The 72,089-nt window shown below is 31.2% G+C and overlaps 1 protein-coding gene across 1 annotated transcript; it reads left to right on the top strand.

The window, feature by feature from the left end:
* The first annotated feature begins 37,759 nt into the window (after positions 1 to 37,759).
* Positions 37,760 to 55,020, top strand: Nmdar2 (glutamate ionotropic receptor NMDA type subunit 2). Its single transcript, XM_075301129.1, has 7 exons — positions 37,760 to 38,528; positions 38,590 to 38,740; positions 44,130 to 45,010; positions 45,089 to 45,241; positions 50,318 to 50,469; positions 50,608 to 51,115; positions 54,877 to 55,020. Exons 1-7 carry the CDS (start codon positions 37,816 to 37,818, stop codon positions 54,983 to 54,985), a joined length of 2,667 nt encoding a protein of 888 aa, XP_075157244.1. The 5' UTR covers positions 37,760 to 37,815; the 3' UTR covers positions 54,986 to 55,020.
* Positions 55,021 to 72,089: the final 17,069 nt, after the last annotated feature.

Raw genomic sequence — 72,089 nt, 5'->3', positions numbered from 1 at the left:
ATATAGACCGATGGCCCCATTTGACATCTTGAGTGCACTGAACAAAATATTGTCGTGAGGTCAAAGATTTCATGTCTTTAAAATACGAATACAAATTTTGCTTAGCATAGAAGACGCATTTCTCTAAAATAAAATTATTTTCCTTGTCCAAAAGTCGATAAACTTTTCAATGAAGTCATATTGTCCTTATAATTAAGTGATTTGACTTAAAAATGGGTATCTTAACATGAAAGAAAAAATTTATAGGCTAAGGTCAACTTGACTTTAATAATTCAGAAAAATTCTTTAAATTTAATGAAATTGTCTTTAAATTTGTTGTCTTTTTGCATCTTGACTACAAAGCAAAAAATCGTTCAAATGTAGGACATGTTTTTCAAAACTTTATTTTAAAGAAGTTTTTTACTTCAAACATAGCATAATTTCTACTGGAAGTCGAGTCCTAATTTGGTAAATAAAGTTGCCGTTAACTCGTTTTTAAAGGAATTTGATAGCATATGAAGAAAAAACGCTGAGAAAGCGAAAAATTAAAATTTGCTTCCTAGAAGCAAGTACACAAAACCTAAATTTAAAAGAGAATTGTGTCTTAAAAGTATACTTACTTGTATTCTCCGCTTCTTTGGCTCGGAATCAATACCAAATTTTTTAAAGTAAAGACAAAATCTTTGGAACCGAGTATGCTTTTTTTTCAGTGTGGTATTTAAGGTCCATAAACAGGTGTGTTGAATATTGTGTGTACGGACCATGTTTTAGTATAACCCCCATGTGGAAGGATCATCCAATTCGATTTTTTTGCCTTCTAGAAATCTATAGCCAGATGTGCATTCCTGGTAAGATTCTTTAAGATATTCTTTATAGTAAGTAGTACTTCAGAGTACTACTTACTATATGCGCCGAATTTTGTGGTTCAAATGTAATGTAGGTCTAACAAGTGATGCAGGCGCTGACCGATATCAGATTTCCCTTGCTTCTCTTTTAGGGTATAAAGGCGTTGCGGAGATGTTTGAAAGTCTTAGTGGACTAAATACTCTATTAACGTGATGGTAAATGGAGAAACTTCCTTAGCCAATCAACTCTCATGCAAAAGGGGCATATTTGGTATCAATAATCCCTGGCCAGTTAATACTTTATTGGCAAGAAAATAGAAAGTTTTTCAATATCCTGTATTTGACATACACTGCAGTTCCGCACTAACCCACACAAACAACACACGCACGCACACACAAAACGAAAGAGGTGTATTTACTGGCATTGGTGAAAATCTTTTTGTAACAAGGATTTCATAGACACTTTTTCTCGGAAATCCTTTTAGATTGTGTAGATGTGTTTGTGGGTGTATGCGTGCGTGAGTAATCCCACTACAATCAATAATTTTGTTTCGGCCAAACTTCCAGAAATGATACTATTCAAACAAAATATTGTTAAGCAACCAGGTATGCTGCAAAAAATATTTTCTAATAACTTTGGAACGGGTGTTATAACCAATTTCAAAGAATAATTTTTTGGTTTAAGTGCTATTTTAAGAATTTTTTCTGGAAAGGAAAGGATGTTGAAAGAGAATAATTATTTTTGAAAATTCTATGAATGTAAAATAAATTGGCTTTTGGAAGGAAATTTAGCACACTGAAATAAAAATTGTAAGAATATTGAAATATTATTAAGGTTACCATTCAGTAAATTCTGGAGTAAATGAGACGCAATGCTTTCTTTAACATATACAGGATATCTGCACACAAAAAAATTTAACTCAATCATGAAATTAATTGATGCAAATAATTTTTTAATTGAAATGTCTCCAATCACAGAAATGATAGTATCAATTAAAAAATTAATTGAAAGTCAATTAAAAAATGAATTTGTCCAATTAAAAAATTAACTGATACTATTACTTTTGCAATTGATTTTGGTTTTCAATTAAAAAATTTGTTGAATCAATTAAATTTGTTATTTTTTTCAACTCAATTAAAATTTTAATTGGAAAAATTTTCGCGAAATTTTTTTGTGTGATATGTAATTCAGTAAAGTAAAGCATTATATTTTGTTTAAATTAACAGTTCAAGAGTAAAAATGTTGGAAATAATATCAAATTTTAGAATCAGTTTAGATTTCTTCGAATTGGCTACTTTTGGTCCGAATTATGGCCTACCGATGGTCGACTAAGCCATCACATACTGCTCGAAAATGTGCAGCTGTATTTTTGCATATTTCCTATTTAGATCCGCAGATTTTGATGGCCATTGTGCGGTAGAAAAGAAGCGAGGAATCTCCTTTTTAAGCCATTCTTGTTTGGTGCGTGCTGAGTACGATGGAGTCCTGCTAGAATGTTCATGGTCTGCTGCAGAAATGTTTGTTTACCCAAGGCTTCAATACTGTCTTTAGGACATTTTCCCAATAATATTCGGCATCTATTTTGGCCCCATGGTAGATATATACTAGCGGTGAAACTATTATCTGCCATTATAGTGGCCCACGACATTACCTTCGACTGCGCTTGCCACCAGAACTTGGCCAATCGAAAGTGTAAATTTTCAGCTGACCTCTCTGGCAAGTATATGTGATCATTTTATTTGGTACAATACATATCAGTCACACTGTAGAAGTAAACTAAATTTTAATTGCTGACAACAACTCTGTTGTTCCATGTCCTTGAACTTTGAATGTCCACTAGGTATATTTGCCATGGGCTCTATGAAATAAGTCCCCAAAACCACAAATGCACAAACTTCCCAAAATTGGAGTCTTATTTCATAACGAAATAAATCCCCAAAATATTTTATGAAGTTATAGCCCAAAAAATTAAATAAATCTCCCTAATGTTTTGGGGACTTATTTCACAAAAACAATAACACATTTATGAAGTGATTTCATTATTTTTTCGGCGCTATGAAAATGTGACTCATTTTCATAGGGCTCATATTCACTATGACTCACTTTTGGGGGCTTTAGAGCTCATTTTCTTGTCCGCTAGGTATATTTGCCAAGGACTCTATGAAATAAGTCCCCAAAACCACAAATGCACAAAGTTCCCAAAATTGGAGTCTTATTTCATAACGAAATAAATCCCCAAAATATTTTATGAAGTTATAGCCCAAAAAATTAAATAAATCTCCCTAATATTTTAGGGACTTATTTCACAAAATTAATAACACATTTATGAAGTGATTTCATTATTTTTTCGGCGCTATGAAAATGGGACTCATTTTCGTAGGGCTCATATTCATAGGGAAAATTATTTTGGCTGTGTGAAAATGAGACCCAGGAAAATAAACCTCAAAATCTAAATGGCCACACTGGGCCATATATACGGGGCCACGCTTCATAATGAATATGAGCCCCAACAAAATATATAAATAAAAATAAAACTTTTATTTATATTTTGTTTGTAAATTATACAATACAATTATAAATAATTTTATAATTGTAATTTTTATCCAACCGATGGAAAAATATGAATTTTTAACAAAGATTTAATATTTATTACTTTGTACGAATATTTTGAGAATAGCTTTAATCCACATTGAATTCTATTTATAAGAGAAAGTCTTAAACCTCGGGCCATTCATGCAAATAATAATACAATAAAATTAGAAATATAATTGTAAGCTTTGACTGCTAAGTCAACCGATGGAAAAAATATGAATTTTTAAGAAAATTTAAATAATCGCTTTAGTTCACCTTGGACTCTTTTTTATAGGGGAGAGTTTTAAACCTCGGGCCGTTCATACAAAAAATAATACAATGTTATTCGGAAGCAAAAGTCCTTATAGTTGACTCCATATTCAAACCCCCAAAAAAGCGAAAAAAGTCCCATTTGAAAACGAAAAACAATCCCAAAAAGGATATTGTGAATAATTTTCATGTGAAATATTGGAGTTTATTTTCATAGACTAAAATGACGTTACTCCCTTCACAAACATAAAAATTTGGTGTTGTTTTTATACCCTCCATCATAGGATGGGGGTATATTAACTTTGTCATTCCGTTTGTAACACATCGAAATATTGCTCTAAGACCCCATAAAGTATATATATTCTGGGTCGTGGTGAAATTCTGAGTCGATCTGAGTATGTCCGTCCGTCCGTCCGTCTGTTGAAATCACGCTAACTTCCGAACGAAACAAGCTATCGACTTGAAACTTGGCACAAGTAGTTATTATCGATGTAGGTCGGATGGTATTGAAAATGGGCCATATCGGCCCACTTTTACGTATAGCCCCAATATAAAGGGACCCTCAGATTTGGCTTGTGGAGCCTCTACCAGAAGCATATTTCATCCGATCCGGCTGAAATTTGGTACATGGTGTTGGTATATGGTTTCTAACAACCATGCAAAAATTGGTCCACATCGGTCCATAATTATATATAGCCCCCATATAAACCGATCCCCAGATTTGGCTTGCGTTTATTCTATAGAAAATTTTGTTAAAATTTTATTTCTGTAGAAATTTTTGTCAAAATTTTCTTTCTATAGAAAATTTTGTCAAAATTTTTATTTCTATAGAAAATTTTGTGAAAATTTTATTTCTATAGAAAATTTTGTTAAAATGTTATTTCTGTAGAAAATTTTGTCAAAATTTTATGTCTACTTTGTCAAACTGAATTATATACGTATTGGATCGATCTTTTTTGATTTACATACAATTTAGAAGATTGTGTTAGGAGGTTTTAAGATACCTTGCCATCGGCAAGCGTTACCGCAACTTAAGTAATTCGATTGTGGATGGCAGTGTTTAGAAGAAGTTTCTACGCAATCCATGATGGAGGGCACATAAGCTTCGGCCTGGCCGAACTTACGGCCGTATGTACTTGTTTTTCTATATAATTTGTTGTGTCCTACTTCATTTAGGCTTTTGGGGCTTTTTCATATATTTTTTGGGGGCCCTTCTTAATTTATGGTTTTTGGGGATAATTTTCTTGAAGTCAATATTCATAACGCCAATTGTTTTATTGTTAAAAATTGGGCGGTATTGAAATGGGCCCCATGAAAATGATCCCGAAGACCCAAATGAGAAAGGACCACAAATGTGGGGCCACGCCTCATAATGATTATGAGCGCCATGAAGATGAACCCCCAATAAAATATTTGGGCTCATTTTCACTTTTGAATTAAAAGACCGTATGAAGGTGAACCCTTCAGCAATGATGCAATGGTTAGCATGGCCGCCTTGCATTCATAGGTCCGCGGGTTCAAACCCAGTTTCGACCAAACACCAAAAAGTTTTTCAGCGGTGGATTATCCCACCTCATTAATGCTGGTGACATTTCTGAGCGTTTCAAAGCATATCTAAGTGGTTTCACTGCAATGTGGAACGCCGTTCGGACTCGGCTATAAGAAGCATTCAGTGATAAGAAAGAAGTTCACCACTGTGGCATGGACTGAACAGTCTAAGTGAGCCTGAAATATCGGGCTGCCACTACATCTAACCTAAGGTGAACCCCAACTAATGGGTAAATTATAAAAAAAAAATATTACGTGCTACTCAGTTACCCCACTTTAGACTTAAGACAAAGTCTTAAGGCCCACACGCAAAAAAAATCTGATTTGTGGGTCCTGTTTCATTAAGTTTTTGGGGCTAATTTTCATGGGCCCATATTCGTAGCGTCGAAGAAATATTAAGGTATTTCATAATAAAATAACTCCCCAAAATTTAAAATGAAATTTTAATTTTAATTTTGTTCTCCGTAGAGGAAATTGAGCATATATTTCATATTGGGGAGTTACTTCATGGATATTTTGCCATGTGATACAATATTTTCACACTTTCTTCATAGCTATGTTTTCTTTGTTCCACTACACTGTGAAGGTATGTTAACTTTCAATATCAAAAACAAATAAAAATAAAAATAAAAATAAAAATAAAAAGGAAGCATTTTTAAAAATTCATTTTTGTCAAAATACCACTTATTTTTATACCCTCCACCATAGGATGGGGGGGTATATTAACTTTGTCACTCCGTTTGTAGCACATCGAAATATTGCTCCAAGACTTCATAAATTATATATATTCTGGGTCGTGGTGAAATTCTGAGTCGATCTAAGCATGTCCGTCCGTCACGCCAACTTCCGAACGAAACAAGCTATCGACTTCAAACTTGGCACAAGTAGTTGTTTTTGATGTAGGTCGGATGGTATTGCAAATGGGCCATATCGACCCACTTTTGGGTATATCCCCCATATATACACCGACCCTCAGATATGGCTTGCGGAGCCTCTTAGAGAAGCAAATTTCGTCCGATCCGGGAAATTTGTACGTCGTGTTAATATATGGTCTCTGACAACCATGCAAAAATTGGTCCATATCGGTCCATAATTATATATAGCCCCCATATAAACCGATCTCCAGATTTGGCCTACGGAGTCTCTTGGAGGAGCAAACTTCATCCGATCCGATTCAAATTTGGTACGTGGTGTTAGTATATGGTCTTTAACAACCATGCAAAAATTGGTTCATATTGGACAATAATTCTATATAGCACCAATATAAACCAATCCCCAGATTTTGCTTGCGGAGCTTTTTGGAGGAGCAAATTTCGTACGAACCGGTTGAAATTTTGTACATTGTGTAAGTATATCGCCTCTAAGATGTTAATCCCAATTAAATCTTTTGCCAAAGCCATAACATTTTATATTAGATAGTGAACTTATCACCATATTATTTCATGTATTTTCTTGCATTAAACGTTTAATCCTATGAATACTATTATTATCATTATTATTATTATTATTTATTTTTATACCCTCCACCATAGAATGGGGGTATATTAACTTTGTCATTCCGTTTGTAACACATCGAAATATTGCTCTAAGACCCCATAAAGTATATATATTCTGGGTCGTGGTGAAATTCTGTGTCGATCTAAGAATGTCCGTCCGTCCGTCCGTCCGTCCGTCTGTCCGGCTATCCGTCCGTCTGTGGAAATCACGCTAACTTCCGAACGAAACTAGCTATCGACTTGAAACTTGGCCCTAGTAGTTGTTATTGATGTAGGTCGGATGGTATTGAAAATGGGCCATATCGGCCCACGTTTACGTATAGCCCCCATATAAACCTATCCCCAAATTTGGCTTGCGGAGCCTTCCGGAGCAGCAAAATTCATCCGATCCGGTTGAAATTTGGTACGTGGCCTAAGTATACGGTCTCTAACAACCATGCAAAAATTGGTCCATATCGGTCCATAATTATATATAGCCCCCATATAAACCGATCCCCAGATTTGACCTCCGGAGCCTCTTGGAGGGGCAAAATTCATCCGATCCGCTTGAAATTTGGTACCTGATGTTAGTATACGGTCTCTAACAACCATGCAAAAATTGGTCCATATCGGTCCATAAATATATATAGCTCCCATATAAACCGATCCCCAGATTTGACCTCCGGAGCCTCTTGGAGGAGCAAACTTCATCCTACCCGATTGAAATTTGGTACGTGGTGTTAGTATATGGTATCTAACAACCATGCAAAAACTGGTCCATATCGGTCCATAATTATATATAGCTCCCATATAAACCGATCCCCAGATTTGACCTCCGGAGCTTCTTGGAGGGGTAAAATTCATCCGATCCGTTTGAAATTGGGTACCTGATGTTAGTATACGGTATCTAACAAGCATGCAAAAATTGGTCCATATCGGTCCATAATTATATATAGCTCCCATATAAACCGATCCCCAGATTTGAACTCTGGAGCCTCTTGGATGAGCAAAATTCATCCGATCCAATTGAAATTTAGTACGTGGTGTTAGTATATGGTCTCTAACAACCATGCAAAAATTGGTCCATATGGGTCCATAATTATATATAGCTCCCATATAAACCGATCCCCAGATTTGACCTCCGGAGCCTCTTGGAGGAGCAAAAGTCATCCGATGCGGTTGAAATTTGGTACATTTCGTTAGTATATGGCCTCTAACAGCCATGTAAAAATTGTCGAATTTTATTACTATAGAAAGTTTTGTCAAAATTTCATTTCTATAGAAAGTTTTGTAAAAAGTTTATTTCTATAGCAATGTTTGTCAACATTTTATTTCAATAGAAAATTTTGTCAAAATTTTATTTCTATAGAAAATTTTGTAAAAAATTTATTTCGGTAGAAAATTTTGTCAACATTTTATTTCTATAGAACATTTTGTCAACATTTTATTTCTATAGAAAATTTTGTCAACATTTTATTTTTATAGAAAATTTTCTCAAAATTTTATTGCTATAGAAAATTTTGTCAACATTTTACTTCCATAGAAAATTTTGTCAACATTTTATTTCTATAGAAAATTTTGTCAAGTTTTTATTTCTATAGAAAGTTTTGTCAAAATTTTATTTCTATAGAAAATTTTGTCAAACTGAATTATATACGTATTTAATCGGCCTTTTTTTTTGTTTAATATATACAACTTACAATTTAGAAGACAGTGTTAAAAAGTTTTACGATACCTTGCCATCGGCAAGTGTTATCGCAACCCAAGTAATTCGATTGTGGATGACAGCCTTTAGTAGAAGTTCCTACGCAATCCATGGTGGAGGGTACATAAGATTCGGCCTGGCCGAACTTACGGCCGTATATACTTGTTTTTATTTATTTATTTATTTTTTTTATTTTATTTTATAATATGTGCATCAAATGCCACATTCAAAAAACCAAAACAATTTATATAAATAAATTACGCTTTAAGCTCCATTTTATTTAAAATATCACATTCCATTATTTACTGACTTTTTTACTCTATTCAACTGAAGTCCACTAACATTTCAATATCAGTTGATTTCATTCAAAAATGAAAAGCAAATACGGGTGGCTGTGTGTGTGAGTGAGAAATGGGCTTAGTCATTCTGAAACCTGATAAAGAGAGCATTTTTTTGTTATCCTTTTGTTATTCGCTGAATTCACCGGCAATTGAACAAACCAAGCATATTCGGCCGTAAATATATCAAATATAATAGCCCTGTTTTCTTTTAGTACTCGATGCAACATTTGTATGAGCTATCCAGAGCATCGATGCGCTGGTGTTCTATACCGAACATCTCTTCATGCAAATCGCGTCGGTGTTGCCACACTGTATTTTGATAAAGTGGCGTTTCCTCGATTCACAATAGGCGTTTATTGTGATTAATTAGTGCTAGTGGCCTACATAATCGCAGCAGTAAATATTTCTTACTATTCGAGCACTTTATACAATCAAAGTTAAAAAGATTTCACTTGTTTTCTGTGAACACAGCTGATGCCAGTGTTGCAATGTCTTAGACATGACCTGAATAAACGAGTACTCTGTTGTCTTTTAGACAGTCACAACTTGGGTATCCAGTACTAAAAGTAAATAAGTCTAATACCTTTTGTTTGATTTGTAGAGAAATCTTAAATTTCTCATCTATACTTTCTAGAAAATTGGATGAATTTTAAATGATTCGAAATGCAAATTATGTAGAATATATTCTGGAAAAGGGCATTTTCTAAGATCATCTATGGTTATCTGTCTGTTTGTCGTAATCAAACTGTAGCCTTCAATTATAAAGCTGTAGTTCGGAAGTTTGGCAGAAATTCGTTGTTTGTATCCTGTTCGAAGATTCGTTTTATCGGTCGAAGTTCGGCCGATTTGAGCTTTTTTCGCTAATAAAACAAGCAACGCTAAGAGCACAAGAAAAGATCCGAAAGTGAAGGCTAAATCGAAATCATCGTCACAGTGGTAGAAAACTATCTCATGAGCTGAACATATCACGAAAACTAAACTTGGACTAAATCCATTAAAGTTCCAAATAGTGCAAGAGCTCATCGAAGCACAAAAAAAACTAGAAATTAAATTTTGCCGAGATTTTCTTTAGAACTGAAATTTGGGAAAAATTCCCTATTACATGTAATCAAATGTTGACAAAATTTCCTAGAGAAATGAAAGTCAGAAAAAATATTCAGAGAAATGTAATTTTAACCAATTTTGTTTAGATAAAGGAATTTTGACAAAATTACGAAATCAAATAGAATTTTATAAATTAAATTAACAAAAAATCCTATAGAAATTAAATTTAAACAAAAATCCTGCAGAAATTAAATTTTTAAGATAAAATTTGTTGAAATGAAATTTTGATTCAGTAAATATCCTAAGAAATTAAATTTTAACAAAATTTCCTATAGAAATGAAATTTTGACAATAATCAAACAAATGTTCACAAAATTTCCTAGAGAAATTTAATTTATCTTTAATTTTACAATTATTATTCGAGCTTAATGGACAATTTTAGATTAAGGAGCTTTTTATTAATGAGTCATTGAAAAGAAAACGCCAGATACAAATCTATACACGCCTATACTGTACATGTTTCGGTTCGGGCGAATGAACCTTTCCACAGTCTTCAGTATAGATCTGGCTGGGGTAGATAACTCAATTTTGGGCCCTTTCTGCTAACTCCTTATGAAGAAAATATTTGGGAATTATCCTCTAACAAATTGACTCATCTTTACTACCACTGTACGTCATCTTTTCATATAACTCCAAGTCCCTTAATCTTATATTTATTTCGTTAATCGTTTGGACGTTAATTGCCTGTTTCGGTATCAGGCTAAAATGAAAAATAAGAAATTAAATTTAGACAAAAATGTTCAGAGATATCAAATTTTAACAAAATGTCTTAACGATAAAAAAAAAATTCAGACAAAATTTCTTAAAGAAATGAAATGTTTACAAAATTCGTATAGAAATTAAAGTTTGACACAATTTCCTAGAGGAATTAAAAAAAATCTTATTAGAATGAAATTTAAAAAATTCCTGAAAAAATTGCAAAATTTCTTATGAAATGAAATTTAGAAAAAAATCAGAGAAATTAAATTTTAACTAATATTTTATAATAAAATATTTTTGAAAAACAAAAAATCCAAAACAAAATTTCCTACAGAAATGAAATTTTAAAAAAATTTCCTACAGAAATGAACTTTAAACAAAATTTTCTACAGAAATGAAATTTTGACGAAATTTTCTATAGAAATTAAATTTTAACAAAATTTCCTACAGAAATGAAATTTTGACGAAATTTCCTAGAGAAATGAAATTTTTACAAAATTGAGTAAACATGTGTTGACAAAATTTCCTAGTTAAATGAAATTTAGACAAACATTTTCAGCAAAATTAAATTTTAACCAAATAACAAAATTTCCCAAAAACAAACTGAAAATTTTATAAAATTTCCTACAGAAATGACATTTTGACGAAATTTCAGAGATATCAAATTTTAACAAAATGTCTTAACGATAAAAAAATTCAGACAAAATTTCTTAAAGAAATGAAATTTTTACAAAATTCGTATAGAAATTAAAGTTTGACACAATTTCCTAGAGAAATAAAAAAAAAATCTTATTAGAATGAAATTTAAAAAATTCATGAAAAAATTGCAAAATTTCTTATGAAATGAAATTTAGAAAAAAATCAGAGAAATTGAATTTTAACTAATATTTTATGATAAAATATTTTTGAAAAAAAAATCCAAAACAAAATTTCCTACAGAAATGAAATTTTAACAAAATTTCCTACAGAAATGAACTTTAAACTAAATTTTCTACAGAAATAAAATTTTGACGAAATTTTCTATAGAAATTAAATTTTAACAAAATTTCCTACAGAAATGAAATTTTGACGAAATTTCCTAGAGAAATGAAATTTTTACAAAATTGAGTAAACATGTGTTGACAAAATTTCCTAGTTAAATGAAATTTAGACAAACATTTTCAGCAAAATTAAATTTTAACCAAATAACAAAATTTCCCAAAAACAAACTGAAATTTTTATAAAATTTCCTACAGAAATGACATTTTGACGAAATTTCAGAGATATCAAATTTTAACAAAATGTCTTAACGATAAAAAAATTCAGACAAAATTTCTTAAAGAAATGAAATTTTTACAAAATTCGTATAGAAATTAAAGTTTGACACAATTTCCTAGAGAAATAAAAAAAAAATCTTATTAGAATGAAATTTAAAAAATTCATGAAAAAATTGCAAAATTTCTTATGAAATGAAATTTAGAAAAAAAATCAGAGAAATTAAATTTTAACTAATATTTTATGATAAAATATTTTTGAAAAAAAAAATCCAAAACAAAATTTCCTACAGAAATGAAATTTTAACAAAATTTCCCACAGAAATGAACTTTAAACAAAATTTTCTACAGAAATGAAATTTTGACGAAATTTTCTATAGAAAATAAATTTTAACAAAATTTCCTACAGAAATGAAATTTTGACGAAATTTCCTAGAGAAATGAAATTTTTACAAAATTGAGTAAACATGTGTTGACAAAATTTCCTAGTTAAATGAAATTTAGACAAACATTTTCAGCAAAATTAAATTTTAACCAAATAACAAAATTTCCCAAAAACAAACTGAAATTTTCATAAAATTTCCTACAGAAATGACATTTTGACGAAATTTCCTATAGAAATTAAATTTTGACAAAATTACCTAAACAAGTGTTGACAAAATTTCCTAGTTAAATGAAATTTAGACAAACATTTTCAGCAAAATTAAATTTTAACCAAATAACAAAATTTCCACAAAAAAACTGAAATTTTTATAAAATTTCCTACAGAAATGATATTTTGACGAAATTTCCTATAGAAATGAAATTTTGACAAAATTACCTAAACAAGTGTTGACAAAATTTCCTAGTTAAATGAAATTTAGACAAACATTTTCAGAAAATTTAAATTTTAACCAAATAACAAAATTTCCACAAAAAAACTGAAATTTTTATAAAATTTTCTACAGAAATAAAATTTTGACGAAATTTTGTATAGAAATTAAATGTTAACCTACAGAAATGAAATTTTGACGAAATTTCCTAGAGAAATGAAATTTTTACAAAATTGAGTAAACATGTGTTCACAAAATTTCCTACTTAAATGAAATTCAGACAAACATTTTTAGAAAAATTGAATTTTAACCAAATAACAAAATTTCCCAAAAAAAAATGAAATTTTTATAAAATTTCCTACAGAAATGACATTTCGACGAAATTTCCTAAAGAAATGAAATTTTGTCCAAATTACCTAAACAAGTGTTGACAAAATTTCCTAGTTAAATGAAATTTAGACAAACATTTTCAGAATTAAAATTAAAATTTAACCAAATATCTTAAATATAAAAAAAATTTGACAAAATTAAATTTTGACACCATAGAGAAGTCAAATTAAAAAAAATAAAATTCTTAATTTTTAATTTTTTATCTTAAAGAAACGAAATTTTGAAAAAAATTCTGCAGAAATTAAATTTTCAAACAATTCCCGCAGAAATTAAATTTGAAATTTTAACAAAATTTCCTATAGCAATTAAATTTAAACCAAATTTTCTATATAAAAAATCCTAGAGAAATAAAATTTTGACCAAAAAAATTTTTTTCTGCAGAAATAAAATTTTGAAATAATTTGCTATAAAAAATTTCCAGAAAAATGAAAATTTTACAAAACTTCCCATAGCAATGAAATTTTGACAAAACTTCCCATTGAAATGAAATTTTGGGCAAAAATTCCTATAGATATGAAATTTTGACAAAATTTCCTATAGAAATTAAATTTTCGCAAAATTGCCTCTAGAAACGAAATTTGCAAAATCTCCTCAAGAAATTAAATTTACACAAAAATTCCTATACAAAATGGGTTTTAACAATATTTCCTATAGAAATAAAATTTTGGCAAAATTCCCTATAGAAACATAGGCCGGAAAGAGCCAAGGTGTTGCTTCACTTATGCGAAAGTGCAAAGTTAGCGAAATTTGATTTCCTCACGCAGAGAAGGAATATGATTACCTCAAATATAATCCAAGAGCAAAATGTTACTTTTTCACGGAAAACATGTAGCATGTTTGTCGAAACCATGTTCTTTTCTCGAAAATTATGTATCTGATTTCAGAAAGCATTATAATGTTTGACGAGAAAAGAATATTTTTGCGACAAAAATGCTACATTGTCGCTGTGAAAAAGTAACATGGTGCTCTTGAAACATGTTTGAGGTGATCATATTCCTTCTCTGGGTGCTCGAACAAGATACAAAGAGGTCAGCTAAAAATGTACATCTTCGATTCATCGACCATGGAGTCAATGTGTGGTAATGCTGAATATTATCGGGCAAATGTCCTGGGCAGACAAAAATTTCGGCCGCAGAACATGAATCTGGAGCATTTTGGAGAGTAAAATTGGCATTAACAAATAGCAAAGCTTTGTCAGTTGTGCGTATAAAAAAAATGAAAAAATATATATACAGAATTTTACGTGGTTACATTAAATATCAGCCACCCTGTATAGGCGATGCATACGGTATACCTCGATGTTGTAACAAAAATGTAGATTTTGTATTGAAAACCTTTCATAGTCAATACACTCATAGTGAATTTTGTGTTGACCATTGAAGGTCATAATAAACTTAGTTTTTCGCCATTTGAATTCTTTTCATATGAAAGCTCTTGAAATTCAATATTAAATTCGTTGATGAACACCACTGTAATATTTTTCCATTTCAAACAAATTCGTTTAAATAAAACCGAGACAGATTTGCCAGCAAAAATAATTTTATCGACCACAAAACTTCCTCTTTCATTGTCATTAGTATAAAACATTTCATCTCATTTATCACAAACATTTAGACTACTCTCAGTTTTTTTTGTTTTCTTTGGAATGTACAAAAAAAGCACAAAAATACAAAAATACTACTTGACTTGTTCACTTAAATTTTGTCCCCTTTCCACCACCCCCAAAACACTTGAATTTGAAATGGACCATGCCATTGAAACATTTTTTCCAGAAGACAACTTAGCCCTGTATGTTCCATAGATCTCCAACAGCATCAGAAGGAAGTGCATATTTGTCACAAACTCAATTTCCTGGGGATTTGTACATCGGGTATGTAAACCATATAGGATATTGTCAAAGGATATGAAATGGGAAGAATCCTTAATTGTAATTTACACCAAATGCACTAGGTCACAGAGCATGGGAAATGAGTGATTCAGAAAAAAAACAGAACTAAAATTGGAAAATATGTTATGGTGTTTTTACTAGAAATAGACGTAAAGACTATGATGTACATATATGCGGGAGAAAATATTTTTCAAGAAATTTTGACAATATACACAAACAAATTACATTTCAACAAAAAATTCCTATAGAAATGAAATTTAGATAAAATTTTTCTACAAATAAAATTTTGACAAAATTTCCTATAAAAATTAAATATTGAGTAAATATCCTATCAAAATTAAATTTTAACAAAATTTCATATAGAAATGACAATTGGAAAATTTTCATAAATAAATAAAATTTAACAAAATTTTCATATAGAAATGAAATTAGAAAATTTTCATAAATAAATGAAATAATGACAAAACTACTTATTATAATCACATTTTAGCAAAATTTCCTAGAGAAATGAAATTTAGATAAAATTTTTCAGAGAAGTTAACCCTCTGATGCCCAAGCCCGCCTTTAGGCGGGCTTTATTTAATAAGGAAGCTTTTAGTAAAACACACCTTAAGACAACAAAAATGGGCAAAATAAAGAGAAAACTTATTTGAAAATATTCAAGAGGCTTTGCAGCATATGCTGAATTTTACGGTATACATTTTTCTTGCTTAGTTCTCTTGCTTTTGTGTCGTTAACATTGAAAATTTAATCAGCTGGCAAAAAATTGGGGCATTAGAAGGTTAAATTTTGACCAAATATTTTAGACAAATTTAAAAAACAACTTGCAAAAACAACTGAAAATTTCTATAGAACTTCAATTTTGACAAAGTTTCCTAGAGAAATGAAATTTTTGGGAAATGAAAATTTAATAAAATTTCTTCGAAAAAAAATGTTCTATAGAAATGAAATTGACAAAACTTCTTAGAGAAATAAAATTTTGGCAAAACTTCCTAAAACATGAAAATTCCAAAGAAAATGAAATTTTGAAAAAATTTCTTCGAGATTCGAAATTGGCAAAATTTCCTAGAGAAATAAAATTTTGACAAAATTTCCTAAACTAATGAAAATTAAAAAAAAAAATCCTAAGCGAAATGAAACATCTCTAAGACAGTTTTTCAAAATTTTATTTCTCTAGGAAATTTTGCCAATTTTATTTCTATAAGATATTTACTCAATATATAATTTTTCTAAGAAATTTTGTCAAATATCCTATCAAAATGAAATTTTAACAAAATTTCATATATATATACAGTTTGTCAAGAAAGTGTTTTGACAATGGGATCAAAATTATGTTTTGTTCCAAAATTAAATATAATGAAATTTTAAAATAATATTTTATTATGTATTTTGCAAAGTATACATACGTACACAGAATTAAAAATTTAATAAAATATTTAATATTTCAATTTTTTTTTTTTTGGATTTGAAATAGTTGGCAATGTCAAAAGACTTTCTTGACAGACTGTATTATATATTAATACGCTACACTTTTTTTTGGGTACATATTGTGGGCGTGTGAGAGGGTATTGTATGGTAAATTTGGTATCAAATGAAAGGTAATTTTCTGTAGATATGGCGAATCGCTATAATTTTTTAAATTGATGAATTTTTCGAGGTGAAAATTGCATTTTTCTAAAATTATTGTCGTTGTTGTGTTGTACTTTGAGAGTGAGAGCGAGAGAGTTGTTGTTTGGTTTGTTGTAGCGTGTGGGTGTGTGTACAGTGTGTGTTGGCTTTTGCTATGCTGACATGGGGGAGAGTAAATTTGAGAGTGATAATGAGAGAGTCGATTTGGAGCTAAAGCAATAGGAATAATAGAATTGTTCGGCGGGTGGGGGAATGTGATGGGTGGGTGGGGGAGTGTGGTGGGTGGTTTTATGTGTTACGTAGTAAAGTGATCAGTTAGCCGTAACATATATATTTCTAAAGTCGTTACAAATAGAAAAGTAATATACTGATTTTGTTAAAGAAAATTTAGAACAATACAAAATTTTAGTTCAAATTTATTTAAGGCTACGGATATAGGGATGTCATATACGGATACATGGCTGTTACAATAGGGGTATATTTTCTTTAAGGATGGACATTAATATGACTAACTTTTGAGGTGTTTCTATGAAAAAAAAAACAAACAAACGTATAAGTAAAAGAGAATAAAATTTTCGTATGAAATGTTTGTCAACATGTTCCCTAATTAAGGTGATGATTGAAACATTGTCTGCAAAATCGGAAGGATGTCATTTTTCAAATTATCGAGACCGGCTACATGATAAATATGAGAAGGCGATCGTGGTAAATTTGATAAGGTCAATAAGCCCAATTTAGAGATGATCGGTTTGCGAATGATTTAACTATGGGCAGATTGGTAATGAGTACGATGAAATTTTAACCTACACCAAAAAAAAAAAAATTAACCACCGTGAAAGAAAATGAGGTTTATTTTGGAAAAATTTATTACATTGTTTTTTTTTTTTAATTGCAACATGTTACAAATAAATTATATTTCAAACATGAAAATATGGATGAAACAATTGTGATGTGAGAATAACGAAAATTTGCTAAAGATCGGTTTGCATGACTGGTTGTAAATGCACCGATCTAGAGATCTATTCCAAATTGAAGACGATCGGACTTGAATACATGGATAGAAAGATGGGACAACAGACACAGCTAACCAAATTTTGAATGTATTTCTTAGGATTCGATTTTAAGTAATTGGTACTGTTTGTTTGGCTTAGGATAGAATTGATGGGGAGAAGAGAGTGAGTGACAATAATAGTATAAGGTTTTATAAAACTAAACACTGGGCACATTAGTATGTTGAAGGGTGGTGTGTAGTTTGGGGAGTCAGAATTGAGTTTATTCTTAATAAAAGGGTTTGCTTTCAGTAAAGGAGCAATAATAAAAATATATACTAATCTCCATATAACAAAAAAATTCAATTTGGTTTTAAAATTAAAATATATGGGAAATGCATTATAAAACTCATCATAGAAAATCGGTGTGTATACTTAAGAGCATCTTTTATTTTATAACCTTTAGTTTTTCAGATTACAAAATATTTTGTGAATTGAAAGAAAGGCAGACACACGAATTCGAATGAATTTGGGTTTTTCTATTTTTGAAAGTTCGTTTCGTTTTTATGAGAATACATTAATTATCAAATATGAACATTTTCAAATTTTTGGCCTGAGAATTCATTCAAATGTTAACATCGTTTGTACTTTCTTCTTGACACATACTGTATATGTTCGTTTATTACTCGACAAAACAATATGAAGTGACTGGCATTTCGAAATAGAGAAACCAAAATCAATTTTCTTTCGTTTGCAATACGAAGGAAAGCTTTCGTTCGATATACAGGAACAGGGCATAAGTAACCTGCCTTAGAAATAGAGGAACTAAAATCAAATCGAAAAGTACTAATTTTTGATAATCAATGTATTCTCATACAAACGGCACGAACTTTCAAAAATATAAAAATCCCAAATTCATTCGAATTCGAGTGACTGCCTTATTTCGAATGGATCTTCAATCGATATACAAGAACAGAACATTAATATTTTGTTGTCGAGTAGCAAACGAACGTATGCAATATGTGTCAATAAAAAATTTAAATAAATTCTTAGGCCAAAAAATTGAAAATACTCATCTTTGCCAATCAATGTATGTATTCTCATACAAATAAAACGAAATTTCAAAAATAAAAAAAAAAAAAATGATTCGAATTCGAGTGAACGTTTTTCATTTGAATGGGTTTTCGTTCCATATACAGGAATAGGACATAACTAAAACTAAGTGTGTAAATTCTTTGATATGTGGATATAGGATTCGCTAGAGTTCCATATAATCTAGGACCTTTATACCATCCGTTAAATGCTTACAATGCACTCGAGTTTCGAGTGCCGGGAAGGCTAGTATAAAACAAATCCTAGAGAAATTAGATTTTGATAAAATTTCTTCAAGAAATTTTTGATAAAATTTCTTCAAGAAATTTTGGCAAAATTTCTTATAGAAATGAACTTTTGACAACATTTCTTAGAAAGATGATGTAGTGAGTAAATACCCTATAGAAATTAAATTTTAACAAAATTTTAATAAAAATTAATTTTGAAAAAAAAATTCGTAGAGAAATTAAATTTTGACATTTCATAGAGAAATTAAATTATAATAAAACTCTTTGAGAAATGACAATTAACATAGATAAATAAAAGTTTGAAAATATTTGCTATAGGAAATAACATATAGAAAATTTTGAAAAAAAATATCTATAGAAATGAGATTTTGACAAAATTTCCTAGACAAATTAAATTTTGCCAAAATTCCCTAGGGAAATGAAAATTTAACACAATTTCTTAGAGAAATGAAATTTAGATAAAAATTTTCAGAGAAATTAAATTTTATTTAAATTTAACCAAATTTTTTAGATAAATAATCTTGACGAAATTGAAAAATCTTAAAAAAAAACTTAAAAATTCCTACAGAAATTAAATTTTAACAAAAGGCAATTTTAAAACAAGTATATACGGCCGTAAGTTCGGCCAAGCTGAATCTTATGTACCCTCCACCTTGGAGTGCGTAGAAACTTCTACGAAAGACTGTCATCCACAATCGAATTACTTGGGTTGTTGTATCTTAAAACTTCTTAACATCGTTTTCTAAATTCTGAGTTAGTCCATACGTGGTATATATTAGACAAAAAAGGTATGTATAGGTAAGTCTACAAATAATTACGAATCGATATGGACTTTTGCATGGTACGTAGAGAGCCAGAATTGAAATATGGGGGTTGCTTATATGTGGGCTATATACAATTATGAACTTGATATGGACCAATTTTTGTGTGATTGGGAATCTATTTATCTGAGGGCTATATATAACTATAGACCGATATAGACCTAGTTAGGCATAGTTGTTAACGGCCATATACTAGCACAATGTACCAAATTTCAACTGACTCGGATGAAATTTGCTCCTATAAGAGACTCCAAAACCAAATATCGGGATCAGTTTATATGGGGGCTATATATGATTATGGACTGATATGGACCACTTTTGGCATGGTTGTTAAATATCATATACTAACATCACGTACCAAATTTCATCCGAATCGGATGAATTTTGCTCTTCCAAGGGGCTCCGGAGGTCAAATCTGGGGATCGGTTTATATGGGGACTATATATAATTATGGACCGATTTCGACCAATTTTTGCATGGGTATTTGAGGCCATATATTAATACCACGCACCAAATTTCAACCGAATCGGTTAAATTTTGCTCTTACACGAGGCTCCGGATGTCAAATCTGGGGATCGGTTTATATGGGGGCTATATATAATTATGAACCGATGTGGACTAATTTTTGCATGGTTGTTAGAGACCATATACAAACACCATGTACCAAATTTCAGCCGGATCGGATGAAAATTGCTTCTCTTAGAGGCTCGGCAAGCCAAATCGGGGGATCGGTTTATATGGGGCCTATATATATTTATGGCCCGATGTGGACCAATTTTTGCATGGTTGTTAGATACCATATATTAACACCATGTACAACATTTCAGCCGGATCGGATGAAATTTGCTTCTCTTAGAGGATCGCCAAGCCAAATTTGGGGGTCCGTTTATATGGGGGCTATACGTAAAAGTAGACCGATATCGCCCATTTGCAATACCATCCGACCTACATCAATAATAACTACTTGTGCCAAGTTTCAAGTCGATAGCTTGTTTCGCTCAGAAGTTAGCGCGATTTCAACAGACGGACGGACATCCTCAGATCGACTCAGAATTTCACCACGACCCACAATATATATACTTTATGGGGTCTTAGAGCAATATTTCGATGTGTTACAAACGGAACCCTCCACCCCATCCTATGGTGGAGGGTATACAAATTTCTTGGAGAAATGAAAATTTAATAAAATTTCTTCGAAAAGAATTTCCTAATAAAATTGGCTAAATTTCCCAGCAAAAAAATTTGGACTTCTTCCAAATGCACAACTTTAAAAGCACTTCCAAAAGATGTACTCACAGAGATGTTCCTTATTTTAACTACAGAGGAAGTTCTTTAATTCAGTTATTTATAACTCGTTTTTTCTTATTTTTAATGGGTAAATTACTTTTTATTTGTTTCAAAAAGGTTAAGTAGAGTAAGCATTAAAAATGGGACAACTTATTGAAATTTTGTTGAAAAAATTCTAGATCCATTCAAGAAATATTGGGCATTTTTTAAAATATTTTAATTCAAACATTTCAGACAAGCGTTAGAATATATTACAAATCATAACAAATTATAAAAATTATTTATTTGTCAAAATATGACAATATTCCAAATCACATCCAAAACACTGAATTCGAACCAGAAAGTAAGAAGTGATCCGTCCTATGACAAGCCCATGTTAAATTCATCGCTTCTGCGCCAATTTTGCACTACTTAAATTCTTAAATTAAATTCTTTAAGAAATGAAAACTATTCAAAAAAAAAATTAGTAGAAACGAAATTTAGACAAAATTCTCTCTAAAAATAAAATTTTAACAAAATTTTCAAAAAAAATGAAATTTTGATAAAATTTTCTATAGAAATAAAATTTTGACAAAATTTCCTAGAAAGCTGAAATTGTGACAAAATTAGCTTCAGAAATAAAATGTTGAATAATGTTCTATTGAAATGAATTTTTTAAAATATTACCTATAGAAATAGGGAGCCACTGTGGTGCAATGGTTAGCATGCCCGCCTTGTATACACAAGGTCGTGGGTTCGATTCCTGCTTCGACCGAAATGCTGGTGACATTTCTGAGGGTTTCAAAGCTTCTCTAAGAGGTTTCACTGCAATGTGGAACGCCGTTCGGACTCGGCTATAAAAAGGAGGCCCCTTGTCATTGAGCTTAACATGGAATCGGACAGCACTCAGTGATAAGAGAGAAGTTCACAAATGTGGTATCACAATGGACTGAATAGTCTAAGTGAGCCTGATACATCTGGCTGCCACCTAACCTAACCTACCTCTTCACATATGAGGTACTTAACAAATTTTCTATAGAAATAAAATTTTCGATAGGAATACAATTTTGATAAAGTTTTCTATAGGAATAAAATTTTGACAAAATGTTCTATAGAAATAAAATTTTAACAAAATTTTCCATAGAAATAAAATTTTGACAACATTTTCTATAGAAATAAAATTGGGACAAAATTTTCTATAGACATAAAATTTTTACAAACATTTTCTATAGAAATAAAATTTTTACAAAAATTTCTATGGAAATAAAATTTTCACAAAATTTTCTGTAGACAAAAAAATTAACAAAATTGTCTATAGAAATAAAATTTTCACAAAATTTTCTATAGAAATAAAATTTTGACAAAGTGTTCTATAGAAATAAAATTTTGACAACATTTTCTAAAGAAATAAAATTTTACAAAAATTTTCTATAGAAATAAGATTTTAACAAATTTTTCTACAGAAATAAAGTTTTGACAAAATTTTCTATAGAAATAATATTTTGACAAAATTTTCTACAGGAATACAATTTTGACAAAGTTTTCTATAGAGATAACATTTTGACAAAATTTTCTATAGAATTAAAATGTTGAGAAAATTTTCTATTAAAATAAAATTTTGACAAAATTTTCTATGAAAATGAAATTTTGATGAAATTTTCTACAGAAATGAAATTTTGACAAAATTTTCTTTAGAAATGGAAATTTGACAAAATTTTCTATAGAATGAAATTTTGACAAAATTTCCTCTAGAAATGAAATTTTGACAGAATTTTCTATAGAAATTAATTATTGACAAATTTTCCTATCGAAATGAAAATCCCATAAAAATGAATTATATCAAAAATTTCCAGTGAAATATGGACAAAATATTTCCTATGACATGAAAATTTTAAATTTTCAATAACAAGAATATTGGCAAAATTTCCTATAGAATTTTTATCTTGTCAAAATTTATAAGAAATTAAAAAATTATCTCACGTCAAGTTTATCATTTTAATATTCAAAGCCCATAAATTCACCAATGACAATTACCACATAATTAAATGTCAATAAATTGGTATCCCCTGAATTAAAATGTAAAGAAAACAAAATTATAAAACAAAGAAACTTTTGTTCTCGTCCATAACTCCCACCATTACTATTTGGCCAATCAGCAGCAATGAATTTGCCAATATTCAATCCATACAAATTGGACGAATATTTATACGCCTCATGCGCCCTGACAACAACATTGTGGCTCTCCACCTCTCGTCACTTTTAAATCCAAGGATAAATTTTTGATCAGATTTTCTGTTATTGTCCTTTCTTTCATGTTTAACATGAAAGGCATTCCCAAATTGCTTTGTCTGTTTCATGCAAAAACGACAATGGGACAAAAGAAAAAAAAAACAAATTTAAATCCCTCAAAAAAAAAAACAGGGAAATATGAAAAGGCCAAACTCTCACAATCTGCAAAAATGTCCTTTTCATTGAAATTTTGACAAAGCAGTGAATAATAAAGTTTCAGGCACAAAAAAAAGAAACCATTATCCGCTAGTTGGAAATGCTGCTTTTGTGGTATGCTCGGTGATGTTGTAACCTCATCGTCTTCCATTCCATTGGGGCATTGTCTTCCTTGCCAATTTAAAGTACCCAACACCTAAACACATGGATTTTCGAAATGGAAATGTCATCGACTCTTGGACAGATGTCTAAATGTTTATCCATCCTTTAATCTACTGACTGTCTGACAGCAAGCTTTAATAGCCTATCTAAAAGTATCTACCCAGGCCCCTCCCCCTGCAGCAGGCCAGGCTAAGAAAATTATATTAAAACAGTTAGAAAAATCAACACTTAAACCACTCAACAAAAAACCCCACCATCACTGCCCACCACTTTCAACCCCCAACCCCTGCTGTTAATTCTAAAATAAGAAGAATTTTTCACAACAAGAAAAATTGTATTCTCGCATTAGCTGAGAATCTTGACATCGTATATTGGCTACAAAAAAAATCATTAACGTTGAAATTGATAGAAGGTAGTAGCGTGACCTTCATTAGCGTCCAGCTAATGAAAGAAGTTGCGAAAGCAAGATGAAATAAATACTTTAAGACCAATTAAATTTGTGCTTTCTTTGGAAGTTCTTTCGTCTGCCTTATTAAATCCTTGAGGATAATTCCAACAAATCAAAAAATTAAAAGCATTTGAAACCAGTCAGTTCAAATGAGTTCAACCTATAATACCATTCGGCCTTCACTATTGAGTGATTTAATATAGTGTGATCAAAAAAAAGGACTTGATATACAACAAAAATTATAAAATTAAAAACCAAATATTAAAAATTGTTGACAGTTAAGAACTAAGAGATTTTAAGAAAATCTTCGAAGATTTAATTTCTGTAAAATATTTAGTCAGAACTTCATTTCTACGGCAAATTCTATGAAAATTTAATTTCTGTGAAAAAATTTGCCATTTTATTTCCACAAAATATTTTATCAAAATTTTATTACTGTATTTTTTTGTCAAAACTTGATTTCTATAGAAAATTTGCCTAAATTTCAAGTTTATCAAAATTTCATTTCTAAAGGAAATTTTCTTAAAATTTCATTCCTAAAGGAAATTTTCTTACAATTTCATTTCTTTGCCAAGTTTTCTTAAAATTTCATTTCTATAGAAAATTTTTCTAGGATTTTTTTCTCAAAATTTTCCTTCTGTGGTAAATTTGGTCAACATTTTTTTTCTGTATAAAATATTGAAAAAATTGTCTTTTTTTAAAAATTTGTTAAAACTTCTATTGGAAATTTTTTTAAGTTTTAATTCCTTTAGAAAATTTTGTGAAAATTTAATTTCTAAAGGAAGTTTTGTCAATATATTATTTTTCTAGAAAATTTTGACAAAATTTAATTTCTCTAGGAAATTGGACAAAATTTTCTTTCTGTAGAATATATGGTCCAAATTTTCTTTCCGTTGAGATATATTCAAAACTTCAATTCTATAGGATATTTTGTGACAATTTTATTTGTATAGAAAATTTTTTTAAAATTCTATCAAAATTTAATTTCTGTGAAAAAATTTTCCACATATTATTTCTACAAAACATTTTATCAAAATTTTATTACTGTATTTTGTCAAAATCTCATTTCTTTAGAAAATTTTGTCAAAACTTGATTTATAGGAATTTTCTTCTCTTGTCAAAATTTCCCTTTTTTAAGAAATATGGTCAAAATTTTTAAAAAATGTTTATTCTATAGGAATTTTTTAAACAACTTCATTTCTGTAGGAAATTTTGTAAAAATTTCATTTCTATAGGAAATTTTGTCAAAATTTCATTCCTATAAGAATTTTGGTCTAAATTTAATTTCTATATGAAGTTTGTCAAAATGTATTTTCTATAGAGAAATTTTGTCAAAATTTCATTTCTATAGGCAAGATTTTCAAAATTTCATTTCTATAGGCAAGATTGTCAAAATTTCATTTCTATAGGAAAGTTTTTCAAAATTTTATTTCTATAGGAAATTTTACCAAAATTTAATTTTTAAAGAACCTTTGTGAAGATTTCATTTCTATAAAAAAATTTGCCACAATTTATTTTCTATAGAAGAGTTTGTGAACATTTCCTTTCCATATGAAAAAAATTCCTTTCAGTAAGGAATATGGTCCAATTTTTCTTTCTGTGGAAATATATTCAAAATTTCAATTCTATAAGAAATTTTGTGACAATTTTATTTCTATAGAAAATTTCGTAAAAATTTCATGATTTTAGTAAATTTTTTTTCACAATTTTTTTCTATTGGAAATTTGGTCAAAATTTCTTTCTGTAGGAAATTTGGTCCAAATTTTCTTTCTATAGAAATATTGTCAATATTTTATTTCTTTAGGAAATTTTATCGAAATTTCGTTTCTATAGGAAATTTTGTTAAAGTTTCATTTCTGAAGGAAATTTTGTGACAATTTTATTTCGATAGGAATTTTTGTAAAAATGTCATTTCTATAGAAAATTTTACCAAAATTTCATTTTTATAAGAATCTTTGTGAAAATTTCATATCTATAAAAAGTTTGCCACAATTTATTTTCTATTTTTCCACTGTGATTTAAGCCAAATGACTTTTCAAATGTTTCTAAAATCCAAACTCATGTCGTTTGTGCTTTTAAGTTTTGTTTTTCTTGTTGAATAAAATTAACCAATTATTGTATTAGCCAGATATCCTGCCTTCCTTAATCAAAGCAATACCTTAGATACCATACTACACATCAGCCGCATGGCATTTGAAAATGGCAGAATGGATGACAGAAGCATCAAAGCTTGATTCGCTTAACAGTTGGACTCCATTAAATGCTACTCAATTTTGTAAATGAAAATGTACGCCAAGCAATTTGTTTGTTTTGCCAATGAATTTGGTAGCAATGGGATGGTGTTTCTACCATGGGAAGTTTTGAAAGTAGTCCAACATCTTTACCTGTAAGCATACATCGTCATCATCGTTGTCGAAACAAAGAGGATATTAGTTTGCTGGCCAATGGGACATTGCCTTGTGTTGGCTATAGCATAGCCTCTAGACGGTCTGATTGTCTAACGGCCTTTTTACATTTCGTTATCCATTCAATTCCATCCATTCATTCTATTCATAGCCTCCGGTGTACGCTTTCGCATATTCGAAAAAATCCCTTGTGTGTAATTTACTACAAATTGCTACAAACACCAAACCTGAGCAGGAGCGATGCCATTCACCCATCGGCCTACAAACCTGCTCAGTCAGTTATCCCAGCAACATCAAATTGGAATAAAAGCGTAGACCCTCAAGTTGTCGATGATTTCTGGGTTGTTTGTATTGTCGCTGTTTTAGCCACATCTCCCACTTCGGTTCGCAGGAGAGACACTCCTGCTGTTCGACGACCATTCCGTTTTGTTGGCCTTGGATAACATGACAAGGTATTTGGTTATGTTCAACAGCAGGATAATTTCATATCTTCCAGCTGTATTTCTGGTTTATTGGGATTTTCGTTGTTGTAATGATTGGATGCCCTATTGACATGGCTAATATCAAAGTTCGTTTATTTGAAGTTATTATGTATACAAAAGGAATTTATTAGCAGTAGTGTTTGTAGTTCTTACTTTGACTTTGTTTTAAACAAGAACAACGATTTTGAAATTGAGGTCTTTTGCATTAAGGGGCTTTTATGATTTTGTGGTGTAAAAGAAAATGGAAGACTTCGTGGTATTGGAGCTGGGTAATCGCTTTAATACTCTCAGCAGCTCCGAATTCTCGGTGTATTCCCAAAGTTTCTTCCAATACGGTTTATTAAAGTTCGATATCGATTCGCCTTCCATATTACGAAAGTTATACGAAATATGTCTAAAAAAGTTCGTTTATATTTGTGCCCACATTTCTCAGCACTTCTTCAGAGTTCTCAAGACCCAAATCTTATTTTCGTTGTTTTAATTGCTTTCTTAATTTAGTTTTGAATTATATAGCGCTACGGTGCGTATAATTATCATTATTTGGTGGAGTCCAAGTATCGTATAAGTAATGTGAATATAAAACGCTCATACGCAATAGTGTTTATTCGTTCGTACAAATGGCTATCATCCGCTTCTGCGGAATGTCAGACAGAATCCTTGCTGAATTTATGACACAAATGTTCAGTTCTATGTTTTCCTGAGCGAGTCTATACTTATACCTGGCAAGAAGAAATTGGAAATAAAAACGTCTATATCGAAATGGAAACGTCTATATCGAAATTGACCTAATAAGATGGAATGTTTAATCTTGGATAAATAGAGGTTTGTTTTTATCATTGCTTCATGGTATCCGGTTGGGCTACATTTTCTATAGTTTTTTTCTCTTCCAAATTCTATGGTATCCGGTTGGGCTACACTTTCTATAGTTTTTTTCTCTTCCAAATTCTATTACATACGCAAAAGGATCTAGGGCCACTATTGCCATAGTTGTTAGAATTCTACCAAAAATGGTCGATTATAAACTATTTGGTAGATTGGTCGAATTCTTGATGTTTTGGTAGATTTTCAAAAATATTCCTCTGCAATTGAGGTGCTTCACAAATTTTCTGTGGAAATAAAATGTTGACAAAATTTTCTATTGGAATAAAATGTTGAAAAATATATAGAAATAAATTTTTTACAAAATTTTCTATAGAAATAAAATTTTGGGAAAATTTTCTGTACAAATAAAATATTGACAAAATTTTCTATAGAAATAAATTTTCAACAAAATTTCCTATAAAAATAAAATTTTTACAAAATTTTCTATAGAAATAAAATTTCGACAAAATGTTGTATACAAATAAAATTTTAACAAAATTTATTTTAGAAATAAAATTATTACAAAATTTTCTATAAAAATAAAATTTTGAGAAAATTTATCAATAGAAATAAATTTTTGAAAAATTTTTCAATATAAATAAAATTTTGAGAAAATTTGTCTTTGGAAAGAAATTTTTGACAAAATTTTCTACAACATAAATTTTGACAAAATTTTCTATAATCATAAAATTTTGAAAAAATTTTCCATAGAAATAAAATTAAGACAAAATTTTCTATAGAAATAAAATAAGACAAAGTTTTCTATAGAAATAAAATTTTGACAACATTTACTGTACAAATAAAATGTTGACAAAATTTATATTGAACAAATTTCCTATAGAAATAAAATTTTCACAAAATTTCTTGTAGAAATAAAATTTTGAAAAAATTTTATATAGAAATAAAATTTTGACACATTTTCTATAGAAACTACATTCTGAAAAAAATTTCTATATAACTAAAATTTTGACAAAATTTTCTATAGAAACAAAATTTCTACAAAATTTTCTTAGAAATAACATTTTGGCAAAATTTTCTTAGAAATAAAATTTTGACAAAATTTATTTAGAAATAACATTTTGGCAAAATTTTTTTAGAAATAAAATTTTGACAAAATTTCCTATAAAAATAAAATTTTGACAAAATTTCTTATAAAAATAAAATTTTGATAAAATTTTCCATAGAAATAAAAGTTTGAAAATAAGATTTTTTGTTTTTTGGAAAAAATTTCTGTAAGTTTCGGTAGATTATTTTTGGCTCCAGTAGCAAAATGTTGACAAAATTCCTATAAAAATAAAATTGTGACAAAATTTCTTATAAAAATAAAATTATGACAAAATTGTCCATAGAAATAAAAGTTTGAAAATAAGATTTTTTTGCAAATGTTGACAAAATTTCATATAAAAATAAAATTTTGACAAAATTTCTTATAAAAATAAAATGTTGATAAAATTTTCCATAGAAAAAAAAGTTGACAAAATTTTCTATAGAAATAAAATTATGACAAAGTTTTCTATGAAAATAAAATTTTGACAAAATTTCCTATTAAATAAAATATTGACAAAATTTCTTAAAGAAATAAAATTTTGATAAAATTGTCCATAGAAATAAAAGTTTGAAAATAAAATTTTTTGATTTTTGGTAAAAATTTCTGTAAGTTTCGGTAGATTATTTTTGGCTCCAGTAGCAAAATGTTGACAAAATTTTCTATAAAAATAAAATTGGGACAAAATTTCTTATAAAAATAAATTTTGACAAAATTGTCCATAGAAATAAAAGTTTAAAATATGATTTTTGTTTTTTTTTTTGCAAATGTTGACAAAATTTCATATAAAAATAAAATTTTGACAAAATTTCTTATAAAAATAAAATCTTGATAAAATTTTCCATAGAAATAAAAATTTGACAAAATTTTCTATAGAAATGAAATTATGACAAAGTTTTCTATGAAAATAAAATTTTGACAAAATTTCCTATTTAAAAAAAATTATGACAACATTTCTTAAAGAAATAACATTTTGACAACATTTTCTGTACAAATGAAATGTTGAAAAAATTTGCACAGGAACAATTTCCTATAGAAATAAAATTTTCAAAAAAAATCTTATAGAAATAAAATTTGACAATATTTTCTATATAAATAAAATTTTGACACATTTTCTATAGAAATAAGAAAAATTTCTATAGAAATAAATTTGAAAAAATGTTGTATAAAAATAAAATTTTGACAAAATGTTGTATACAAATAACATTTTGACAAAATTTTCTTAGAAATAACATTTTGGCAAAGTTTTCTATAGGAATAAAATGTTGACAAAATATTCTATAGAAATAAAATTTTACAAAATCTACTATAAAATTTAAATTTTGACACAATTTCTTATAAAAATTTTTTTTTTGACAAAGTTTTCTATAAAAATAAAATTTTGATAAAATTTCCTATTGAAATAAAATTAAATTTTTACAAAATTTTGTATAGGAAAAAAAATCACAAATATAAAATAAAGTTTGAAATATAAAATAAAAGTTCGAATTTAAGATTTTTTTATACCTTCCACCATAGGATGGTGTCATTTTTTGTCATTCCGTTTGTAACACATCGAAATATTGCTCTAAGACCCCACAAAGTATATATTCTGGGTAGTGGTGAAATTCTGAGTCGATCTAAGCATGCCCATCCGTCCGTCTGTTGAAATCACGCTAACTTCCGAACGAAACAATCTATCGACTTGAAACTTGACCCAAGTAGTTTTTATTGATGTAGACCGGATGGTATTGCAAATGGGCCATATCGGTCTACTTTTACGTATAGACCCCATATAAACGGATCCCCAGATTTGCTTTGCTGAGCCTCTAAGAGAAGCATGTTTCATCCAATCTGGATGGAATTTGGTACTAGTATATGGTAAATTTGGTGTTAGTATATGGTATCTAACAACCATGCAAAAATTGATCCATATCGGTCCATAATTATTATAGCCCCCATATTAACCGATCCCCAGATTTGGCTTGCGGAGCCTCTAAGTGAAGCAAATTTCATCCGATCCGGTTGAAAATTGGTACGTGGTGTTAGTATATGGTCCTTAATAACCATGCTAAAATTGGTCCATAATCATATATAGCCCCAATATAAACCGATCCGCAGATTTGGTTTTGAAGTCTATAGGTGAGAACTATGTTTTTCACCAAAACGCTAAATTAAAAGTGCAAAAATATATATGAAGACGATAACATTTTCGTCAAGTCTCTTCAAATTATGGATGGAAAAGATCCAATGTATTGATTGCGAACCATTTAATATTTCGAAATTAATTGATTAAAAAAAAGTAACCGTGAAAATAAGCCGGTTTTCAGCTTGAAAACTGAACATAGTACTCAGCTTATTGGATTCAATTCAGTAGGAATTTTGTGTTTTGTGTATCTATATGGAAACTAACAACCATGCAAAAATTAGTCCCTATTAGTCCATAATTATGTATAGCCCCCATATAAACTGGTCTCCAGATTTGACCTCTAATCCGGTTGAAATTTGGTACGTAGCGTTAGTATATGGTCTTCAACAACCATGCCATAATTGGTATATATCGGTCCATAATCATATATAACCCCCATATAAACCGATCCCCTGATTTGGTTTTGGAGCCTCTTGGAGCAACAAATTTCATCCGGTATATAGCCATCAGATAAATCGATGCCCAATCACACAAAAATTGATCCATATCGGTTCATAATTGTATATAGCCCCCAATTCTGACTCTCTAATAACCGCGCAAAAGTCCATGTCGATTCGTAATTATTTGTAGACTTACCATACATAACATAACTAATATATACCACATATGAACTAACTCACAATTTAGAAAACGATGTTAAGAAGTTTTAAGATATCACAACCCAAGTAATTCGATTGTGGATGACAGTCTTTAGTAGAAGTTTCTACGCAATCCATGGTGGAGGGTTCATAAGATTCGGCCTGGCCGAACTTATGGTCGTATATACTTGTTTTTTTTTTGGTAAAATTTTCTGTAAGTTTCGGTAGATTATTTTTGGCTCCACTGGCAATCGTGTCTGGTCGCCTGGATCATGTCTACTTTCTTTCCTCTTATTCATGTCAATATTCTACTCTCTTAGAAATAATGAAAAACTTAGCGGACTGAGCCAAATGCTATAGACGGTAGAAGGCTTAAGCTCAGTCCGCCTGGACCATGGCCTCTATTTTTTTTTTTTTTTTCATTGTAGAACCCAGATGATGCGAATATACGTTATTGATCATTCCCATTTGTTGTGGTAGCCTCTTTAAATAATGAAATGACAGAGAACATATTTTTTAATTCATGAAGTACCACGTTGCGTATGATTAGTATTATTTGGGGGATTCCATGGTTCGTATAAGTAATCTCATTACAAAATATTCATACGCATCCAGGTCTTATCATACAGTAAGGGATGTGTCTCTATAAATGTGTTGGAAGTCCGTATGTGAACTTTAGTGAAATCCAACTTATCACCTTCCTTACTTTCTAGTTTAAAAGCACTTCCTCTCTTTCGGTAAAACTTGGGATTTTAGCTCTTTCATTACAATACAAGATTCTTTAACATGACATACATTTCATCCATTCCTGCATTTTCTTTTTCATATGACTAAAAATACCATCAACTTCTCTACAAACCACAAAATATTTGGTCATAATCCAAAAACAGAGCAGAGAGAGAATACTCTAATTGGACTAATTCCTATTATCAAATGGTTAGTGAGTTGGTTTGAATAGTCCAAGTACAAAAATACATTTAGTTTCGAGTCCATGAAACGACATCCAGGAACTATGAACTACATCATGCATCAGCCAAACCCATAAGTATGAGGATATTTGATAGTTCTCTTGTTGGTTTTTTTTTCGTATTGGTTGCCTTTCCTTTTGAATAGCTCTAGTCTTGGACCACTAAAGGACAGAGTGCACGTATAAGTGAAATGACACGAAAAGACTTTAGGAGACACAAGTTTGTGGTTATGCTGGAGGAAAAATGCAAAGAAGCGATCTGTGTTGGGTCATTTAGAGTACGTGCCATTTAAGCCGCTTTGGGGGCAATATTCACATTTGTGACATTCGAACTAAGGACATGGTCAAACCCATGTTAGGATAATATTCAAGATTTGTGTCTATTGTATCTTTGGGGTTATTTCTTGTTTTGTGGCATATATTTGGCAAAAGGAATACTGAAAAACTAATACAATAGTTGATATTTGTCTTGTATGTGTGTTTGGATGATAGTTTGCCTATCAGTAGTATTGGTATCTTTAAAACCATAATTTAAATATACGGGTTCAAGCATAAACATGCATGGAACAAGTATATACGGCCGTAAGTTCGGCCAGGCCACTATGGATGGTGTCGAAACTTCTTCTAAACACTACCATCCACAATCGAATTACTTGGGTTGCGGTAACGCTTGCCGATGGTAAGGTATCTTAAAACCTCCTAATACCGTCTTCTAAATTATAAGTAAGTCCACACGTGGTATGCATTAAATTAAAAAAGACCGATTAAATACGTAAATAATTCAGATTGACAAAATTTTCTATAGAAATAAAATTTTGACAAAATTTTTTATAGAAATAAAATTTTGACAAAATTTTTTATAGAAATAAAATTTTGGCAAATTTTTCTATAGAAATAAAATTTTGACAAAATTTTTTATAGAAAAAAAGTTTTGACAAAATTTTCTATAGAAATGAAATTCTAACAAAATTTTCTATAGCAAAAAAATTTTGACAAAATTTTCTATAAAAATAAAATTTTAACAAAATTTTCTATAGAAATAAAATGTTGACTAATTTTTTTATAGAAATAAAATTTTAACAAAATTTTCTATAGAAATAAAATTTTGACAAAATTTTCTATAGAAATAAAATTTTGACAAAATTTTCTACAAGAATAAAATTTTGACAAAATTTTCTATAGAAATAAAATTTTGAGAAAATTTTCTATAGAAATAAAATTTTGACAAAATTTTTTATAGAAATAAAGTTTTGACACAATTTTCTATAGAAATGAAATTTTAACAAAATTTTCTATAAAAATACAATTTTAACAAAATTTTCCATAGAAATAAAATTTTGACAAAATTTTCTATAGAAATAAAATTTTGACAAAATTTTCTATAGAAATAAAATTTTGACAAAATTTTCTATAGAAATAAAATTTTGACAAAATTTTCTATAGAAATAAAATTTTGACAAAATTTTCTATTGGAATAAAATTTTGACAAAATTTTCTATAGAAATAAAATTTTGACAAATTTTTTTATAGAAATAAAGTTTTGACACAATTTTCTATAAAAATAAAATTTTAACAAAATTTTCTATAGAAATAAAATTTTAACAAAATTTTCTATAGAGATAAAATTTTAACAAAATTTTTTATAGAAATAAAGTTTTGACAAAATTTTTTATAGAAATAAAGTTTTGACACAATTTTCTATAGAAATGAAATTTTAACAAAATTTTCTATAGAAATAAAATTTTAACAAAATTTTCCATAGAAATAAAATTTTGACAAAATTTTCTATAGAAATAAAATTTTGACAAAATTTTCCATAGAAATAAAATTTTGACAAAATTTTCTATAGAAATAAAATTTTGACAAAATTTTCTATAGAAATAAAATTTTGACAAATTTTTCTATAGGAATAAAATTTTGAGAAAATTTTCTATGGATATAAAATTTTGACAAAATTTTTTATAGAAATAAAGTTTTGACACAATTTTCTATAGAAATGAAATTTTAACAAAATTTTCTATAGAAATAAAATTTTAACAAAATTTTCCATAGAAATAAAATTTTGACAAAATTTTCTATAGAAATAAAATTTTGACAAAATTTTCTATAGAAATAAAATTTTGACAAAATTTTCTATAGGAATAAAATTTTGACAAAATTTTTTATAGAAATAAAGATTTGACACAATTTTCTATAAAAATAAAATTTTAACAAAATTTTCTATAGAAATAAAATTTTAACAAAATTTTCTATAGAAATAAAATTTTGACAAAATTTTCTATAGGAATAAAATTTTGACAAAATTTTCTATAGAAATAAAATTTTGACAACATTTTCTATAGAAATAAAATTTTGACAAAATTTTCTATAAAAATAAAATTTTGACAACATTTTCTATAGAAATAAAATTTTGACAAAATGTTCTATAGAAATAAAATTTTGGTAGATTATTTTTGGCTCGAGTGACAACCATGGTTATGATCCGATATGGACCAATTTTTGTGTTATTGGGGATCTGCTATATATAATTATAAACCGATGTGGACCAATTTTCGCATGGTTGTTAGATACCATATACCAACATCATTCACCAAATTTCAACCGGATCGGATTAAATTTGCTTCTCTTTGAGGATCCGCAAGCCAAATCTGGGGATCGGTTTATATGGGGGCTATATATAATTATGGACCGATGTGGACCAATTTTTGCATGGTTGTTAGAGACTATATAGTAACAGCATGTACCAAATTTCAGCCGGATCGGATGAAATATGCTTTTCTTAGAGGCTCCGCAAGCCAAATCTGAGGGTCCGTTTATATGGGGGCTATACGTAAAAGTGGGCCGATATGGCCCATTTACAATACCATCCGACCTACATCAATAACAACTACTTGTGCCAAGTTTCAAGTCGATATCTTGTTTCGTTCGGAAGTTAGCGTGATTTCAACAGGCGGACAGACGGACGGACGGACATGCTCAGATCGACTCAGAATTTCACCACGATCCAGAATATATATACTTTATGGGGTCTTAGATCAATATTTCTATGCGTTACAAACGGAATGACAAAGTTAATATACCCCCCATCCTATGGTGGAGGGTATAAAAACTGTTGTTCCACCAAGACAACGCACCGTGCCACAAGTCATTGAGAACGATGGCAAAAACTCATGAATTGGGCTTCGAATTGCTTCCCCACCCACCGTATTCTCAAGATCTGGTCCCCAGCGACTTTTTCTTGTTCTCAGACCTCAAAAGGATGCTCGCAGGGAAAAAAATTTGGCTGCAATGAAGAGGTGATCGCCGAAACTGAGGCCTATTTTGAGGCAAAACCGAAGGAGTACTACCAAAATGGTATCAAAAAAATTGGAAGGTAGCTGTAATCGTTATATCGCTTTTGAAGGGAACTATGTTGAATAATAAAAACGAATTTTGACAAAATGATGTGTTTTTCTTTGTTAGACCGGGGACTTATCAGCCAACCTGTTAGTTATGGACCCATAAGTATAAATTTTTGCTTGGTTGTTAGTGGCCATAGACTCACACAACATAGAAAATTTCAACCGAATCGGTTGAAATTTGCTCCTCTAAGAGGCTCCGAAAATCAAATCTGGGCATTGGTTTATATGGTGGCTTTATATAATTATGGACCGATATGGACCAATTTTTGCATGGTTGTTAGAGACCATATACTAATATAACCTATACAATTTTAACCAAATCGGACGAAATGTGCTCCTCCAAGAGGCTTCGGAGGTCAAATCTGGGGATCGGCTTATATGGCGGCTATATATAATTATGGGCCTATATGGATAAGTTTTAGCATGAATGTTAGACACCATATACTAACACCACGTACCAAATTTCAACCGGATCCGCTAGCAAAATCTGGGGATTGTTTTATATGGGAGCTATACGTAAACGGGGTGCGATATGGTCCATTTGCAATACCATCCGACCTACACGCAGAGAAGGAATATGATCACCTCAAACATGTTTCAAGAGCAAAATGTTATTTTTGTATGGTGACCATGTAACATGTTTGTCACTAAAATGTTATTTTCTCGTCAAATATAACCTGCTTGCCGAAATCAGATACATGATTTCCGAGGAAATAACATGGTTGTTGATCATGTTCCTTCTCTGGGTGTACATCAATAACAAATACTTGTGACAAGTTTCAAGTCGATAGCTTGTTTCGTTCGATAGTAAGGGTGAATTCCACAGACGGACGGATGGACGGACAAAGCTAGATCGACTCAGAATTTTACCACGAACAAGAATATGGTGGAGGGTATAACAAATAAAATAGTATTAATAGAATTGAATTGAAGTGCATCTTCGTCGGAGAAGAATATTTTGAAAAATCTACCAATTTTCGTAGAATTCTAACAACTGGGGCAAGCGTAATAAATAGGCCTACTAATTCAGTAGGGTGGATTTAGCGTATGCTATATTCGAAGTTACCCGTTTTTTTATGTTACCCACTTGATTAATTAATGTCATATTTTGCTGTTATCATTTCCGTTCATTTAAACTATTAAATATAAATTAAATCTATTAATTTCGTGATTGAAATTTCAAAATGTTCATTAAAAAAACAACAACATTAGTCTTTTTTGCCATTTACATTTTTCTTTCTTTGACCCCAAACAAAACAAAAGCCTTGCCAATAAATCAATAGCGATTGGTAATTTAAGTGAAGAATCACCCCGCTCCCCACACTCTCCTTCAAGATCTTCTTAATTTAATTATGGCAAAATCCTAAAGCACCTTCACTCCCCCCCAAAAAAAAACATTTGCATGCCATAGACAAGAAGGGAAATATTGAAGTAATTGGTGTTCATTTAACAAATTGCTATACTTTTTTTTCCATACCGATGCTATTGTTGCTGGCTCATGGAAAGGCATTGATGTGAAGAGTCACATTGGAATGTAATTAGTATAAATGGGCACGTATTAGGTACACCAGGGAAAACTCTATTAATTTTCCCCTACAGAGACCATGTACCAGGGTTCACAGTCGAAAGCCAATAACTGCCACTTCATTTCATTTTAACAAATTAATCTTTGAAACTTGCTTTACTACTTTCTCCTTCCTTGGGAAAAAGACACCAAACATGAATACAATTATTTAACATGAATTTTTTTCTCAACTTTTCTTTTTTCTTTTCCGGTTCCTTGGCTATTGTTTCCGGTTGCTGTTGTCGTTGTCGTTGTTGTGGTAACATTATATTAACCATCCTTAGCTATATTAAGCACATTATGCAAAGAATTTCTACAATTCAATGTTTCGGCCATTCTCTACATGATGAACAATGAACAATTTGGCCATAGTACGGCATCGGCTCAATATTTCCTACAACTGGCCGGCTATTTGGGTATACCGGTGATATCATGGAATGCTGACAACTCAGGCCTGGAGCGGCGTGCCTCGCAGTCAACACTTCAACTTCAGTTAGCTCCAAGTATAGAACATCAAAGTGCCGCTATGCTGAGCATATTAGAACGTTACAAATGGCACCAATTCTCGGTGGTCACCTCGCAGATTGCTGGCCATGATGATTTCGTGCAGGCGGTGCGAGAGCGTGTCGCCGAAATGCAGGATCATTTCAAATTCACCATCCTCAATGCGATCGTTGTAACGCGCACTAGTGACTTGATGGAACTTGTTAATAGCGAGGCAAGAGTTATGCTCCTCTATGCCACGCAAAGTGAAGCAATCACTATTCTTAGAGCTGCTGAAGAGCTGAAGTTAACCGGAGAGAATTATGTGTGGGTAGTGAGTCAATCGGTTATAGAAAAGAAGGATGCTCATGCTCAGTTTCCCGTGGGTATGTTGGGTGTACATTTCGATACGAGTAGTGCGGCTTTGATGAATGAAATTTCGAATGCCATTAAGATTTATGGGTATGGTGTGGAGGCTTATAATTCCGATCCAGCAAATCAGGGAAAGAAATTAAATACTCAGGCTCTATCGTGTGAGGATGAAGGTCGTGGCCGTTGGGATAATGGAGAATTGTAAGTAAATTTCCTGATACCAAATTTGCTTAATATTTACAAATTTCGTTTTCTTTTTTAGATTTTTCAAATATCTTCGAAATGTCTCCATCGAAGGTGATCTTAATAAACCCAACATTGAGTTTACAGCCGATGGCGATTTAAAATCAGCTGAATTAAAAATTATGAATCTACGTCCAAGTGCAAATAACAAAAATTTAGTATGGGAAGAGGTAAGTGTGTGTGTGAACTACAAACTGTAACTCGAAAAACATGTTATGAGAGGAGATGATTTACAGCGGGGGTGAAAAATGGTTCAATTTGGGAAAAATAAAATAAAAATAAAAATAATTTCCATAAAAAATTAACATTTAAGACCCAAAGTAAATCATCTCATCACGCCAGATCCACACTAAAGACTATGGAAATTCGACTTAGCCAGCCAGATGAAACACGTATAGTCACGCTTGTGGAGATTGGTATCTGACATTTTTATACCCTCCATCATAGGATGGGGGTATATTAACTTTGTCATTCCGTTTGTAACACATCGAAATATTGCTCTAAGACCCCATAAAGTATATATATTCTGGGTCGTGGTGAAATTCTGAGTCGATCTAAGCATGTCCGTCCGTCCGTCCGTCTGTTGAAATCACGCTAACTTCCGAACGAAACAAGCTATCGACTTGAAATTTGGCACAAGTAGTTGTTATCGATGTAGGTCGGATGGTATTGAAAATGGGCCATATCGGTCCACTTTTACGTATAGCCCCCATATAAAGGGACCCTCAGATTTGGCTTGTGGAGCCTCTAACAGAAGCATATTTCGTCCGATCCGGCTGAAATTTGGTACATGGTGTTGGTATATGGTCTCCAAAAACCATGCAAAAATTGGTCCACATCGGTCCATAATTATATATAGCCCCCATATAAACCGATCCCCAGATTTGGGTTGCGGAGCCTCAAAGAGAAGCAAATTTCATCCGATCCGCCTGAAATTTGGTACATGGTGTTGGTATATGGTCTCGAACAACCATGCAAAAATTGGTCCATATCGGTCCCTAATTATATATAGCCCCCATATAAACCGATCCCCAGATTTGGCTTGTGGAGCCTCTAAGAGAAGCATATTTCATCCGATCCGGCTGAAATTTGGTACATGGTGTTGGTATATGGTCTCTAACAATCATGCAAAAATTGGTCCACGTCGGTCCATAATTATATATAGCCCCCATAAAACCGATCCCCAGATTTGGGTTGCGGAGCCTCAAAGAGAAGCAAATTTCATCCGATCCGCCTGAAATTTGGTACATGGTGTTGGTATATGGTCTCGAACAACCATGCAAAAATTGGTCCATATCGGTCCCTAATTATATATAGCCCCCATATAAACCGATCCCCAGATTTGGCTTGTGGAGCCTCTAAGAGAAGCATATTTCATCCGATCCGGCTGAAATTTGGTACATGGTGTTGGTATATGGTCTCTAACAATCATGCAAAAATTGGTCCACATCGGTCCATAATTATATATAGCGCCCATATAAACCGATCCCCAGATTTGGGTTGCGGAGCCTCAAAGAGAAGCAAATTTCATCCGATCCGGCTGAAATTTGGTACATGATGTTTGTATATGGTCTCTAACAACCATGCAAAAATTGGTCCACATCGGTCCATAATTATATATAGACCCCATATAAACCGATCTCCAGATTTGGCTTGCGAAGCCTCAAAGAGAAGCAAATTGCATCCGATCCGGCTGAAATTTGGTACATGGTGTTGGTATATGGTCTCTAACAATCATGCAAAAATTGGTCCACATCGGTCCATAATTATATATAGCGCCCATATAAACCGATCCCCAGATTTGGGTTGCGGAGCCTCAAAGAGAAGCAAATTTCATCCGATCCGGCTGAAATTTGGTACATGATGTTTGTATATGGTCTCTAACAACCATGCAAAAATTGGTCCACATCGGTCCATAATTATATATAGACCCCATATAAACCGATCTCCAGATTTGGCTTGCGAAGCCTCAAAGAGAAGCAAATTGCATCCGATCCGGCTGAAATTTGGTACATGATGTTGGTATATGGTCTCTAACAACCATGCAAAAATTGGTCCACATCGGTCCATAATTATATATAGCGCCCATATAAACCGATCCCCAGATTTGGGTTGCGGAGCCTCAAAGAGAAGCAAATTTCATCCGAGCCGCCTGAAATTTGGTACATGGTATTGTTATATGGTCTCTAATAACCATGCAAAAATTGGTCCACATCGTGCACAAAGTACAGCTCGCAATTTAAGTCCGATCGTCCTCAAATTTGGCATAGGGCCGTTTCTTGGGACAGAGACAATCGCTATTGGTTTTGGAAAAAATCGGTTCAGATTTAGATATAGCTGCTATATTTATCCCCGATTTGGTCATAGTTAGCGTGTTTATCAATCGATTTTCTTGAAATACCGTACATCCAAATATTTTATGAATCTCGAAAATCTTGCAAAATATCAGCCAAATCGGTTCAGATTTAGATATAGTTCCCATATATATCTTTCGTCCGATTTAGACTCATATGACCACAGGGGCCAAAGTTTACTACCGATCTTCGTGAAATTTTGCACAGAAGGTAGAATTGACATTCTACCAATGTTTGGTAAATTTGATTGAAATCGGTTCAAATTTAGATATAGCTCCCATATATATCATTCGTCCGATTTGAATTTATATGGCCACAAAAGCCAGAGTTTTGCCGTGATTTGCTTCAAATTTTGCACAAGGGGTACGTTTAATAGTATTGTTAAGTGTGTCAATTTTTTTTTTTTTAATCGGTTCAGATTTAGATATAGCTCACATATATATCTTTCGCCCGATTTGGACTTATATGGTCTCAAAAGCCAGAGTTTTGCCCTGACTTACTTCAAATTTTGCACAAGCGGTACTTTTAACGATACTATTGTATGTGTCCAAAATGGTCAAAATCGGTTCAAATTTAGATATAGCCCCCATATATATCTTTCGTCCGATTTGAACTTATATGGCCACAAAATCCAGGGTTTTACCGTGATTTGCTTCAAACCAGGGGGGACAAAGTTATACTTCCATTTACGTGAAATGTCGCATAGATAGCAGAATTATTATTCTAACTATACATGTCAAATTTATTCAAAATCGGTTCAGATTATATATAGCTCCCATATATACGTACACCAGAGTTGGGGAAATATGGTAGACTGTTACACATTTTAGACCTCCAATTAACTGGATAGCGTTAGCCGATTTAAATTTTAATTCTAGAGATTTTGTAGAAGTAAAAAATTGTCTCCTTTTAATAGCTTCCAGCAAATGTGAAGTAGTTGAGATGGTAACACAAATTTTGGTCTACATAGGGGTGAAGGGTATAATATAGTCGGCCCCGCCCGACTTTAGACTTTACTTACTTGTTTTTAAATTCAATTAAAATTGTAATTGGAAATATTTTGGTGACAATTTTTTTCTGTGAATGTTCGCAAAATGAAAATGGGAATTTGGTCAACATGTATTTTTGGACGAAAATCTATTTCTAAATACTCAAGTAATAAAATTGGGTAATAGATGAATAACACTTAAGGTAAACCATGTTCATCATTTATGGGATATATTGTCCAAATCAGTATTGAACACTGATTAGGGAGCAACATTTAGATCCGTGTCCTCGCGAAAAAATTTCTCAATTGTAAAAAAATGTCTTAAACTAGCTGAGTAAAATTATAAATTAGTGCTTGGGCCCCCAACATAAAATCGTATGTCCGTTTCTTTTAAATATTTTTTAATGATGTTGAAATAAAGAGAATATCATTATTGCAAGCTTGATTTATTATACTGAAAGGATTTCGAAAAAATCCCCAAATTTATGGAAACTCCCAAGTACCCAACTCAAAATTATCGTCCCCATCCACAAAAAATCGCCAATTTGGGGTCATCCCCAAATACTGCAATACTGATTGTTTTCAGCATGTACAATGGTCTTACTTAATGTACCTAACGCCACCATTTACTGGACTTTTACTAAAATCCCTCAGAGAGTCAATTTCATAGTGCTGGCCACCCTACCTCAACACTGTTATTTATGTCGACCGTAGATCTTAACACATCAAAATAACCAAATATATATTCTCTATCAAGGAGAAATTCTACTTCGATATAATCATGTCCATCCATCCGTTCGTCCATATATCCGTCTTTCAGTTGTAATCACGCTACAGCCTTCAATAATGACACAATCGTGTGCTAACATTTTGCACAGATCATTTTTTATCAAATCATTTTGCACAGATCATTTTATGGACCGATATGGACCAATTCTTGTGTGTTTGTTAGAGACCACATGGACCAATCGATATGGACCAATTTTTGCATGGGTATTAGAGAACATATACCAACACCACGTATCAAATTTCAGCCGGATCCGATGAAATTTTCGTTTCTTAGAGGCCTCGCAAGCCAAATCGGGGGATCGGTTTATATGGGGGCTATATATAATTATGGACCGATGTGGACCAATTTTTGCATGGTCATTAGAGAACATATACCAATACCATGTACCAAATTTCAGCCGGATCGGATGAAATTTGCTTCTCTTAGAGGCTCTGCAAGCCAAATCGGGGGATCGGCTTATATGGGGGCTATATATAATTATGGACCGATGTGGACCAATTTTTGCATGGTTATTAGAGACCATATCCTAACACCATGTACCAAATTTCAGCCGGATCGGATGAAATTTGGTTCTCTTAGAGGCTGCGCAAGCCAAATCGGGGGATCGGTTTATATGGGGGCTATATGTAATTATGGACCGATATGGATCAATTTTTTGCGTGGTTGTTAGAGACCATATACTAACACCATGTACCAAATTTCAGCCGGATCGGATGAAATTTGCTTCTCTTAGAGCAATCGCAAGCCAAATTTGGGGGGCCGTTTATATGGGGGCTATACGTAAAAGTGGACCGATATGGCCCATTTGCAATACAATCCGACCTACATTAATAACAACTACTTGTGCCAAGTTTCAAGTCGATAGCTTGTTTCGTTCGGAAGTTAGCGTGATTTCAACAGACGGACGGACAGACGGACATGCTCAGATCGACTCAGAATTTCACCACGACCCAGAATATATATACTTTATGGGGTCTTAGAGCAATATTTCGATGTATTACAAACGGAATGACAAAACTTAAAATTTAAATGGTCACGAAAAAATGTACATGGTCTTTTTGACCATGTAATGGTTCTAGACATATATATACGTAACCAATAAAAAAATGTTTTCCCTGCAAAAAGTCAAAAAATTGAATGGTCATATACATTATTTTCCCGACCATGTAATGCCAGCATACATTTTTCTCGGCTAGAATTTTTTTTTCACAAAGGCAGTATACATGCTCTAAATAAGCATTAAATGGATGCGGCAAGTAAGTCCAAAAATATTTTTTCTGTGCGTGGAGGATACCTTTAAGTTACGTCTTGTAAACGCAACCAATATCCTGTCAAGTCTTATGTATAACAGACTTCCATGTACAATAGAAATAAAAAACTAATACATAATTATTACATCCTTTTCTTTTATTTCTTTTTTTTTTCAGATTGGCGTTTGGAAATCATGGGAAGGGCAAAAACTAGACATACGCGATATCGCCTGGCCGGGTAATTCACATGCTCCACCACAGGGTGTACCCGAAAAATTCCATTTAAAAATCACATTTCTCGAAGAAGCACCCTATATCAATCTATCACCTGCTGACCCAGTTAGTGGCAAATGTCTCATGGATCGTGGCGTTCTATGTCGTGTGGCAGCTGACCACGAAATGGCTGACATCGATGTGGGGCAGGCACACCGCAACGAATCTTTCTATCAATGCTGTAGCGGCTTCTGCATCGATCTTCTCGAGAAGTTTGCCGAGGAACTGGGTTTTACATATGAACTTGTACGGGTTGAAGATGGTAAGTGGGGTACACTTGAGAATGGTAAATGGAACGGTGTCATTGCCGATTTAGTTAATCGGAAGACCGATATGGTCCTCACATCGCTCATGATCAATACGGAACGTGAGGCGGTTGTGGACTTCAGTGAGCCCTTTATGGAGACTGGAATTGCTATAGTGGTGGCTAAACGTACGGGTATAATATCGCCAACAGCTTTTTTAGAACCTTTTGATACGGCCTCATGGATGTTGGTTGGCATTGTTGCCATACAAGCGGCCACATTCATGATCTTTCTGTTCGAATGGCTCTCACCAAGTGGCTATGATATGAAATTGTATCTGCAAAATACCAACGTTACACCCTATAGGTTCTCGCTATTCCGCACATATTGGTTGGTCTGGGCCGTTCTCTTCCAAGCAGCCGTTCATGTCGACTCACCGCGTGGTTTCACCTCAAGATTTATGACAAATGTTTGGGCTCTCTTTGCTGTCGTATTTTTGGCCATCTACACTGCCAACTTGGCTGCCTTCATGATAACGAGGTAAGTGTTAAAAAAAAAACAAACTTAAAGAAGAAACTTTCAATTTTATGGTGTTTTCTTTCTAATTTTATTTTACAGAGAAGAGTTTCATGAGTTTACCGGTTTAAATGATAGCCGCTTAGTTTATCCTTATTCAAATAAACCATCTTTCAAATATGGCACAATCCCCTACAGTCACACAGATTCCACAATAAATAAATACTACAAGGCAATGCATTATTACATGAGACAGTAAGTATACGATTTTATTGTTATTTTTATACCCATCACCATAGGTTAGTTTGTCATTCCTTTATAAATGGTCTTGATCGGGGTAAAATTCTAATTAAATTTAGTGTGGTTTGTCTTTCTGTTATGAGTGATTACAACAGCCATCTAGGTTAGGATAGATGGTAGCCCCATATTTCAGGCCAACTTAGACTATTCATTCCATTGGTTTACCACAGTGGTGAAATTCTCTCTTATCACTGAGAGCTGCCCGATTCTATGTTGGGCTGAATGGAAAAGGACCTCTTAACCAACCACTTATCAGGTTGGCCCATAAGTCCCCGGTCTAACAAAGAAAAACACATTTTTTTTTGGCAAAATTCGTTTTTATTATTCAACATAGTTCCTTTCAAGAGCGATACAACGATTATAACGACCTTCCAATTTTTATACCCACCACCATAAAATGTTGACGGGGGTATAATAAATTTGTCATTCCGTTTGTAACACATCGAAATATCGATTTCCGACTATATAAAGTATATATATTCTTGATCAGGGAGAAATTCTAAGACGATATAAGCATGTCCGTCTGTCCGTCTGTCTGTCTGTCTGTCTGTCTGTCTGTCTGTTGTAATCACGCTGCAGCCTTCAATAATGGCGCTATCTTCCCGAAATTTGGCACAGATTCGTTTTTAGTTTGCAGGCAGGGCAAGTTCGAAGATGGGCTATATCGGTCCAAGTTTTGATATAGTCCCCATATAAACCGACCTCCCGATTTTGGGTCTTGGGCCTATAAAAACCGTAGTTATTATCAGATTTGCCTGAAATTGGAAATCTAGTGGTATTTTGGGACCATAAAGAGGTGTGTCGAAAACGGTCCCTATCGGTCCATGTTTTGGTGTAGCCCCCATATAGACCGATCTCCCGATTTTGCTTCTTAGGCGTCTAGAAACAGTATTTTCTATCCGATTTGTCTGAAATTGAAAATCTAGAGGTATTTTAGGACCATAAGGAGGTGTATCGAAAATGGTTCGTATCGGTCCATGTTTTGATATAGCCACCATATAGACCGATCTCCCGATTTTGCTTCTAATGCGTCTAGAAGCTATATTTACCATCCGATTTGCCTGAAATTGGAAAGCTAAAGGTATTTGGGGACTATAAAGAGGTGTGTCGAACATGGTTCGTATCGGTCCATGTTTTGGTATAGCCCCCATATAAACCGATCTCCCGATTTTGCTTCTTAGGCGTCTAGAAACAGTATTTTCTATCCGATTTGTATGAAATTGAAAATCTAGAGGTATTTTGGGACTATAAAGAGGTGTGTCGAAAATGGTCAGTATCGGTCCATGTTTTGATATAGCCCCCATATAAACCAACCTCCCGATTTGGAGTCTTGGACCTATAAAAACCGTAGTTGTTATCCAATTTGCCTGAAATTGGAAATATAGAGGTATTTGAGGACCATAAAAAGGTGTGCCGAAAATGGTGTCATCGGTCCATGTTTTGGTATAGCCCCCATATAGACCCGATTTTGCTTCTTGTGCTTCTAGAAACTATATTTTCTATCAGATTTTCCTGAAATTGAAAATCTGGAGTTCTTTTGGGACCATAAAAAGTTGTGCGAAAATAGTACCCATCGGTCCAGGTTTTGGTATAGCCCCCATATAGACCGATCTCCTGATTTTGCTTCTTGGGCTTCTAGAAACTATATTTTCCATCCGATTTACCTAAAAGTCTTGGGCTTCTATAAACTGTATTTATTACCCGATTTGCCTGAAATTCGAAATCTAGAGGTATTTTTGGACCATCGGTCCAGTTTTTGGTATAACCCCCATATAGACTGATCTCTCGATTTTTATTTCTTGGGCGTCTAGAGACTATATTTTCTAGCCGATTTGTTTGAAATTGAAAATCTGAAGGTATTTTAAGATCACAAATATGTGAGTAGGAAATGGTGCCTATCGGTCCATGTTTTGGTATAGCCCCAATATAGACCGATCTCCCGGCTTTATTTCTTTGGCTTCTAGAATCCGTAGTTTTTATCCGATTTGCTGGAAATTAGAAATCTTTAACGAAATTTTAGACAAACGAAATTTCTTTTTCTTATAAAGTAATTTCGTTTCTTCAACGATTGTCTCTAAAATTTGTATCAAAAGAAAACTTTGTCTAAAATTACGTTTCTCAAAAAAGAAAACACTTCCTTTCAGGGTATGGCAGGCGCACTGATCATGAAAATTGCTTGAAACTGAAAATAAAATTTCCAGATTTTACTCATCGTATTTGTTAAAATAATGGCGGAAAAAACCTACAGATTTAAGATTTCAAATCAAGGCGTAATTTCATCATATACACGATATGTTTATAATTACTCTAAAACTCAAACAAAATTGGTTCTCATAAATCCAGAATCTGATCTGGTCTTCATAGGTAGAATCTTTAAAGTTTGTCTTCGGGAACTGACTTACTTGGGAGAAGATTTGTCATCAAACCCCCTACAATTATATATATTATCAAGTAACGCACTACGACGAAGAGTTTTCAAAATAAACTATTATATTTGATTCATGGTGGTGGGTATTTAAGATTCGGCCCGGCCGAATTTACTGCTGTATATACTTGTTTGATACCACTTTGGTAGTACTCTTTCGGTTTTGCCTCAGGCCTCAGTTTCGGCGATCACCTCTTCATTGCAGCCAATTTTTTTCCCTGCGAGCATCCTTTTGAGGTCTGAGAACAAGAAAAAGTCGCTGGGGGCCAGATCTGGAGAATACGGTGGGTGGGGAAGCAATTAGAAGCCCAATTCATGAAGTTTTGCTCGTTCTCAATGACTTTTGGCACGGTGCGTTGTCTTGGAGGAACAACACTTTTTTCTTCTTCATATGGGGCCGTTTTGCCGCGATTTCGATCTTCAAACGCTCCAATAACGCCATATAATAGTCACTGTTGATGGTTTTTCCCTTCTCAAGATAATCGATAAAAATTATTCCATGCGCATCCCAAGAGACAGAGGCCATTACTTTGCCAGCGGAGTTTTGGGTCTTTCCACGCTTCGGAGACGGTTCACCGGTCGCTGTCCACTCAGCCGACTGTCGATTGGACTCAGGAGTGTAGTGATGGAGCCATGTTTCATCCATTGTCACATATCGATGGAAAAACTCAGGTGTATTACGAGTTAACAGCTGCAAACACCGCTCAGAATCATCAACACGTTGTTGTTTTTGGTCAAATGTGAGCTCGCGCGGCACCCATTTTGCACAGAGCTCCAAATATTGATGAATGATATCAACACGTTCCTTTGATATCTTTAAGGCCTCTGCTATCTCGACCAATTTCATTTTACGGTCATTCAAAATCATTTTGTGGATTTTTTTGATGTTTTCGTCGGTAACCACCTCTTTCAGGCGTCCACTGCGTTCACCGTCCTCCGTGTTCATTTTACCACGCTTGAATTTTGCATACCAATCAATTATTGTTGATTTCCCTGGGGCAGAGTCCGGAAACTCATTATCAAGTCAAGTTTTTGCTTCCACTGTATTTTTCCCCTTCAGAAAACAGTATTTTATGAAAACATGAAATTCCTTTTTTTTCCATTTTTTCACAATGGCAAAAGTTGCTTCACAAAAGACGCTCTATCTCACAAACTAATTGACTTACAGACGTCAAATTTTGACACGAATCATTTGAAGGCTGGTACTATATAAAAATAATATGCATTTAATACTAGCGACGCCATATAGGGGACTTATCAGCCAACTCCTAGATTCCTAGAAATTGTAGTTTTTATCTGATTTGCCACAAATTGAAAATATACTGGCATTTTAGACCCATAACAAAGTGTATATGATTTAGTTTTATCGATCCATTTGGTAAGGCCTCCATGTAGACCGATTTCACTTATTGAGGGTATAGAAGGCGCACTGATCATGAAAATTACAAAATTTCCAGATTTTACTTCTCGTAGTCATTTAAATAATTGGGATGGAAATTCACAGATTTTGGATTTCAAGTCAAGGCGTTATTTCATCATTATCTTGCACACTTACAAGAGATGTTTATGATTCCTCTAAAACTCAAACAAAAAATGCTTCTTATAAATTCAGAACCTTCACAGGAAAAATCTTTACATTTATCTGTGGGAAGCGTACTGGTTGAACTGATCTGCTTGGGAAAATATCTGTCATCAAACCCCCTGAAATTTTCAAAGGAAACTATTATATTTGATTCATGGTGGTGGGTATTTAAGATTCGGCCCGGCCGAAATTACTACTGTATATACTTGTTTTTGTTTCAAAATCTATTTGTATTATTCGAGACATTTTTATGGCAAAAAACCCATAGTTTCCGAAAAAGTTACATGGCTAAATATGGCCCGAGAAAAAGGTTTGATGTGATCATATTCATTCTCTGGATATAAACGAACAAAAAACCATGATTGAAAAAAAACTAGTTCAGCACCTCACCACTCTCCAAAAATCCGAGTCTAGCAATCGTTAAGCCAAATCTATCCAGAAGGAAGGGTTATTTAAAGATCAAGTACTTTTATAATTTCTACATCGATTTTCATGATTCGATAAAAACTTAAATTGCATGTAATCACACATTGAACATGTACATATACGAAATTGTATAAACTATCCAATATTCAAATTGTATGCGAGATACTTATTGGCAATTGAAAGTTAATTTAATTTTAAATTGAATTGAAAGCTGAGCCAGAAAGTTCATTACACATAACAATAGAAAATGCAATTGAATACTATGAAAAACTGCTTTCTCCCCATTTTGGGCTAAGGAGCAAGTAACTATGACTATTTTGTTGAGCAATCCATTCTATAACCCCACTTAAGCAGCTAACAACATAGCCCTTCCCCTCTCTATGATTCTCCTTTAGATACCATGCATTGAATTTGTCTATTGTCCCAGCAAACAATAGGAGAACACATTAACATCTCACTGTTGTATATTCACCATTGTTGGTGGATATTGTCATCAATTTCGAGCACTTGTTTATCTTCCATTCAATTCTTTCGTTTCTCATTTTCATCTTCGTTCATTTCGGTTTTTTTTTTTTCTTTTCTTTTCTTTTTCATTTAGATATAACAAATCAAGCGTTGCTGATGGAGTGGCTGCTGTCCTAAATGGAAACTTGGATGCTTTTATTTATGATGGTACTGTTTTGGATTATCTGGTGGCCCAAGATGAAGATTGTCGTCTGATGACTGTTGGCAGTTGGTATGCTATGACAGGTAAGCTAACCCAAAATGAATGTAGTTGTAGATATATAGGAAAATAATAAATGGATTTCCAATTCCATCCCCTCACCCCTGTGGAAAAATAATCTGAAATCCTATTTTCATCTCCCACTCTTCCCTGTTATCCTTAAGGTTATGGCCTGGCTTTTAGTCGCAATTCAAAATACGTCCAAATGTTTAATAAACGTCTGTTGGAATTTCGTGCAAATGGTGATTTGGAGCGTCTACGACGCTATTGGATGACGGGGACATGTCGACCGGGCAAACAGGAGCATAAATCATCGGACCCCTTGGCTTTGGAGCAATTCTTGTCAGCATTCCTGTTGTTAATGGCTGGTATTTTATTGGCTGCCTTGTTGTTATTGTTGGAACATGTGTACTTCAAGTATATTCGCAAGCGTATTGCGAAAAAGGATGGTGGCCATTGTTGTGCTTTGATCTCATTGTCCATGGGTAAATCATTGACATTTCGTGGTGCTGTATACGAGGCAACGGAAATCCTGAAGAAACATCGCTGCAATGATCCCATTTGTGATACCCATCTGTGGAAGGTGAAACATGAATTAGACATGACACGTTTGAGGATACGTCAACTAGAGAAGACAATGGATAAGCATGGAATTAAACCACCGCAATTAAGGTAAAAATTTCCAAAACAGTTGTCAACTCTTTGATGTTTTTGTTTTTTTTTTTTTTATAGAAATTTTAATTTATCTTAATTAGGGCGGACAATTACCCAACAAACAAAATAAATTTGGAAATTCTTCCTAAATAGTTACATTTAATCTACATTTAGAAATGCTCCTCTAGAAATGGACATAATTTTTACTTCACAAGAGGTTCTTTTGAGGTGTTCAATAAAAATCCTTTATTTTACGCAGTTTTTTTAATTGTAACGTGTATAAACCACAGTAAGGACAAATAATATAATTAAAATTTCCAAAAAAAAATATTTTAAATGTGTATCGTTCAATTTCTTCGCTGATGTTAAATTTGACATTGCTTCATTGCTTCTGATCCAATTTTGCACCAATTCTTGATCAAAAAAGAGCATTTTCATTACTTTTTAGGTATGCTTTTTATACCCTGCACCAGGGTATCACAAATTAGTGTTTGCAACACTCACTCATGCCAAAAATAATTCACAAAATTTTAAGAAAATTTTACAAAAACTCTATCAAATTTAAATTTTACTTCTACAAGAAAATATTGCCAAAATTTTATTTCAATAGAAAATTTTGTCAAAAATTTTAATTCTATAGAAAATTTGGTCAAAACTTTATTTCTATAAAAAATTTTGTCAAATTTTATTTCTATAGAAAATTTTATCAAAATTTATTTCTATAGAAAATTTTGTCAAAATTTTATTTCTATAGAAAATTTTGTCAAAATTTTATTTCTTTAGAAAATTATGTCAAAATTTTATTTCTATAGAAAATTTTGTCAAAATTGTATTTCTATAGAAAATTTTGTCAAAATTGTATTTCTATATTTTTATTTCTATAGAAGATTTTATCAAAATTTTATTTCTATAGAAAATTTTGCCAACATTTTATTTCTATAGAAAATTTTATCAAAATTTTATTTCTATAGAAAATTTTATCAAAATTTTATTTCTATAGAGAATTTTTGCCAAAACTTTATTTGTATAAAAAATTTTGCAAAAATTTTATTTCTATAGAAAATTTTGTCAAAATTTTATTTCTATAGAAAATTTTGTCAAAATTTTATTTCTTTAGAAAATTTTGTCAAAATTTTATTTCTATAGAAAATTTTGTCAAAATTTTATTTCTATAGAAAATTTTGTCAAAATTTTATTTCTATAGAAAAATTTGTCAAAATTTTATTTCTATAGAAAATTTTGTCAAAATTTTATTTCTATAGAAAATTTTGTCGAAATTTTATTTCTATAGAAAATTTTGTCAAAATTTTATTTCTATAGAAAATTTTGTCAAAATTTTATTTCTTTAGAAAATTTTGTCAAAATTTTATTTCTATAGAAAATTTTGTCAAAATTGTATTTCTATATTTTTATTTCTATAGAAGATTTTATCAAAATTTTATTTCTATAGAAAATTTTGCCAAAATTTTATTTCTATAGAAAATTTTATCAAAATTTTATTTCTATAGAAAATTTTATCAAAATTTTATTTCTATAGAGAATTTTTGCCAAAACTTTATTTGTATAAAAAATTTTGCAAAAATTTTATTTCTATAGAAAATTTTGTCAAAATTATATTTCTATATTTTTATACCCTTCACCACTACTGTGGTACAGGGTATAATAAGTTTGTGCATTTGTATGTAACGCCAAGAAATAGTGGTCATAGACCCATCTTTTAGTATACCGATCGGCATAGAATTAAATTCTGAGTCGATTTAGCGATGTCTGTCTGTCTGTCTGTCTGTCTGTCTGTCTGTCCGTCTTTCTGTATATGTAATTTTTTGCACAAAGTACAGCTCGCAATTTAAGTCCGATCGTCCTCAAATTTGGCATAAGACCGTTTCTTGGGACAGAGGCAATCGCTATTGGTTTTGGAAAAAATCGGTTCAGAGTTAGATATAGCTGCCATATATATTTATCCCCGATTTGGTCATAGTTAACGTGTTTATCAACCGATTTTCTTGAAATATCGTACATCCAAATATTTTATGCATCTCGAAAATCTTGCAAAATATCAGCCAAATCGGTTCAGATTTAGATATAGCTCCCATATATATCTTTCGTCCGATTTAGATTCATATGACCACAGAGGCCAAAGTTTACTACCGATCTTCGTGAAATTTTGCACAGAGGGTAGAATTGACATTCTACCAATGCTTCGTAAATTTGATTGAAATTGGTTCAAATTTAGATATAGCTCCCATATATAGCTTTCGCCCGATTTGAACTTATATGGCCACAAAAGCCAGAGTTTTGCCGTGATTTGCTTCAAATTTTGCACAAGGGGTACGTTTAATAGTATCGTTAAGTGTGTCAAATTTTGTTAAAATCGGTTCAGATTTAGATATAGCTCACATATATATCTTTCGCCCGATTTGGACTTATATGGTCTCAAAAGCCAGAGTTCAGATTTAGATATAGCTCACATATATATCTTTCGCCCGATTTGGACTTATATGGTCTCAAAAGACAGAGTTTTGCCCTGACTTACATCAAATTTTGCACAAGCGGTACTTTTAACGATACTATTGTATGTGCCAAATATGGTCAAAATCGATTCAGATTGAGATATATCTCCCATATATCTCTTTCGTCCGATTTGAACTTATATGGCCTCAAAATCCAGGGTTTTGCCGTGATTTGCTTCAAATTTCGCACTAGGAGTACGTTTAGTAGTATCGGTAATTGTGCCAAATTTGGTTGAAATCGTTTCAGATTTAGATATGGCTCCCATATATATCTTCCGTCCGATTTGCACTCATATGACCAGGGGGGCCAAAGTTTCGCATAGATAGAAGAATTATTATTCTAACTATACATGTCAAATTTAGTCAAAATTGGTTCAGATTGTATATAGCTCCCATATATACGTACACCAGAGTTTGGGAAATATGGTAGACTGTTTCATATTTTAGACCCATTTTCAATGGGATTTTCCTCCAATTGACTGGATAGTTTCCTCAGAGAATACAAATATGGCCAAAATTCTCACACTTTACACAAAATTCTGTGATGATTTCCCCATATCTTAGCCATATCCTAGACACTGCAATGCCAAAATTTCCACAGAACGTATGAGTTTTAAATAAGGCTCCAAGTCGCCCGACTAGACCAAATAATATATCACAACCCACACTTGACCACATATCTTGGCGAGTCTAACCAATATCCTTGTAAAATCGCCACTGCTGAGTAGCAAAAATTGTAAATATTACTCTAATTGTCCTATATCTCGAATACATATGTATCGCCTGAAAAATCATAAATCTCTTTTGTACAATTGCATTAAAATTTCTCTCGCTTCATATTTCCCATATTTTTTACTAACATTGTGTTTCATCCCAGGGCGTTAGCCGATCTAAATTTTAATTCTAGAGTTTTTGTAGAAGTACAAAAAATTGTTTCCATTAAAAGTATTTGTATCTGGAAATGCAAACTTTTATATAGCTCCCAGCAAATTTTAAGTAGTTGAGATGGTAACACAAATGATTGTCTACATAGTGGTTAAGGGTGTAATATAGTCGGCTCCGCCCGACTTTAGACTTTACTTACTTGTTTTTTTTCTTCTTTCTGAAGAATGCAAACATATTCACTAACTTGTAAACGTGTAGCCTATACAAATTATAAAAGAAATATATAATCACTTTATTAAAATGTATATGATTTTTTGATAAAAAAAAAACTTTAACCAAATTTTATTATGGGTTATTAATAAAATCTCTCTCTATTCTTTATAGACTTGCCTCATCATCAGATTTGCTGAATCATCATCATCTAAAAGAACGGCCACCTCTGATGGGTAATCTTAGTCTGGCGGCCAGTGCTCAAGATCTATACAGGTGGTAAGTTTTACGTTTTTCCAACCCTACCCAAATACACGAACAAAGCACAAGAACACCCTCCAACCCGCAAAAATCCAACAAAATGGAAAAACCCACAAGCATGATTACCATTTCCACACTCCAAATTAGATCCAAGAACAAATCCACAACTCTACTTTGAGCACCCAACCATCCATGCAACCAAATCAAATCACAAAAAATTGTTTGCAATAACAAAAAAAAAACAGTTGAGTTTTTTTTTTTTTTTGTTTTTTTGATGTAGATAGAGATCTTTCTTGGTACAAACATCCAACAAGCCCCAACAATTCCAAACCATTATTACCCTTGACCTCCAGCATTTGTTCGTTTAATTTTCTACTATAGAACTATGTTATGTAATATGAATGCAAAATACCAAAACAAAACAAAGGAAACCAACATAATTCTAATATGTTTTTAATTAACTGGCGAAGTGGAACAAACGAAACCAAAATAAAACGAATATGAAAAAAAAACAAACGAATTCTGTGTGAGAGAAAACTTAATTTATAATTGTTTTACAATTTTCCCTTTATCCTTCATACCATTAACAAAAAAAAAAAAAACAATCTCAACACACAAACAAACCAACTCCATACTATGGTGGATTGAAGTGGAAATCTGACTATATGAAATAATTACGAATACTTGGAATCAACAACCCTTGAGGATTGCATCGACCTTCTTTCTGCCTTGACTCTAATTGTGTGCTCAAGTGTGAAGATGATTTTTTTACTCGAAAGTGAGCTGTAAAATCAAAGAGGGGGAAAATTGTGGAATTTTTTCACAAATTCAGAAGTGAATTGTAAACATGACTGTATATTTTTAAAATTTACAAAAACAACTGAAAATATTTTTGAAAAAATTTCCCAGTAAAAATTGGTAGCCAAAGATATCTTTCAGAACAGAATCTATGAATTTTATATGGGCGTGTCATGGGGCGGAAATATTTTTTTTTGGGGCCATTCTCGTTTGCATTTATTTTGCAATAATCCTTAAATTCACAAAAACACCGATTCCCCAAAAAAAAAATATATGATATGCAAAACGGTAAAAAAAACATGGCACATTTTTTTCTAATTTTTTTTATTTTATTTTCTTTTGATGTAAAAACAGTTGTTATATTTAAAAGATACAGATACAAATTAAAAAACTGATTTTAGTAGAGAATAGATAATAGGGATATTTTTACACTACACAGATTTTTTCCAACTTTTATCTCTGGTAAATATATTGTTTATCTTTCAGTTTGTAGGTTTTTGAATTTTCGGGCAAATTTTATATTATGGTTTCAGATGTGTAGTATTATAGATTTTCCGGAAAAACATATTTTTTAAAACGGCGTTATGATTAAATGCAGCAAACTTTATTTCGTAAAATTTGGTCAGAATTTTAAGGCGTAAGAATTTTTTTTCTTCTAATTGTATCTTAAAAGATACAGAACGCATTTAAGTGTTAATTCTTCAAATGCAATGCTACACATTTTTTTTGATTCAATCACGGAACTATTTGATGCAAGTTATTATACCCTAAATCATATAGTGGTCAGGGTATAATCTGCCAGAAAAATGTGCGTACCAGAAATATTGATTTTAGACCCCATAAAGTCGACTCAGAATCACCTCCTGAGGCGAACTAGCCATTGGTGTCCATCCGTCCGTCCGTCCGTCCGTCCATGTATTTGGTGTTCACAGGATTCCGGTCGCATTTATTAACCCTTTCGATCCCGAATTTTTATAGGTATCGCTAAATTTTTTTTACTTTTAATCATGTTGAAGTCATTTAAGAAGCGTCTAGCCAAAATTTCGGGTCTCCACGCCCATTCGTTTAGACGGTAGAGAATGTTGCTTGTGGGCAACTTTGGGCAATTGTGACTACAAAATAGTTTGTTTTGTAATGATAGACGTATTACGTTTTATTGGATTTTTGTTAAGTTTTTTGTTATTTTACAGTAAATATATACTTAGATGCGCGCGTGAGTGGAATTTCAATCACGCTCAAACACATTCACGAAGAAATATTTGTACTCACGCACGCCATGTGGGTAGGAATTCACGGTCACGAAATGAAAAGTCATACTCGCGCACGATCACACATGAACAACGTTTATCTCTCACGCTTTCGCACGATTCACGACAATTTTCGTAATTCACGACAAATCTCGTGAGTCACGAATATTTTCGGAACACGACAATTTTTGTGGTTCAATAAAATTCTGGTAATTAACGAAATTTCTCGTGATTCACGCTATTGAAATCTTAAGCGTGATTAAATAAGTAAGGGTGATTAAAATCGGTGAGCTTGAATTTAATCGTGAACGTGAATTTGTTCGTGATTGTGACTTTTTGTGTCTGTTTTACCGTGAGTATGAATTTTATCGTGAACATGAATTTTATCGTTAACGTGAATCTTGAGCGTGAGTTGGATCGTGAGGGTGGGTTGGATCGTGAAAGTAAATTTTTATCGGGAGCGTGATTTCGGAGAAAGTTTACTCACTCACAATCACGAACACAATTTGATTTTTACTCACGCATTTTTACTCACACATTTTTCTTTAATCCCGTTCACGCATATTCACGAGATTTCGTTTAAATTTCATTCACGGCTTCGCGTGAATCACGCGTGACTCACGAAAATGTTTTTTTTTTAACCCATGTCAATTTAACTGGCGGTGTAAAAAACCAAAGTATTATAAAGTGTCAATATTCGTGCTAATCCACTAGTATGTTGCCAAGAAGTGGCTTCCTCCCTTTTACGATTCCTTCCAAATTCCTCACTGCACTGCAGATATGTTTTCCACATCATCGCCGCATTTCTCGTCACTGGGACATCCCAATTGAAGTTCAAAATTTTTCAAAATCATTGTTTTTCAAACCTGTTTTCTCCAGGCCTTATGTTCAAAAATATATAATTTTACTACCACAATTGCCCAAAGTTGCCCACAGGCAACTTTTCAATTTAAAAAATTTTTCATCTGTTGTTTTTTTGCAATTCTAAGATTTGACTTCCAGAAATATTTTATTTGACATGTACTACAATAGATTTAATAAAAACTTTCAACATTTTAGTTGTAATTTTTGAAAAAAGTCACATGTATAAAAACCTCTTTTTAAAATCGCAAATATTTTTTTCTTGAGATACGTGCGTATTAATGAAAATTTTTTTGCTAATTGACAACCAAATTAGCTGATTTTTCACTCAACATGAAGAAAACACTTGTAGCTTTCGATACCGTTACAGTTTTATGAACAAAAACAAAAACAACGCTGACAGTGAGTCTCAAAACACAAAAAGTTGCCCACAGGCAACTTTAGGGTCGAAAGGGTTAACCAATTTCGATGAAATTTGAAATTTCAATTTAAAATATAATTGGATCAAATTATTTCGTGATTGATTCAGAATACATTTTTTTTCTGTGTATCCACCAGCATAGGATGATGATGAAGGTTGTAATAATCACTTTCACGAAATTAATTGATCCAATAATTTTTTTAATTGAAATGTCTTTAATCACGAAAATGATAATATCAATCACAGTTTTAATGGGACACAAGAAAATGAATTGATTTCACTAGCCAAAATTAAAAATTTAATTAATGAATTTTTTAATTTAACCAAAAGCATAACAATTTTCAGTCAATTAGCTCCATTAGACTTTAATAGCCAGCAATCATTTTTTAACGGACTTAGTCTTCCGAGCTTGATTAAAAAGTTAATTGTATCAATTAATTAACAAGTATATACGGCCGCAAGTTCGGCCAGGCCGAATCTTATGTACCCACCACCATGGATTGCGTAGAAACTTCTACGAAAGACTGTCATCCACAATCGAATTACTTGGGTTGTGGTATCTTAAAACTTCTTATTCCTGCATGGTTGTTGGATACCATATACTAACATCACGTACCAAATTTCAACCGAATGGGAAGTATTTTGCTCTTCCAAGGGGCTCTGGAGGTCAAATCTGGGGATCGGTTTATATGGGGCCTATATATAATTATGGACCGATATCGACCAATTTTTGCATGGGAGTTTGAGGCCATATATTAACACCACGTACCAAATTTCAACTGAATCAGATGAATTTTGGTCTTCCAAGAGGTTCCGGAGGTCAAATCTGGTGATCGGTTTATATGGGGGCTATATATAATTATGAGCCGATGTGGACCAATTTTTGCATGGTTGTTAGAGACCATATACTAACATCACGTACCAAATTTCAGCCATATCGGATGAAATTTGCTTCTCTTAGAGGCCTCGCAAGCCAAATCGGGGGATCGGTTTATATGGGGGCTATATTTAATTATGGACCGATGTGGACCAATTTTTGCATGGTTGTTCGAGACCATATACAAACACCATGTACCAAATTTCAGCCGGATCGGATGAAATTTGCTTCTCTTATAGGCCTCGCAAGCCAAATCTGGGGATCGGTTTATATGGGGGCTATATATAATTATGGACCGATGTGGACCAATTTTTGCATGGTTGTTAGAGACCATATACTGACACCATGTACCAAATTTCAGCCGGATCGGATGAAATTTGCTTCTCTTAGAGGCCTCGCAAGCCAAATCGGGGGATCGGTTTATATGGGGGCTATATATAATTATGGACCGATGTGGACCAATTTTTGCATGGTTGTTAGAGACCATATACTAACACCATGTACCAAATTTCAGCCGGATCGGATGAAATTTGCTTCTCTTAGGGGCCTCGCAAGCCAAATCGGGGGATCGGTTTATATGGGGGCTATATATAATTATGGACCGATGTGGACCAATTTTTGCATGGTTGTTAGAGACCATATACTAATATTATGTACCAAATTTCAGCCGGATCGGATGAAATTTGCTTCTCTTAGAGGCCTCGCAAGCCAAATTTTGGGGTCCGTTTATATGGGGGCTATACGTAAAAGTGGACCGATATGGCCCATTTGCAATACCATCCGACCTACATCAATAACAACTACTTGTGCCAAGTTTCAAGTCGATAGCTTGTTTCGTTCGGAAGTTAGCGTGATTTCAACAGACGGACGGACGGACATGCTCAGATCGACTCAGAATTTCACCACGACCCAGAATATATATACTTTATGGGGTCTTAGAGCAATATCTCGATGTGTTACAAACGGAATGACAAAGTTAATATACCCCCCATCCTATGGTGGTGGGTATAAAAATATTTTCAATCGATTAATTTTTTAATTTAAAAGGTTTCCGATTCACCCCCATTTTCATGAAGCTTCGTTAGTGCTACGTTAGCTAACGAACTTTTAAACCTTTCACCTTGCCTATACACCCTCAAAAAAAAAAATCGCTTCTCTAACATATGTTCCAAACATATTTTGCAGGAAGCACATATATTATTGGATACCGCCGAAACATTAATATATTTGTTTTATGCGAGCATATTATATGTTTGGAAGCATTTTGAGTCCAAAAATAGTATATGCTTGGAAGAATTCCCCAAAGAAGATTGTGTTCATTCCCTCACATAATTTTCACTCCCACGAAATTTTTGAGTTCTTCGCATCTTTTTCTGTAATACAAATATGCTGTTTTTTTTTCAAATGTCTATTCTCTTGGTTCCGAATGTCTATTCTCTTTATTCCGAATACTCATTCTACTATTCAAATTAAATAATATTTAGACTTAAGCATACCAAATTTTTGGCCTTATTATAAAACAGTTTTCCGAAACAACATACAAGCAGTTTCACAGAAATTGCTCTCATTTCATTCTCTCGCTGTGTTATGTTGATATCTTTTTATTCAACCCTACCGGTTTCCATCTCTATTTCTTTCTCTATACTAACTCTCTCTCTCTCTGTGTCGCTCTCTGAATAAAGTATCACAACATATATATGTTTACTCGAAATTTGTAAATTTATATATGTTTACATTCGCACATATTATTTTTATGAAACATTCATGCCCCAAACATAATATATTCTAACATATTAACATATGTGTCCCAAACATTTTGTGTTAGTTTGGGAACATTACATGTTTGCACTTAAATATATTGTGTTTAAAAATTGTGCCCGAAACACATTTTGTTTATATCGGAACATATGAAAAACATATTTTTCTAACAGTGTAACATATATTCGAAATTCCAGTTAAGAACTTAACTACTGAAAATTTTTCAGTTAAAGTTAAACAGTGTAAAAATATTTCCATTTTTCTTTCTGCTAACTGGCAGTTAAAGCCTAATGGAGCTACAAGGAAATGGCCATCAATCAACGTTTTAATAAGATTTTTTTTGTGATATTTTCTTCTGTTTAGCTTTAAATCTAGATCAGATCTCATATATCAAATTTTAATTTAACCAAAAACGTAGCGATTTTCAGTCACTTAGCTCCGTTAGGCTTTAAATGCCAGCAATCATTTTTTAACGAACGGAAAAAATATTTTTTGTCTTCAATCACGAAATTAAATAATCCAATAAATTTTTTTTTGAAATGCCTTCAATCACACAAATGATAGTATCAATCACCTAAGTCAATTAAAAAAGTAATTGATTGTGATTGATTTTTGTTCAATTAAACATTTTTTTAATTGAACAAAAATCAACCAATTTTATTTGGAAAAATTTTAGTGAGAATTTGTTTTCCGTGCGGACTTAGTCTTCCGAGCTTGATTAGGAAGTTAATTGCATCAATTAATTGGTTAATTAATTGTTTAATTATCAATCATAGACATAATTGACTTAAAGTTTCTAGTTTGATTAAAAAGTAAATTATATCAATTAATTTTGTAATTGAAAAAGTATTCAGCATCAATCAACTTTTTAATAGGATTTTTTTTGGTGATATGCGTCTTCTGTGTAGCTTTAAATCTAGGTCAGATCTCAATTATCAAATATTCATTCTCTCTTTATAATATATTAACAAAGGCATACAACTTTCAAAAATTCGTGTCCTAAATTAAAAACAAAAACAACGATTATAAACTTTAAATACAATTTCTTTATTAAAAAATGTCATTAATATTGTATAATTAGCGTTTCCTAAAATTTTAGTTGCATGATCTTTCGCATTAGGTAATTTTTTAGTGTAACCTAACCTAACCTAATCTACTACAGGATGGCAACGAGGTACAATAAATTTGTCATTCCGTTTCTAACATATCAATCGCTTTCCAATTATTCAGAGAATATATACCAGGGCAAAATTCTAAGACGGTATAGCGATGTCAGTCTCTTATAATCACGCTACGGCTTTCAGCTTTTGCCTCCAGGCAGGTCAAATTCGAAGATGGGCTATATGGGCCCATCGGATTTCCAATTTCACGAAATTGGAAATTCAAAGGTATTTGACTTATATAAAGAGCTTTGCGAATGATCCATATCAGTCCATAATCCATAAACCGGTTTGATTTCTTGAGGGCAGGGAAACTTCAATTTTCATCCGATTTGCATGAAGTTAAAAATCTAGCGATATTTTAAGTCCATAAAGAGCTATGCTAAATTTTTTATATATTGGTCCATGTTTTGATATAGTCCCCTTATAGACGGATCTCCCGATTCGATTTTTGTTCCAATAGAAACAGGAACTTGTTCCTTATATGTTCGCAATTTATTTTGGGCACATAAAGGACACTAAATATCATTAATAGTTTGCTTTTAATTTAGGATATAGTACCCATATAAGCTACCATATAATCTATAACCGTCAACAGTATATAATTATAGAATTTAGGTCTCGAGTCTTATGAAATACAATATTTTCATAAAATTTTCTTGAATGGTTAGATAAGATTGTAATTTTCCATTAAAAATTAAAATCCATTCTCTAAGATGCTTTCAAAATTTTTAAAAATTTAACTAATTATCAAATGTTATAAAAACCAAAGCAAACATATCGATAGCATCAACTCTAAGTAATTAAAACTGCAACAATGTTATGGGCATCTCTCATATCATCAACATGGCCATCGGATCATCAAGACAAGCATCAAGAACTAACTGAGTTTGTAGGTGGCAATAGCAAAACCATATCAGAGTAACTGTATACAACTCAATTACAGAATTGCCCACAGTATACTAGGAAAACTTGATTTCCATGTTCATATGTAGTCTATTGAAAGTTTTGTAAATATTTGCTAAAAATCTGTAAAAACAAATAAGAAAAGTCGGGCGAAATATTTTTCAACATCATCAATATGTGCATCTGACCATCGAAACATGTAAAAGAACTAACTGAATTTCTAGGTGGTAATAAAAAAACCTATTTGTGATACAAGAAGTAGAGTAACTGTATTCAATTTAATTATAGATTTGGTCATAGTATATTGGGAAAATTTGATTTCCATGTTCATCTTTTTTAGTCTACACGAATATTTACTTACCTAGCAAACAACTAAGGAAAGTTTAAAGTCGGATCCAGTCGACTATATTATACCGTCGTAAATTCTTCAAACCTGAGCAAAATTCGGAGCATGAATGCCAATTCCACTCTTTGTGCGAAACTCGAAGAAATCAACCGTGAAATATTGTTCTTTGCGATCATAAAATTGAATAATGTTGAATGATATATATATATGGAGACTGCATTTAAATCTCATTAGAATTGGACCAAATTTCTTAAATTAAGGTATAGTACTCACCTCGGTTTTTTTCACCAAAACCCTAAATTAAAAACACAAATATATTTATGAAGACGATTATATTTTAATCAAGTCTTGCCAAATAATGTATGAAAAAGATCTAAGGAATTGATTGCAAATACTTTTATATTTCTAAATTAATTAATAATTTATATTTCTAAATTAATTAATTAATTAAAAGTAACCGTGAAAACAAGCTGATTTTCAGCTTAAAAACTGTTCATAGTACTCAGCTTTAAGCTATTATATCTTCTTCTTTCATAGTACATTTCGCATATTTATTTGTATCGAAAGTTTTGTCAAAATTTTATTTCTATAGAAAATTGTGACAAAATTGTAGAAAATTTTGACAAAATTTTATTCATATAGAAAATTTTGTCAAAATTTTATTCCTACAGAAAATGTTGTCAAAATTCTATTTCTATCGAAAATTTTGTCAAAATTTTATTTCTATAGAAAATTTTGTCAAAATGTTATTTCTATAAAAAATTTTATCAAAATTGTATTCCCATCGAAAATTTTATCAAAATTATATTCCGTTATTGTTGTTTTTGATTTCAGCTTAAAGCCATGCATTGACTAAACTACAAGTGTAGCTTAACCAAAAGAGGAAAAGTATGCTTGTCAAATTTATTTGGGCAAAGCCCTATAGACTGCAAGATGGTTGGATGTACAGCTGTTTCGGAATTACCACATTCCTCATCAGCATCCTCTACTTGCAGCAAAACTATCAACCAATTATCAGAATAAATTCGGGTAATTCACTCAACCCAAAGTGAATTACACTTGAACCTTGCAAATTTGTTTAGGTAGTAGCCGACTATCAAACCCTTTTTCGGAAGGTTCAAGTGTAATTCACTTTGGGTTGAGTAAATTACCCGAATTTATTCTGATAATTGGTTGATAGTTTTGCTGCAAGTAGAGGATGCTGATGAGGAATGTGGTAATTCCGAAACAGCTCAAATAAATTTGACAAGCATACTTTTCCTCTTTTGGTTAAGCTACACTTGTAGCTACACTTGAAAATTTTGTCAAAATTTTATTTCTATAGAAAATTTGGTGAAAATTTTATTTCTAGAGAAAATTTTGTCAAAATTTTTTTTCTAAAGAAAATTTTGTCAAAATTTTGTCAAAATTTTATCAAAATTGTATTCCCATCGAAAATTTTATCAAAATTTTATTCCTATAGAAAATTTTATCAAAATTCTATGTCTTTCGAAAATTTTTTGTCAAAATTTTATTCCTATAGAAAAGTTTATTAAAATTTTACTCCTATCGAAAATCTTATCAAAATTTTATTTCTATAGAAAATTTTTTCAAAATGTTATTTCTATAGAAAATTTTGTCAAAATTTTATTTCTATAAAAAATTTTGTCAAAATTTTATTCCTATAGAAAAGTTTATCAAAATTTTATTCCTATTGAAAAGTTTATCAAAATTTTATTCCTATCGAAAAGTTTATCAAAATTTTATTTCTATAGAACATTTTGTCAAAATTTTATTTCTATAAAAAAATTTGTCAAAATTTTATTTCCATAGAAAATTTTGTCAAAATTTTATTCCTATAGAAAAGTTTATCAAAATTTTATTCCTATCGAAAATTTTATCAAAATTTTATTTCTATAGAAAATTTTGTCAAAATTTTTTTTCTATAGAAAATTTTGTCAAAATTTTATTTCTATAGAAAATTTTGTCAAAATTTTATTTCTATAGAAAATTTTGTCAAAATTTTATTTCTATAGAAAATTTGGTCAAAATTTTATCTTTATAGAAAATTTTATCAAAATTGTATCCCCATCGAAAATTTTATCAAAATTTTATTCCTATAGAAAATTTTATCAAAATTCTATATCTTTCGAAAATTTTTTGTCAAAATTTTATTTCTATAGAAAAGTTTATCAAAATTTTATTCCTATCGAAAATTTTATCAAAATTTTATTTCTATAAAAAATTTTGTCAACATTTTATTTCTATAGGAAATTTTGTCAAAATTTTATTTCTATAGAAAATTTTGTCAAAATTTTATTTCTACAGAAAATTTGGTCAAAATTTTGTCTGTAGAGAAAATTTTGTCAAAATTTTATTTCTAAAGAAAACTTTGTCAAAATTTTATTTATATAAAACATTTTGTCAAAATTTTGTTTCTAAAGAAAATTTTGCCAAAATTTTATCTTTATAGAAAATTTTATCAAAATTGTATTCCCATCGAAAAGTTTATCAAAATTTTATTCCTATCGAAAAGTTTATCAAAATTTTATTTCTATAGAACATTTTGTCAAAATTTTATTTCTATAAAAAAATTTGTCAAAATTTTATTTCCATAGAAAATTTTGTCAAAATTTTATTCCTATAGAAAAGTTTATCAAAATTTTATTCCTATCGAAAATTTTATCAAAATTTTATTTCTATAAAAAATTTTGTCAAAATTTTATTCCTATAGAAAAGTTTATCAAAATTTTATTTCTATAGAAAATTTTGTCAAAATTTTATTCCTATCGAAAAGTTTATCAAAATTTTATTCCTATCGAAAAGTTTATCAAAATTTTATTCCTATAGAAAATTTTGTCAAAATTTTATTCCTATATAAAATTTTGTCAAAATTCTATTTCTATAGAAAATTTTATCAAAATTTTATTTCTATAGAAAATTTTGTCAAAATTTTATTTCTATAGAAATTTTTGTCAAAATTTTATTTCTATAGAAAATTTTGTCAAAATTTTATTTCTATAGAAAATTTTGTCAAAATTTTATTTCTATAGAAAATTTTGTCAAAATGTTATTTCTATAGAAAATTTTGTCAAAATGTTATCCCTATAGAAAAGTTTATCAAAATTTTATTTCTATAGAAAATTTTGTCAAAATTTTATTCCAATCGAAAAGTTTATCAAAATTTTATTCCTATAGAAAATTTTGTCAAAATTTTATTTCTATAGAAAATTTTGTCAAAATTTTATTCCTATATAAAATTTTGTCAAAATTCTATTTCTATCGAAAATTTTATCAAAATTTTATTTCTATAAAAAATTTTGTCAAAATTTTATTTCTATAAAAAATGTTGTCAAAATTTTATTTCTCTAGAAAATATTGTCAAAATTTTATTTCTATAGAAAATTTTGTCAAAATGTTATTTCTATAAAAAATGTTGTCAAAATTTTATTTCTCTAGAAAATTTTGTCAAAATTTTATTTCTATAGAAAATTTTGTCAAAATTTTATTTCTATAGAAAATTTTGTCAAAATTTTATCTCTATAGAAAATTTTGTCAAAATTGTATTCCTATAGAAAATGTTGTCAAAATTTTATTTCTGTAGAAAATTTTGTCAAAATTTTATCTCTATAGAAAATTTTGTCAGAATTTTATTTCTATAGAAAATTTTATCAAAATTGTATTCCCATCGAAAATGTATCAAAATTTTATTCCCATAGAAAATTTTGTCAAAATACTATGTCTATCGAAATTTTTTTTCAAAATTTTATTCCCATAGAAAATTTTGTCAAAATACTATGTCTATCGAAATTTTTTTTCAAAATTTTATTTCTATAGAAAATTTTGTCAAAATGTTATACCTATAGAAAAGTTTATCAAAAATTTTTTTCTATAGAAAATTTTGTCAAAATTTTATTTCTATAGAAAATTTTGTCAAAATTTTATTTCTATAGAAAATTTTGTCCAAATTTTATTTCTATAGAAAATTTTGTCAAAATTTTATTTCTATAGAAAATTTTGTCAAAATGTTATTTCTATAGAAAATTTTGTCAAAATGTTATCCCTATAGAAAAGTTTATCAAAATTTTATTTCTATAGAAAATTTTGTCAAAATTTTATTCCTATCGAAAAGTTTATCAAAATTTTATTCCTATAGAAAATTTTGTCAAAATTTTATTTCTATAGAAAATTTTGTCAAAATTTTATTCCTATATAAAATTTTGTCAAAATTCTATTTCTATAGAAAATTTTATCAAAATTTTATTTCTATAGAAAATTTTGTCAAAATTTTATTTCTATAGAAATTTTTGTCAAAATTTTATTTCTATAGAAAATTTTGTCAAAATTTTATTTCTATAGAAAATTTTGTCAAAATTTTATTTCTATAGAAAATTTTGTCAAAATGTTATTTCTATAGAAAATTTTGTCAAAATGTTATTCCTATAGAAAAGTTTATCAAAATTTTATTTCTATAGAAAATTTTGTCAAAATTTTATTCCAATCGAAAAGTTTATCAAAATTTTATTCCTATAGAAAATTTTGTCAAAATTTTATTTCTATAGAAAATTTTGTCAAAATTTTATTCCTATATAAAATTTTGTCAAAATTCTATTTCTATCGAAAATTTTATCAAAATTTTATTTCTATAAAAAATTTTGTCAAAATTTTATTTCTATAAAAAATGTTGTCAAAATTTTATTTCTCTAGAAAATATTGTCAAAATTTTATTTCTATAGAAAATTTTGTCAAAATGTTATTTCTATAAAAAATGTTGTCAAAATTTTATTTCTCTAGAAAATTTTGTCAAAATTTTATTTCTATAGAAAATTTTGTCAAAATTTTATTTCTATAGAAAATTTTGTCAAAATTTTATCTCTATAGAAAATTTTGTCAAAATTGTATTCCTATAGAAAATGTTGTCAAAATTTTATTTCTGTAGAAAATTTTGTCAAAATTTTATCTCTATAGAAAATTTTGTCAGAATTTTATTTCTATAGAAAATTTTATCAAAATTGTATTCCCATCGAAAATGTATCAAAATTTTATTCCCATAGAAAATTTTGTCAAAATACTATGTCTATCGAAATTTTTTTTCAAAATTTTATTTCTATAGAAAATTTTGTCAAAATGTTATACCTATAGAAAAGTTTATCAAAAATTTTTTTCTATCGAAAATTTTATCAAAATTTTATTTCTATAGAAAATTTTGTCAAAATTTCATTTCTATAGAAAATTTTATCAAATTTGTATTCCCATCGAAAGTTTTATCAAAATTTTATTCCTATAGAAATTTTTGTCAAAATTTTATTTCTATAGAAAATTTTGTCAAAATTTTACGCCTATAGAAAAGTTTATCAAAATTTTATTCCTATCGAAAATTTTATCAACATTTTATTTCTATACAAAATTTTATTCCTATAGAAAATTTTGTCAAAATTCTATGTCTATCGAAAATTATTTGTCAAAATTATATTTCTATAGAAAATCTTATTTGTATAGAAAAGTTTGTCAAAATTTTATTCCTATAGAAAAATTTATCAAAATGTTATTCCTATCGAAAATTTTATCAAAATTTTATTCCTATCGAAAATTTTATCAAAATTTTATTTCTATACAAAATTTTGTCAAAATTTTATTCCTATCGAAAATTTTATCAAAACTTTATTTCTATAGAAAATTTTATCAAAATTTTTTATATAGAAAATTTGTGAAGTACCTCATATGAGAAGAGGTATATTTTTGCAAAATCTATCAAAACATCAAGAATTCTACCAATCTACCAGACAGTAAAAAATCTACCATTTTTGGTAGAATTATACCAACTATGGCAACCATGACCAGCATACATTCAATATTGCATGAACATTTGACTGTCTGTATGAGTCCGAAAGTAAACAGCAGTCGATTGTATGGTCGTTCCAAGATGAGCAAAATCCAACAAAAGTTGCTAGTGCACGAAGAATTTCCCAGCAAATGATCATCCGTCTTTTCGGGATGGCTGATATGTATTACAACTAATGGCATGTTGCTCTCATTTCTAAGCCACTCGTCTGAAAGCTGCAAAATTTATTCCAGCGACAGCTCATTCTATTGTTTACAAGCTACGAAAAGCAATTTGAGCTTTTGCATTCAGAAATAAAGTTACTCGTAATGGAGGTCAAATATATTAGTGGGATTGCTTTATATTTGACCATTGCTGGTTACCATGGCAATTGAACAGTTTATGAACACAAAAAATGATCAGGGTTACTTGCCAAAGGGATCAGCTAAAAATGTTCACTTTCGACTGGCCACCAGAACTCAAACGCCGTCTATGAAAATGGTGCGGTCTGCCGTAACGGCCGATGGTCCCTCACCAGTTGGTATTCATCGATAATGGGATCAAAATAAATGCCGAATATTATCGATAAATTTCCAAATGACAGTATTGGAGCCCTAGTCAAGTAAACATTTCAGACCAAGGACATTTTAACAGGACTCGGTACGCGTCAACCAAGAATGACTTGACTTTCTGCCGCACAATAGACATCAAAATATCTGTATCTCAATCCGTTTGGCTTTTACGTCGGAGGTATTTTGTATAGTAAGTTTGAAATGTCCATGGTCTGGACATTTCAACAGGACTCAGTACGCGTCAACCAATAATGGCTTGACTTTCTACCGCACAATAGTCATCAAAATCTCTATATCTCAATCTGTTGGGCTTTTACGTCTGAGGCATTTTGGATAGTAAGGTTGATACAAAAAATTACCAATTTGACGAGAATCTCAAGACAATTTCATTTTTTTTTTTTTTTTGAAAATCTGGTTAAATCGACCTTTTATTGAGACCGTAAATGTTGATAGTCGTATTTTGGAATGAGGACTTCGATTTCGTGAGGACACGGGCCTAACTGTTGCCCTCTTATCAGTGTTCACCAGTGATTTGGACAATACATCCCATAAAAGAGAAATGATGAACATAGTTCACCTTCATATTCATCTATCACCCAATTTTTTTACTTGAGTATTTAGAAATAAATTTTCGTCCATAAATACATGATGACCGAACTCCCATTTACATTTTTCGAACATTTGAAATACAATCATTTTTCGTACATTTCAAAGACAATCACCTGTCTTCTGGTGTTGTGTTTTGAAATCTTGATCTTATTGCAACTCGCAAGCTGAAAATATAAAAATTATTGTCATAGAATTTTTATATTTTCAAATTATTACCGATATTCTATCGCAGAGCCTATTTCTTTATTATACCCTGCGCCACACTGTGGAACAGGGTATTATAAGTTAGTGCATATGTTTGCAACACCCAGAAGGAGACAAGATAGACACATGGTGTCTTTGGCAAAAATGCTCAGGGTGGGCTCCTGAGTCGATATAGCCATGTCCGTCTGTCCGTCCGTCCGTCCGTCCGTCCGTCCGTCCGTCCGTCCGTCTGTCTGTGAACACATTTATGTGATCAAAGTCTAGGTCGCAATTTAAGTCCAATCGCCTTCAAATTTGGTACATGTTCCTAATTTGGGTCAGAATAGAACCCTATTGATTTTGGAAGAAATCGGTTCAGATTTAGATATAGCTCCCATATATATCTTTCGCCCGATATGCACTAATATGGACCCGGCAGTCAGAGTTTTATACCGATTTGCTTCAAATTTTGTACAAACATAACACTTAGTGGTATAGTCAAGTATGCAAAATTTAATTGAAAACGGTTCAGATTTAGATATAGCTCCCATTTATATCTTTCGCCCGATATGGACTTATATGGCCCCAGAAGCCAGATTTTTAGCCGAATTTGATTGAAATTTTGCACTAGGAGTATAACTAGTAGTATAGTCAAGTGTGCAAAATTTGATTGAAATCGGTTCAGATTTAGATATAGCTCCCATATATATCTTTCGCCCGATATGGACTAATATGGTCCTAAAAGCCAGAGTTTTGGCCCAATTTGGTTGAAATTGTGCACAGGGAGTAGATTTAGCATTGTAGCTATGCGTGCTAAATTTGATTGAAATAGGTTCAGATTTAGATATAGCTCCCATATATATCTTTCGCCCGATATACACTTATATGGACCCAGAAGCCAGAGTTTTGGCCCAATTTGGTTGAAATTTTGCACTAGGAGTATAATTTGTAATATAGTCATGTGTGCCAAATTTGATTGAAATCGGTTCAGATTTATATATAGCTCCCATTATAGCTTTCGTCCGATTTACACTCATATGACCACTGAGGCCAATTTTTTGCACCGATTTAGTTGAAATTTTGCACAGCGGGTAGAATTAGCATTGTAGCTATGCGTGCCAAATTTGAATGAAATCGGTTCAGATTTAGATATATCTCCCATATTTAGCTTTCTCCCGATTTACACTCATATGACCACAGAGGCCAATTTTTTGGTCCGATTTAGTTTAAATTTTGCACAGGGAGTAGAATTAGCATTGTAGCTATGCGTGCTAAATTTGGTTGAAATCGGTTCAGATTTAGATATAGCTCCCATATATATGTTTTTCTGATTTCGACAAAAATGGTCAAAATACCAACATTGTCCTTGTAAAATCGCTACTGCTTAGTCCAAAAGTTGTAAAAATGACTCTAATTTTCCTAAACTTCTAATACATATATATCGAGCGTAAATCATAAATAAACTTTTGCGAAGTTTCCTTAAAATTGCTTCAGATTTAAACGTTTCCAATATTTATACCCTTCACCACTACTGTGGTACAGGGTATAATAAGTTTGTGCATTTGTATGTAACGCCAAGAAGGAGTAA

The sequence above is a fragment of the Haematobia irritans genome, chromosome 3, assembly GCF_050003625.1.
Source record: "Haematobia irritans isolate KBUSLIRL chromosome 3, ASM5000362v1, whole genome shotgun sequence".
NCBI lineage: Eukaryota > Metazoa > Arthropoda > Insecta > Diptera > Muscidae > Haematobia > Haematobia irritans.
Note: the sequence above shows the minus strand (reverse complement) of the source record. Positions and strands in the feature narration are given on the sequence as shown.

Excerpts from the sequence above, each read along its gene's own strand:
- Nmdar2 (XM_075301129.1), top strand. The coding sequence starts at position 37,816 with ATGATGAACAATGAACAATTTGGCCATAGTACGGCATCGGCTCAATAT. Across the intron at positions 38,741-44,129 it reads AAAATTTAGTATGGGAAGAG|ATTGGCGTTTGGAAATCATG; the intron begins GTAAGTGTGTGT and ends TTTTTTTTTCAG. Across the intron at positions 50,470-50,607 it reads CAGTTGGTATGCTATGACAG|GTTATGGCCTGGCTTTTAGT; the intron begins GTAAGCTAACCC and ends GTTATCCTTAAG.